Raw genomic sequence first — 70,834 nt, forward strand, 5'->3', positions numbered from 1 at the left:
AGGCACGCAATGATGTCTACCTCCAGGTTACACAGTAGATAGCTAATAGTCACCGCAGGCCTTAAACACATTTTCTCTTTAGTAAATAATAATTGCTCACAAAAAAATAATTTTTATCCTTTCCTTTAAGATAGCAGACTATTATCAGGAACCACACTCCCGGAAAATCGAGTTGCAATGCTAAACGAAGACGCGTGATTGCCCTCTCGTGTTTCTCTTTTTATCCTGAGAAAACTGGTCTTTTTGCGGACTGGCTAGTGTGTGTGTCCACCAGAGGGTTCTGTACCTTCCTTGAAAACCATCACTGGCCCCGGGGAAGGGAAGGGCCATTGAACTCGATTCGACTCAGTTTTGCGCAGACTGTGGGGGCCCACCACCCCCAGTGCGGGAACACCCCGCCCCCCCAGCGGGGAGGAAGGGTGTGGGGTGCGGGGCGCGGGCCGGGGGCTCCCCCAGCCGGGAGGAAGGGCGCGGGGCGCGGGCCAGGGGTCTAGCTGCGCGCAGCCGGCCCCTCCGAGCCGCTCACACGTCCGCGCCTCTGCGCGCGGCAGCCTCAGCTCTGCTCTCCTTTCTCCCCGCATCCCCTCCGTCCTTCCAGATTTGTTCTTGGGTCACCGGGTGCGCGCACTCGGGCGCCAAGCCTCGGCTCGCAACCCTTGGGGAGAAAGGGGCCCCGATGGCCGAGAACCACGTCTGTGTAGCAGATAAAGCCCCACGGAAGCCCTCCACGGTATCGCCTCTCTCACCTCCTTCCAGGCCCTTTGTTTCAAAGACGCAGAACTCCCAGTCTCCGAATTTGGGTTGCATTCTTTGGATAAAATGGGGGCCACGAGCCGAGGGCAGCACTCTACATCTCCGCCCTTTGGCTCGTCAAGTCGAGGGGAGAGGAAGCAGATCGTTCTTGTGACAGAGTTCCCTCCACCGGCCCCGGTTTTCTAAGGAAAGGTGGGGGGCTGTTTCTGGATCCCGGGAATAGGGTACAGGGCGATTGCTGGAGCCCGGGGACGGGGTGCAGGGCTATTTCTGGATCCCGGGAACGGGGTGCGGGGCGATTTCTGGATCCTGGGATGGGGTGCAAGGCTGTTTCTGGATCCGGGGAATGGGGTGCAGAGAGGTTCCTGGAGCCCGGGGACGGGGGGCAGGGCGGTTTCTGGAGCCCAGGGACGGGGTGCAGAGCGGTTTCCGAAGCCCGGGAATGAGGTGCAAGGCTGTGTCTGGATCCCGAGAACGGGGTGCAGGGAAGTTCCTGGAGCCCGGGGACCGGATGCAGGGCGGTTTCTGGAGCCCGGGACAGGGTGCAGAGCGATTTCTGGATCCCGGGAATGGGGAGCAGGGCGATTTCTAGATCCCGGGATGGGGTGCAGGGCGATCTGGAGCCCAGGACGGGGTGCAGGGAGGTTTCTGGAGCCCGGGGACGAGGTGCAGAGCAATTTCTGGATCCCGGGATGGGGTGCAGGGCGGTTTTTGGAGCCCGGGGATGGGGTGCAGGGAGGTTTCTGAAGCCTAGGACAGGATGCAGAGCGCTTTCTGAAGCCCAGGAATGGGGTGCAGGGCGGTTCCTGGACCCTGGGGACGGGGTGCAGGAGGTTTCTGAAGCCTGAGAATGGGGTGCAGGGCTGTTTCTGGATCCCGGGAATGGGGTGCGGGGAAGTTCCTGGAGCCCGGGGACGGGGTGCGAGGCGGTTTCTGGAGCCCCGGAATGGGGTGCAGGCCTGGGGACGGGGTGCAGGGCGGTTCTGGAGCCTGGGGATGGGGTGCAGGGCTGTTTTGGATCACGGGATGGGGTGCGGGGCGGTTTCTGGAGCCCGGGGATGGGATGCAGTGAGGTTTCTGAAGCCCGGGACGGGGTGCAGAGCAGTTTCTGAAGCCCGGGAATGAGGTGCAGGGCTGTTTCTGGAGCCCGGGGGCGGGGTGCAGAAGTGGGGGGATAGTTGGGGGCAGTTTGGAGGGTCCCGTTGGCAAAGCGGTTTTTCCTTCCCTGAAGCACCTGTCCTTTGGCCCACGTGCCTCCAGAGGGAAGAGCGAGGCACTGACGGGGGGAAGCTGTGGGAGCGTGTTTCTTACAGGTTCCCCAGACGCGCGTCCCCGCGGTTACTGCGGGGACGGCTTGCGGGTCAGAGTTCCTGGGCCGTGGGTTCCCGTAGACAGAGATGGAAATCCGAGTTCCCCGAACCACAGACGCATGTAGAACGTGAAGGGGGTAAATTTGTATCGTTCTGTGAAGACAGTTTGGAAAAGCCGGCTCATTCGCGGAGGGGATGTAGCTCAGTGGTAGAGCGCATGCTTAGCATGCATGAGGTCCCGGGTTCGATCCCCAGCATCTCCAGCCTTTTGTCCCCTCGCAGGGGACACGCTTCCTTCTTGCTTCCGGCCCGGGTCCATCCCCGCAGAAGCCGATTCATCTTACCCCCCTCCCATCCCCCGCGGCAGCGGGGTGCGGGGCTGTCCACGGAACCCCTCCACCGTCTCCACTGCGTGCCTGGCCGCGCTTGCCCACAAAGCGAATCAGGAGCGGCTCCCCCCTCCCTCCCCCGCCCATGCAGGAAGAAAGCCTTGGTGACTTGGTGACGTTTGTCCGTGAAAAGTCTGCACCAGAAGGTTTGCGGATGAATCCGTATCTTCGCTGAGTTTCCAGGCCGTGGCCGCCAGAGGCTCCCCGGGGTGGGGGTGGGGTGCGGACGCGCGACAGGGAGGAGGGTCCCTCCCCCAGGTGGGGCGGTGCGGACGCGCGACAGGGAGGGGTGTCCCTCCCCGGGGTGGGAGTGCGGACGCGCGTGGGAGGCCCTCCCCCCTCCTCCCCAGCCCGACCTCTCGCCCCCGGGTGCGACCCCGGGAGGGCTGGGTCCGGGTGTGCTCTGCGCGGACCGGGTGTGCAGGTTGGAGACTCAACCCGGAGAATCTATGCCAGTAGACGCGGCGCCTGCGGGTGAGGACTGTCCACCGCCGGGTCCGCCGGGTCTGCCGGGTCTCCGAACGCGGCGTCCTGTTCCTCGTGCCTCAGCCTCCACCTCTCCACCTGGGACCCTCTGTCACCTCTGCCAGCAGGGGGTTTAGGGAACGGTTTTCTGTAGCTTCGCTCCCCCCACCCCCAGGCAGGCCTCCCTAGAGTCCCAGGGACCGCAGACACGACCCTGAACGTCCCAGATTCCTAGCAGGTGCAGGAGCCCGGCCTAAACTGTGACCGTGGCCAGCATCCTTTATGTCAGACCTTAATACCCCCGTCTGTCACCACGGCTGGCCCCCTGACTCCAATGGTGTCTACTGAAATTCTCTCCAAATACCCTCAAAGGTGGGATGAGGGATAAGGCAGGTCGTCTGCAGGTTTTTTCCTTTCTCAGTTAGGCTAAACTAATCTAGAGACCACACTGGCCACTCAGATGGTCGCAGATATCTGAGCAGTCCCCAGGCTGGCCACGTCAGGGGCAGCTGGAGGCCACCAATCAGATAGAACTTAAGTTCTCCACATTCAGTTCCATTAAGTAGAGAGAAGAGGGCTCTCTCTCCCTCTCCCCCACCCTCCTTCCCTTTCTCTCCTCCTCCCTTTGTCTCCCTCTTCCACACATCTCTGTCACTCTCTCCCTCTCCCCTCTTCTCTCTCTCTCCTCTCTCCCTCTCTTTCTTCTCTTTTTTTCTCCTTCTTTCCCTCTTCCCCCCTCCACCTCTCTCTCTGTCTCTCCCCTCTCCCCCTCTCTCCCCCTGAGGTCCCTAGTTTGCAAAGCTGGTCATTGGGAAGAAAGGAGATTATTTAATAATTGAGGGCCATCTGGGACAGAAGGCATATACCCTAAACTCTGCTCCCCCAGATTTAAATTTGGAGGTATCTCTCAGTGCTCTAAGAGACTCTGATATAGACTTACAAGTTTCCTGAAATAAAATTACTCCTGGAATGCGGGGGTTGATGTTGGTAACTTGGGGCTATGTCTTCATAAAGGAGGGCTTGTTTTTTTTTTTTTTTCAACGTTTTTTTTTTGTTTTTTTTTTTTTTTTATTTTTGGGACAGAGAGAGACAGAGCATGAATGGGGGAGGGGCAGAGAGAGAGGGAGAGACAGAATCGGAAACAGGCTCCAGGCTCCGAGCTATCAGCCCAGAGCCTGATGCGGGGCTCGAACTCATGGACCGTGAAAGGAGGGCTTGTTTTAATGTGTCATGTGATTCTGGCTCCCTGATAAGAAGATAATAATGTCTTTAACAATATTTCAAGAGATGACTATTTTAATCACATAAAGCCAGATCTCATTTTTTGTAGGTTTTTTTTTTTTTTTTGGCCCAAAGAATATTAAGAGGAGCAAAGATAGAAAGCAATGCAGCTATTTTCTAAGAACATAGAAAGGAGCAGAGCTGACACCTGGGGAAAATGCGATTTGCTGATCTTTATTCCTTAGCATTGAAAAGGCTAAGGACTCCTTTTATTTAGGAACAATGAAATTTCTCTGAGCCCACACTGAGTTTGACTCCATTTACCAGTTTCTACAGTCTTGTGGCTAGAGAAAATTAGAGGTGAACCTAGGTAGTTTCATGAAAAAGAAATACACCTTATTCTTTTCATTTCAAGGAGAATGAGACATAGCCGACCTGCATGGTAGTACTGGGCGATCCTCGCACAGTTTAATCTTAAATTGTGACCATGGGCCTCTTGGTCATTGAAAATAAGATATGTCCAGGTATGTAGATAGCACAGAAGGCTAATCTCTTTTCTTTCCTGTCTGTATTGGGTCTTCAGGTACGAAGAGAGGACAAACCAGATGAGGAGACAAGCCAACTGCACTTCTCATGCAGACATTTACATAGAACCAGACTGCATTCCGGGCTCCAAGATGTCAGCAGAATGCAGCAAATCTGGGAGAGCTTAAACACTCAGCCCGGGGTCAGGTTTAAGAGCTAGGAGTTCCTTGAGCCCGAAGGTCTTGCTGGTCTCCTGGGAGCTGTACAGGTGTTTTCTCTTAGCAACTGAACATCTTACTTGGTGAGCTAGTCTGTGTTCTCCAGAGAAATATACCAGTGTTGTGTGTGTGTGTGTGTGTGTGTGTGTGTGTGTAGAGACAGAGAGACAGAGAGACAGAGACAGAGACAGAGAGAGCGAGAGACTTATTTTAAGGAACTGGCTCACTCAGCTGTGGGAGCCGGCAAGTCTGAAATCTGCTGGGCAGGCTGAAAAGTCTGGCAAGAGTTGACAGAGCAGTCTTGAGTGCAGAGGCAATCCAGAAGCCGAATGTGTCCTCCTTGGGGGAACTACTCTTAAGGCCCTCAGGTGTTTGGATGAAGCCTACCCACCTTATGGAGGGTAATCTGCTTTACTCAAGGTCTACTAATATAAATGTTAATCGCGTCTAAAAAAAAAAATATGTTCACAGCCACGAGACTGGGTTGTGACCGGATAGCCGGGCACCACAGCCTAGCCGAGTTGACACATAAAATTAAACTGTCACACTTTGTTCTTAGGTCCTGGCATTCTCTTGGGTAAAATTTTATCTAACAAAAGTCTGCCAATTCTCCAGGGAAGCAATGATCCCTACCTTTGTCAAGAAATAGGAATCACTTTGAGGAAGAATGGCGTGTGTTCTAGGAAAGCCACAGTATGGTGGCCCACCGATACATTGTTTTGTATCTAAATGGAGCCACTTAGGGACAAAGACCATTTCTCTACCCTTTGCTACTTTCCTCGGGCATTGGATTCATAGATTTGGAAGTCTAGAAATGGTAGCAACACTTGATTATGGAAGAGGCTCTACTACGTGTAAAGCAACCAGGCTCATGCTCGGAGTTTGCAGGTGCGCTGGCCTCCAGCTCTACGTCCATATTCTTCTTCTAATGTGATCATGTGAAAGTTTATGCAAAACATTCTGTTATTAAAATTAATTATGAGATATTTAAGATATTGATACAGAGAATGTTACAATAGACCTCATAAACTCATTATCCAAATCTTTCTTTTTCTGGGAAAATGATGGACCCCTACCTTTTCGTTTCCCTTCCTCTCTCCATGTGGACCCTTGCAGTCTACACTTTATACTAGAAGTCTGTTGTACTGACCCCCTAACAGCCCACATTGCCCTCTGCACTGCCTGCACCTCTCCTGTCTTCTTCAAAGTGCCTTTTCCTGCACCTCCCCCCCCCATCCTGGTGCGGATTTCCCGCCACCTCCATCCCAGATCTCACTCACCCATGCTCCCCACATTCCCCTCTCTTTCGCCTCCCCCCTCAACCCCCCTTGGAGGCTCTGGCCTCTGTGTGCTCCTCACTCAGTCTTTGCTTTTGCTCCCCTTGTAACGGCCCCTTACCTGGTTACCCCCATTTGATCCTTCTCCCCCAAGCCTCCATGGTATCCCTGTTCTTAACTTTTCCTTCCCAGGCTGAAGCTGTCCCCTTCCCAACACATCAGGGGTTCCAATTCTGAGTGCCCCGTATTTCTTTCCACGTCTCCCCACCTCTGGTTGTTTTCTGGAACTTTGGACCTGATCACTGATCAGACATAGATTTCTCCTTGTGCTTGCCTGACTGCCTCCCTTTCTTTCTCTCTCCCTCCCTCTCTCCCTCCTTCTTTCCTCCCCTCCCTACCTTCCTCCCACCCTTTCCCTCCTTCCTCCTCCCTCCTTCCTTCTTTCCTTTCATTTTCCTTCCTTTCTCCTTTCCTCTATCCCTTCCCTTCCTCCCTCCCTTCCCTTCCTCCCTCCCTTCCCTTCCTCCCTCCCTTCCCTTCCTTCATTCCCTCTCTCATTCCTCCCTCCTCCTCCCTCCCTCTTCCCTTCCTTCCCTCCCTCTTCCCTTCCTTCCCTCCCTCTTTCCTTCCTTCTTTCCTTCCTTCTTTCCTTCCTTCCCCGCCTACTTCCCTCCTTCCCTTCCTTCCTCCCTTCCCTTCCTTCCTTCCCTTCCTTCCTTTATTCCTTCCCTCCCTTCCTCTTCCTTGCTTCTTTCCTTCCTTCCTCCTTCCTTTTTTACTTTCCTTTTCTTTTTGCTTTTGAACTTGAATTTTTGTCCAGCTTTTTAGTTAGGACATAGGAACCTCTTGCACTTTCCTCCCATTGCCCCTTATTCAGTAGTTCCCTTTTAAAATAAATTTATTTCAGTTAAGTTTGGGGCAAAACACAGGAAAAAACTTAGTTCTTCCTCAGAGGAGGATGCCTAGGACAGCCATAACCAAATAACACAAACTATGTGACTGAAACAATAGAAGTCTATTACCTGGCAGTTCTAGAGGCTACACATCCAAGATCAAGGTGCAGGCAGGGTCGTTTCTCCTGCTCTATGCTCCCCCCACCTCCAGCTTTTAGTGGTTTGCTGGAATCTTCTTTGTCTTGTGGATGCATCACCCAGATGCTGGTGTTCATGTTCACACGTGTGCATGTCTGCCTCCAAATCTCCCCTTGTACAAGGACAGGAGTATATATGGATCCATAGTACGTATATAATATATCAGAGAGCCCCACCCTACCCCAGGGTGACTTTATCTTCACTAGTTATACCCCATTCTGCAGGCCTGGGGGTTAGGATGTCAACATAGGGATGTTTAGGGGGACGTAGTTCCACTGATAACACCCGTTAGCTAGTGGTACATCACCTCACCCTATAGTCAACAGAGAAAGCACTCAGAGGCTCATGAGAATCACTGCAATCACGAAAAATCTCCAGGCTCTAGTATCCGTGCTCCCTTATGTAGCTATTTTGCGTCTAATGTCAGTCAAGCAATTTTACATCAAATTGGCCCATAGTCTCATGTTGTTTGCTCTTTCAGTCCAGTCACAGTCCTTTCCCTGTGCAAGTCTACTTCTGGGAGACCCTCGCTGGAATAGGTTCCCCAGCTTCTGCCTCTTTTTGCTCTCATGATAATTTTACTTAAAGTGCCTTCCAGACCTTCCCACCACTGGACCTTGGTCAGGTTTATTTCATTGCACCTCAGCACAGATTCCTATTTTGGTTAAATGCCTGGGATTAACTTGAAAGTATTACAGATGTTTTTAAGTGCTACCTGTATCATTTATACACACACATAATTTTTTTTCTAGAAGAAAAATCTAACAAAGAGCAATGACCAAGAAAATGTACTGAGCCGTGTACATAGGGAGTACTGTGTACTTAACTATGTCACCGGCCCTGTTAGGCGTTCATCTGTTATCTTGTATTTCTTTTATTGTAACACTTACAATGTTCAGTAACATTTCTCCTTTCGTTTCCTACCATCTGTGGCCATCTTGTGCCCAGGTGTATCCACAGAAGTCATTTCAGCACCTGACACATGCTAGGTTCTCAGTAGTACAACTCTTGTTGGCCATACTTCACTGAAAATGTTGACATTCCAATTGAACTTTTTTAAAATTATTTTTTTTTTATTTTTTATTTTAGAAAGGGGGGCACATAATGGGGAAGGGGCAGAGGGAGAGAGAGAGAGAGAAAGAGAGAGGATCCTAAGCAGGTTCCACGGCTCAGCACAGAGCTCATGTGTGTGTGTGGGGGGGGGGGGGGGAGGGGGCTCAAACTCACCACCCTGGATCATGACCTGAGCCTAAATCAAGACTCTGATGCTCAACGACTGAGCCACCCAGCTGCCCCCCAATTGCACTTTTGTGACTGAAATTTATTCAGTCCTTATCATAAACAATGCAGCTAATTAGAATTCAGAAATGCCGGGGTCCCTGGCCCAATTATGACTTGGGGTGCTGGTTTCCACACTCAGTAAATCCACAGTATCCGGAGTATACAGTAAACACCGTCCTAGCCATAGAAGTTTGCTAACAGACTAAGTTTAAAAGTGATCATCTGGTTCGCAGACATGTGTTTACACTCTCTACCAAAACACTGTGAGTGGAATAGAAAATGGCAAGGCCAGGACATTTGATTCAAGAAAGGAATTTAAAACGACTTTGCGATTCGAGGGCCTCCTCATGCAGAATTCCTTTTAGCCTTGCTTGGATGGATACAGAATTCAGGAGTCCTCGGTCTTGCATTTTAACCGGGCAGCGGGAGCGGGGCGGACGTGCAGCGTCACCTTCTAAACCGGCGACTTCACTCCCCTCCCTGGTAGCACTTTCTTCTCATTAAAGGCAGAAAACCTGGGTGCAGTCCTTGACGGTTTAAGAATGAATGCTTGGTTGTGTGATGTTTATTTACACAGTCAGCTGATGCTTGTTTAGCCCCCACGAGCCGAGAGTCCACGAGGAAAGTACAGAAGGGCAGCCTCTAGAAACACCAAAGCGAAGAGGAATTTCCTCCGCCGCCGCCGCCAACTTCGCTTCCCCCTGTGCACCTGCCGCGGCCGGCGGCGCGCTGGTGGGCTCGGGCCCGCGAGGGCGGGGCTGCGGGGCGGCGACCCCGGAGCAGCCACCTTGCTCCGTCTGCTACTTGCTCGGGCACAGCCGCCCGGAACCTTTAGGCGCCCGGCTGGTTTCGGTTCGGTTCGGTTGTCCGAGCGCAGCGCGCGGTCCTCTGCGCGCCGGGATGGAAGCCGCACCCACCTGCTTCGCGGGAGGAGCCGGCCCCTCACCCGGCCTCTCACCGGAAGGTTCCCGAAGACCGCGATCGGTGTGACGTCACGCGGACGAGCCCCTTCCCGCGCACAACACTCAGCTCGGCTCTCGCCTTTCCCGCCGCGAGGCTGGTCCAGGCTTTTTCCCCGGCACGGGGAGGGTGCGCGCATGCGTGCTGTCGTGCAGGTGCCCGTCCAAGCTCCCGGGTGTCCCGCGCGAGCCCCCGCCCATGCGAGCGCGACCTCCTCCGCTAGGGCGAGCGCGGGAACCTGGCGGAAGTGGCTTTCCCCCTAATGCACCGCGATTTGATCACCAAAGTCCCTCCGCCCGCCGCGCAGCTGGCTCTGTGGCTTAGTTGGCTAAAGCGCCTGTCTCGTAAACAGGAGATCCTGGGTTCGACTCCCAGCGGGGCCTGCAAAGCTTTTTTTTGTTTGGCCATTTACTCCAATTTTTTAGTCTGAAATCATCTCTAATCTCAATCTCAAATCTACTGTTTGGAGCTCTAATCTGGTTTACAGTCCTGCGTGAGGGAGCGTTTCCAATAGTTCCTGATTTCTCAGGAAGGGATTAATGACTTGTTGCTGAATAGTGCGCTTGTTGGGGGAAGGAGGGTCCAACTCTGACATGTTGCGGATGTCAGTCCTCCTCCCCCCATGATGCCCTTTTTAGCAAAAATCTTTGATTATGTACTGAACTCGTTTGTCGTTCTCTTTCATCTTTAACCCGTGGGCTTTCTTTTTCTGACATGGCCATTTTCGAAGAGTACAGAGCAGTTATGTTGTAACATACTGCATAATTTGGGTTAGTCTGCGGCCTCTTCACAATTAATTTAGGCTCTGTATTCTGGGCAGGAATATAACTGATGTTGTGTCTTTTTCAGTGCATCACATCAGTGGACATATAATGTCAACTGTCCCATATTGTCCCGTTCTTGCTGATGTTAATGTTGGTCACTTGCTTATGATGATGTCTTCCAGATTTCTCCGTAACTACTTTTTTTTTTTTTTGCAATTAATAAGTATCTTTTGAGGACATGCTTTGAGACTATGTAAAGGTACTGTTCTCATTCAACTTTTACCTATTTAATTTATCACTCGATGATTCTTGCCTAAATCAATTATTAATGTAATGATTTCCAAATGGTGATTTTCTAAACCCATCATTCTTTCTATATTTATAATTTGACTTCTTAGTATAAGAAGAAGACGATTTCTTTCTTCTTCATGACTTATTTATTTGTACGGATTCACAGGTTGTTATTGTATCCAATAGGTTATAGCCCATTACTATCAGTATTTATTTTGATATTTCTTAACCTGAAGCACAATTCAGAGTTCAGTGTAGTAAACAGGAAGCACTCTAAATGTCTTAAGCAGGAAGGATTTAAAAACAGGAAACTGGATTAGTATAAAGTCAGCAGAAGTGATTGAGAGACAGACTTCAGACTGGACCTTCAAGTAAGAGTCCAAGAAATATCCACAAGACTGTGTTTGTGCTTTCCCCTGATTACAAGGATACACATATCTATAGAACTGCTTTACAAGGGAAGCTAGTGATAACATTGCTGAGCTCGTGGACATGCCACCATGTCTGCGAACCATGAGGTTAAGCTTAGGAGACCGCCTTGTCTAGAACCCTTCCCAAACTCAGGAGCTGTGACTGCACATCGGAACGTGGATGATGGCATTGGCTCTGTCACCGCTCTCTCTCCTGTTCTACAGAGGCTGGGCTTGTAACATTGCTACAGAGAAAGCATGTGTCCACAGTCTGGCTTGCCAGCAGAAAATGGCCAACATGAGCAGGATAATATCCTGTTTTGTAAACCTCAGAGAAGTGTGCCTAATAGTTGTTTTAATATCATTTGTATCAAGATCCCTAGGTGCAAGGGGTATGGGACATACCCTTTGTAGCTTTTCAAGCCCTCCAGTAAAGACTGTCAACCAGAAGAAAGTAGGAATGCATGCTGAATGCCAATACGTATCCAACAAATGTACACTCTCCTTTTATCCCTGGGGTGTGAAGACAGTAACAATAGCACTGCCTCCTGGGCGCATTTAGAATTGTGTCAGCTTTCTAGGGCTGCCGTCACAAAGCCCCACAGACACGATGGCTTAAATAACGGGGATTTTTTTTCTCACAGTTTTTGAGGAAAGTAGTCTGCAATCGGGTGTTGGTTGGGTCATTCTCCAAAGCCTTTCCCCTTGGCTTGTGGATGGCAACCACAAGTGTCTTTATATTAAATATGACCAGGCAAGTGAATCAGTATTTTTATTTATGTAGGGTTTTTTTTTTTTTTGGTGTCTTAAATAGGCTTTCCCTATAGAAAGTTCAAGAACATTAATTTTTACTTTATTTAAAGACCAGTCTCTGTTTCTTAGCCTTGCCATGTCAATTTTTTCGCTTCTGTATTAGAAAATGTTAAATAAATTACAATTGCTGAATCTTCACACATAAAAGATGAACTTAATCCTTGGTCAGGCAATGGGGGAAATGCAAACAGAAGTACAGACTTTGGCCAAACGAAGCAAGAGGCATCGTCATTATAGGATTTGGTGGGGAAGGGGGGCGAGTTTAAGTTTTAAATATAATAATATAATATAGTATAATATAATCAAAACAGTGTTTTATAGAATCAAAGCAAAGCAGGACTGTATATAAAGTGGCAGCATCAGGCAGGCCTGAGAATTGGACTCACATCCTGTTTTCTTAAAACTGCAGAGTTAGAGGGGCATCTGGGTGGCTCAGTCTGCTGAGCGACGACTCTTGAGTTCAGCTCAGGCCATGATCCCAGGGTTGTGGGATGAGGCCCCATGCTGAGTGTGGAGCCTGCTTAGGACTCTCTCTCTCCTTCTGCTTCTCTGCCCCCATTGGCATGTGCTTGCTTTCTCTCTAAAAAAGTAATAAAGAAAACTATACAGTTATAATAAATTTTAGAAGATGTTCCTGAAAATCCTTACTGAAACTCTGGAAAGTGGTTGGAAATAGAGTCTAAGTTTCTATGTCAAAGTCATAGCAACATTTTTGTCAAAGCCAAAGTCATTTAAGCCACATCAGTTAGATAATAAGGATACTCTATTGTTACTGACATGATTTCCAAGAACAAATTTTCTTAGCCTATGTTTTTAGAGGACACTGTTGGCCTATGTCCCTGATGATAATTGGTAAGAGCAGTTTTTTCTGGTTTACAAAAAGAACCAAGGAGAAGCTAATAAAACCTTTTGCTCTCTGCATGGATTTTTTTAAATGTTTATTTATTTTTGAGACAGAGAGAGACACAGCATGAGCAGGGAAGGGGCAGAGAGAGAGGGAGCCACAGAATGGGAAGCAGGCTCCAGGCTCTGAGCTGTCAGCACAGAGCCCGACGCAGGGCTTGAACTCACGAACTGTGAGATCATGATGTGAGCCAAAGTCGGACGCTTAACCGACTGAGCCACCCAGGCACCCCTCTCTGCATGGATTTCTAACCAAGTCTCTCTTTCCTCTTGTACCTGAAGACTGTTCTTGGCCTACAATTTCTCCTTGTTACATTCTCAGCTTCCAGCAACCAACTCATTAGAAATTAGTCATGTGTTTACCCCATTTATACCAGTGGTGGACTTCCTAGTCAGCGGCTGGCTTTAGATGTGATCTCCTCTAAAACAGAAAGAATGAGACGTAAAGCATTTCTTTGGTTATGAACGGTAGAGGCACTTATGACAAAGTTCAAAAAGTTGCTGACAAAGCAAAGTTGCAGAAGTGGAAATAACCAGTCCACCGTCTCAGCTTAATCCCTCCTTACTCTCGCCTCTGCTCCTTGTTCAAGGGGAACAGAACATCAGCCTGTGCCCTTGGCAGAGCAAGTCGAGTATTTTCTTCAGCAGCATATTTGGCTTTCCAGCCAGAGTGAAACCTGACTTAGTTGCTTCCAGTTTAAATTGCTCAAAAGTGTCAAAAGGGCTAAAAGCCACAGACGTCTGGTTCAAGATGTAGCATGTTAAAAAGGCGTGCCACAAGCAGCCAGAGACTGGAGATGCTGGGGATCGAACCCAGGACCTCATACATGCAAAGCATGCGCTCTACCACTGAGCTACATCCCCAGAACTGTAGAGTTTATGGGGCACAAAAATACCTTTCTTTATGAACATACATCAAGTTTTCTGTAATATGTATTTCGCTACACTTTGTTGTGCAAGAATTATATGAATTTTACAGGTCTTGAATGTCAGAAAGAAAATGTTTGTAAATCAATATCACTAAAGGCTTTAGATTCACCTTAATCTGCCCAGGCCCAGCTCAAAACAAGCAGGTGGAAATGTGGGTTTTATCCTAACAATGACCAAGAATATGTCATTCAGATCATGAGACTTTTGGAAAGGCTGGCATGAGAAAAACTAGACCCACAGATGGCTACAGCAACCCCCTGGGAAATGTGATGGACGGACAAAGTCCTGGGTACAGGACGGAGACAGAGTCATCTTGCAGGGTCCACTCAATCTCAGGTTCTAGGCTTGGAATTGTCCACAGTGTGTGTAAATCTCGGCCCAAGAAGGAAGAGCCCACTCTGTAGACTGGGTGAGTAAACCTGTATCCTGTGGAATAGAAAGTATAAGAAAGACGCTGAAGATTCAAACATAAATCCAGGTTTTAATACTTTAGAAAGGGTTTTAGGGTGAGGCAACGGCTCTCAAAGCATGGTCTTTGTATCCGCAGCATCAGCATCACCTGAGATCTTGCTAAAAGTGCAAATTCTTAGGCCCCATCTCGGTGAGTCCAGAACTTGAGGCATGGGGACCTAGCAACCCTTGTCCTGACAAGACCCGGAGGTGATGCTGATACACGCAAAAACTCAGGAACAGTTTTTGTACAGAGCTTTTGAACAGTCTGCTGTGCAGAATGCTACCTTACTACATCATTTTCCAACAACACTGCAGGACTAAGGTGCGTCCAACATTTAAAGATTAAACAATTTAACATAAGGCCTGAGTTTTTATAAATATTTGTGTGTAAGGGAAATCTAAGTTTTGAATTTATGTTTTTAATACACTGTGAAAATAGAGTGTGAATATTTACAAATGTTAATTTTTAAAGCTTAATGAATTGTGCACTGACGTACAAACCATATCAGACCCTTCTCTCGATGTTGGAAAGCCCTTGAACGTCAGATAATCTGTCCACTGGCCATTCGAAGAGAAGAGGAAGATAAAGACGAGCGAAGGCAGATTAAGAACGGCAAAAGGCCGAAAGAAAGCACGTCTACAGGTGTAGACGTCCCGTGCGTGGACAGACCAGGGATGAACCGAGGACCTCAGGCCTACATCGAAGGTCACGTGGGAGGGAGCGAGGGCAGGAGGGCAGACCGCCCTGTCCAGGACTGGACTCAAGCATCCAATCGCGGTGCCGGCCGGCACCCAGGGCAATTATGACCAAAATGATAAAAACTCCTGTTCCGGGGCAACAGTTGCACCCCATGATCCCACCACCGACGGGATTCAGGGGCGTAGAGGTTAGCACCTCCCCCGCCGGTCAGCGCAGTCCGCGGGCTGAACCTCCAAAACCCCGAGGCCGAATCGCTAAGAATCTGGCCACGTTGACCATCCGGGGACCACGCAGGAGTCGTGGCACACGAGTCTCGCTCCCTCCTCACTAGACCGGCCGCCGGCCCCCTCGCTATGGCCCCTGGCCCTGCCCCAGGCTGGGGGAGAGCGGCCCGCGGGGCTCTGCCCGCCACCTGCGCACCTGCGCCCGGCCGCTCGCGCGCGCCGCCCTCCCGTACCCGGCAGCAGGTGTCTCAGGCTCCTTCTCCCGCACCGAACCTTCATTCTGGCTAAAATCCCACCGGCGCAAACCTGCAAATGAGTCAAGGGGCGGGGCGGGGGCTTTCCCGGGGTCCCGGAGGAGGGGGCTGGTGGTGGTGGTGTGCACGGGGTGGTGGTGTGCACGGAGTGTGCATGGGGTGGTGGTGTGCACGTGACGGTGGTAGTGTGCACGGGGTGGTGGTGTATGGGTGGTGTGCACGGAGTGTGCATGGGGTGGTGGTATGCACGAGGTGGTGGTGTGCACGGGGTGGTGGTGTGAACGCGGTGGTGGTGTGCACGCGACGGTGGTAGTGTGCACGGGTGGTGGTGCGCACGCGACGGTGGTAGTGTGCACGGACGGGGTGGTGGTGTGCACAGAGTGTGCATGGGGTGGTGGTGTGCACGGGGTGGTGGTGTATGGGGTGGTGTGCACGCGACAGTGGTAGTGTGCATGAGGTGGTGATGTGCACGCGGTGGTGTGCACGGGGTGGTGGTGTGCACGAGGTGGTGGTGTGCACGCGGTGGTGGTGTGCACACGACGGTAGTAGTGTGCACGGGGTGGTGGTGTGCACGGAGTGTGCATGGGGTGGTAGTGTGCACGGGTGGTGGTGCGCACGCGACGGTGGTAGTGTGCACGGACGGGGTGGTGGTGTGCACAGTGTGCATGGGGTGGTGGTGTGCACGGGGTGGTGGTGTATGGGGTGGTGTGCACGCGACAGTGGTAGTGTGCACGAGGTGGTGATGTGCACGCGGTGGTGTGCACGGGGTGGTGGTGTGCACGAGGTGGTGGTGTGCACGCGGTGGTGGTGTGCACACGACGGTAGTAGTGTGCACGGGGTGGTGGTGTGCACGGAGTGTGCATGGGGTGGTAGTGTGCACGGGTGGTGGTGTGCACGGAGTGTGCATGGGGTGGTGGTGTGCACGGGTGGTGGTGTGCACGGAGTGTGCATGGGGTGGTGGTGTCCACGGGTGGTGGTGTGCATGGAGCGTGCATGGGGTGGTGGTGTGCACGGGTGGTGGTGTGCACGGAGTGTGCATGGGGTGGTGGTGTCCACGGGTGGTGGTGTGCATGGAGCGTGCATGGGGTGGTGGTGTGCACGGGTGGTGGTGTGCACGGGGTGGTGGTGTGCACGGGGTGGTGGTGTGCACGCGACGGTGGTGTGCACGGGTGGTGGTGTGCACGCGGTGGTGGTGTATGGGGTGGTGTGCACGGAGTGTGCATGGGGTGGTGGTGTCCACGGGTGGTGGTGTGCATGGAGCGTGCATGGGGTGGTGGTGTGCACGGGTGGTGGTGTGCACGGAGTGTGCATGGGGCGGTGGTGTCCACGGGTGGTGGTGTGCATGGAGCGTGCATGGGGTGGTGGTGTGCACGGGTGGTGGTGTGCACGGAGTGTGCATGGGGTGGTGGTGTGCACGGGGCGGTGGTGTGCACGGGGTGGTGGTGTGCACGCGACGGTGGTGTGCACGGGTGGTGGTGTGCACGCGGTGGTGGTGTATGGGGTGGTGTGCACGGAGTGTGCATGGGGTGGTGGTGTGCACGGGTCGTGGTGTGCACGGAGTGTGCATGGGGTGGTGCTGTGCACGCGACGGTGGTGTGCACGCGGTGGTGCTGTGCACAGGTTGGTCTGCACAGGAACCACTCCCCAGGCGGGGTCTGCAGGTGGGTGGCGGGCAGGTGAGGTCCGGGACCAAGAGAAGCTTGGGGACAGCTGGGGGCTGGCGCGAACTGCAGTCGGCAGAGCGAAGGGACACCACGCGCTTCCGCAAGGAGGTCGGGTCCTTTGCGCACGTCGGTCGGGAAGTGGTTGGCACGGCTCTCCTGGAGGCTTGCGGTGACACGTCGAGGCTCGCCGAGGGCCTCGCGTCCTGCGGGGGTAGGACCGTTGGCTTCATTGCTTGTTTTTAGACACTTCTGTTTATGTTTGTGTCTCCCTTCCCGGTTCCAATTTACCTTTCCTTCTCTGGCTGTACGTCCACTGTCCTTCCCTCCCCAACTCGGCCGTGCCCGGGTGCGTTTTCGGGACGCGCAGGGCACCATCGCCGCTGTGGGCATTTTCTGGGAGAGTTCCAGGGCTTCGGGGTCACCGGGAGCAGCCGGACTGGTCACAGAGCCCGGCTCGCTCCAAACACCGAGGAGCCGCCCGCACGCGGCAGTAAAGCCGGTAAAGGCCAAGGAATCTGCCAGAAGGAAAGGCCTGAGGGAAGGCGAGGAAGTGTGAGGCAGACCGGGGCACGGGCTGAAAAGGTGACCTGGCTACGAACGCTGGGAGCGACCCCGGGGAGTCCCGGCCGAGCCCCGCGTAAGGCAGAGGCCGGGTGGTGGGCCGCGCGGCGAGAACCTGAAGGCCGAAATCGCAGCCCTGGGAGCGGGCGGCAAGGGCCGTGCTGCGCTGGCTGACGAGCAGGACGGATGCAGGTGTCTGGGCGGGGAACCCCCCGGGGGTCGGCCCCCGCGCGCCCAGAGCACCCCCACCCAGCGGCCGCCCGGGTCTCGTTTCTCCCGCGCATCTTTGCAGAGGACGCGCTAGGTGAAACCCACGAGTGCGTTTCAGAGCCGCACCTGCCCAGACCCTGGGCGGACCGCTGCGGGGGCTCACCGGGGGCGTCCACGCGCCACCTGCGCGCAGAACTTCGGCCGAAATCGAGAAGCGTCGCCGCCCACCGCTGCGAGCGCAAACGGGCCTTTGTTCAGGGGGCCGGTGTCTCCTCAAGGGTGCGCGGAACGCTTGCCCGTCCGGTGTGGGCCGGAGCGCCCGCCCCGCTGCCCTGAACGAGCTATGCGCGTACTTCGCAATCCGCCTCTCCCCCGCGCACTTCACCGCACGGTTCTCTGCGCTGCGACAGGAACCCCGGACAGAGGTCACCTCTCCGGCATCCCTCGCCACCCTTTGCTGAGGGGCTGCTGCGTGCCAGGCTCGGTGCTGTCGGCTGGAGGTAGGGTGACGGGGAAGGACACTCAGGGCTCTGCCCTTCTGACATCACCCTAGGGGGAAGCAGGCAAACGTAACCAAATAACATAGGTCTGCAAATATAAAACGCGCATTAAAGGGGAGCGCGGGGCAGTCTGATGTGTTAGGTAATAAGCGCCTGTTAGATCCACCCGATGGTGATTCTGTGGAGGAGGGAGGACCTGGGTCAGCAACGAAGGAGGAGGGAGCGGGCTTCGCGGCGGGGATGTAGCTCAGTGGTAGAGCGCATGCTTTGCATGTATGAGGCCCCGGGTTCGATCCCCGGCATCTCCACTTTAGCGACGCTCCAATTCGCTTCTTATTTAGCCCTTGGCAGGCCCCTCTTCAAATACTGAAGTGACTGAGAGAAAGGAGTTTTCTTCCATCCGGAATTCTTACTGCACTAAGAATTAAATTGGCTCGACACAGGTTACCAGGGGGAAAAGAGGCTTAATAGTGAGACTGAGAAGCACTTTAGACAGAGAGAAGATGAATTCGCGAGGAAATGACAGGACGGAGCAAACAGACGTTTTGGGGACTTTGATTAGTAAGGGATTTTAAGCGGAATTTGGGCTGAGGTAGATTTACTGAAAAAGTAACGAGCTTATACAGCTGTCTCAATTTTAAAACCCGCGTCTCTGGTGATAAGGATGTCTTTTACTTCTTAGTACAGGAAACTCCCTTTCGTATGGAAAGTTTATTTCCTGCTTCCAGGGCACAGAGGAGGGCGTGATGTCCTTGAACCTGCTGTTTCCCAAGTAGCTGCAATTAAAAGTAATTAATATGCCGTTGGGGCGCCTAGGTGTCCGTTGGGGACTCTGGATTTCAGCGCAGGTCATGATCTCTGAGTTAGGGGAGCCTCCCCTGGGGCTCTGCGCTGATGGGGTGGAGCCTGCTTGGGATTCTCTTTCTCCCTCTCTCTATGCCCCTCCCCCACATGCATGCGCGTGCGCGCGCTCTCTCAAAATAAATAAATAAAACCTTTAAAAAATAATTGCTATGCCACTGAGGTCCATTTGGGGACATCCATTTTGGAGATAAAGCCCCATATCGGGCTCTGCGCAGGCATCGCAGAGCCTGCTTGGGATTCTCTCCCTCCCTCTCTCTCTCTGCCCTTTCCCCACTTGTGCTGTCTGTCTCCCTCAAAATAAATACATAAAACTTAAAAAACCCATATTCTGGCATTCCCAATACTTACTGTAATGTGTTACTGGCTCCATCTGCTTGGAGAAAGCAGTAATCTTTTAACGCAAGTATTTCATTGGTGGGGCTGGGTGTGTTCTGTTTTACAGCATAAGGAGGCACGTGATGTGTAACCGTCTCACTTCTAGCCTCATGGAATCGATCGTTGGTTTCAGGTGATGTCCACCTGTTCTATCCGTTCTAGGTTTCCCCGTCCAATTTCTCCTCATGGTTGTAGCCACCATCGATGATCGCAACCTGGATGCATTACAGCAATATCAGTAGTAAAATGTTGACTGTGGTTTTAATTCTTCCTCCTGCATTTATTAGCTGTGATTCTTTGATGGAGAAAATCTTTCCCTTACTAACTATATGTATCTCCTAAAAACATTCCATATTATCCATAAATACTTGATTCTCTCCCTTCATTTGTCAGCGTTCAAGAGAATGAGCTGTTATCCAAAAACCTCCAAAGAACTAGTGTGTGTGTGTGTGTGTGTGTGTGTGTGTGTGTGTGTGTTGATTTTACAACCAGTTTCTCTAAATTCTCTATTTGTAGAGAAAGGTGATTTCCAGATGTATAATACTACCAAGATCTAGAAAGGTAACTTTGTCTCTATTCAATGCCGAATCCTCTATTCTTCCCGTATCTGAAGGCCTTGATTTATACCTTCATCACAGCGTTAAATAGTAGTGAAGTTAACGGACATCCGTGCCTAATCATAAACAACTTTAAATCTGTTTGACCACAAAATACCTTAAAGAGACTAAAATAGTGATACAGATCGTAAAAATCTCTGAACAACACATATTACCCAGAATTATTTTCCAGGATGAAAAATAATCCCTAGAAATGAATCAGTTTAACAGTGATGGCAGTCCCCCCCCCCCCCCCCCGTCTTATACTATGTATTCAACTATTATTTCACACTAGCTGTGGCCTGGGCAAATCAGTTGTCATGTTGGAATTGGTTAAGCGATGCAGGTGTTACTTGTGGGATGCTTGTCTGGGGGCAGTGGAAGTGGTCCTTTAGTCAAATTTATGTCTACAATGAGCCGGACAGGTCATTTACTTTGATTGAAGTTTTCTGGAACAAGAGCTGTTTACATCTGCTGCACAGGGTCCAGGGCGCGTGTGGGACAGGAATCGGGGGTCCAGGGCGCGTGTGGGACAGAAAGTGGGACAGGAATCGGGGGTCCAGGGCGCGTGTGGGACAGAAAGTGGGACAGGAATCGGGGGTCCAGGGTGCGTGTGGCACAGAAAGTAGGACAGGAATCGGGGGTCCAGGGCGCGTGTGGGACAGGAATCGGGGGTCCAGGGCGCGTGTGGGACAGAAAGTGGGGGTTCAGAGCAAGTGTGGGACAGAAATCAGGGGTCCAGGGCACGTGTGGGGCAGGAATCGGGGTCCTGACCGCGGGGCGCGCGGGTGGAAAACGGAAGAGGGTACCGGGTCTAGCGGGGGAAACGCCAGGCAGGTGTTCTGACCGCGAGCACGACCCCTCAAAACTGCTGGAGGTGCCGGGGATTGAACCCGGGACCTCGTACATGCTAAGCACGCGCTCTACCACTGAGCTACACCCCCGACTGTGAGCGCGCCCCTTTGGATTCCTGTCGTGATTTATAATCATTACTTCCTGGTCTCCTAAAGATTTGGTAACCTGCAGGGAGCGCGCGGTGCGAGCTGCCTCGTTTGCGAAACAGGCTGAGAAGCGGTTTCAAAACACAAAACAAACAAAAAAACCCCTCAAAAGCACAAAGTGAGATTCCAAACGAAGAAGGAAGCTGAAAAGAGACGGTCAGTCTTCTCTCGCTCTTCCCCGCTTCATTTCCCGTGCTCTGCACTCCTTCCCCCACTCCCGCCCCCAGAGGCCGCAGCAGGTGCGGCGCAGCGGGGGGCGGGTGTGCAGGGGGGGGACAGCCAGAGGAGGGGGAGGGAGGCGCGCGCGCAGCGGGGGCGTGTGGCGGGGGGAGCCCAGGGGGCGCGCAGCGCCTCCCGCCTCCGGGGGTCCGAGACCCTCAAATCCTCCCCATCTCCGGGAGGCAGAAGCCTCCGCTGAAGGCTGGGCGGTGGTGGAAGGGACCGTCCCCGCGGGGTCACCCTGTCCTGGATGGACCCCGAGGACAAGCCGGGAACCTGGGTGGCAGGTACCCCTGCCCTGGGGCCAGCGGAGGGCGGCAGGGGTGCTGCTGGGGGGGAAGGGTTGAGCTGGCCCAACAGCCCTGACTTCCTCCTCTCCACTACCCCCCCCCCCTCCACGGTCAGACCCCCTCAGCTGTGAAGAATTCGGGGTTCCTCGGATGGTTTGGGGGACCGCTCCTCACGCTGTAGAGTTGGCCGGGTCCGGCCCCACCCCCAGTCGCTGATTTCCCTGGAGTCTTTCTCTGCCTCTGAAACAATTTCAAACTTATTAAAAAAGTAGAAAAAAATAAAAATAGTACAAAATTGCCCCTATTCCCTTGACCCGGATTTGGCTATTGCTAATATTTTACTCCATTTGCTTTGTGGTTTGACTTCTCTTTCTCTCATTAGGGAGTATCACATGTTCAGTTACCCTTAAACCCTTGACCTCATGACCTCAGGACTGTGGTGAAGGGGAGAAGTTAACCCTAACAGACAGCTGTATTTAATCTACGGTTTGCATTTGACCCAACTGACCCGATCGCCCCTCCTACAGCATCTAGTCTGGGGATGGTGTTGCATTTAGTTGGCCTTTTTAGTTTTCTTTAATCTGGAACATTTTCACAGATTTGGAGGGGGGGGGGGCTTTTATGACATTAACATGCCATTTGAAGCATGTCCTTTTTTTATTGTTTGTTTGTTTGTTTCTTTTTTTAATAGAATGTCTTTCGCTTTGGGTCTGTTTTCTTATGATCACATTCAGGGCATGCATTTCCCACCAGAGTACTACATAGCTGATGTGGGGATACTTATCATGGATAATGTGGGGGTAATTACCTGGAGACTGTGCCTTCCATGGATCACCTGGTTTGTGGGGCAGCAACCTAAGACCCCAAACATCCCGCTCTTCATCAAAATGTTGAGAGATGATGCCAAAGTGTCGGTCCAGAATACAGCAAAAGTAGTTAAGAAATGGAACAAAGTCAGCCGTGACAGACGAACCTCACCACAGGTCATTTGCACCTCCTCCCGTCAGGGGGTGGAGTCTAATTTATTCCTCTGAACCTTGAATCTGAGCTGCTCTGACCAGTGGAGTACAATGAGGTAATGTTGTGGCACTCTCAAGCCTGGTCTCAAGAAACCTTGTAGTGTCAGCCTTCACTTTCCTGGAGCACTGCTATCATTGTGTAAGAAAGCTGGGCCACCATCTAGAAAGAGCACAGTAAGGAAACCTGATAAACCAGAAACAGTCCCTGCCTACTGTCGGATATGGTTGGGGCTGTCCTGGAGCCGTCAGTCTCCAGCTGACTTGTGAATTGGCTGCAGAGAGACTAGTCCAGCTGACCCCACAAACAGAAGAGATGATACAGCCCATGTGAGCTCTGCCCATATTACCAACCCCTAGAATTCTGAGAAAATGAGTGGGTGTTGCTTTAAGCCCCTGAGTTTTGGGGTAGTTTATTACACGGCCACAGAAAATGGATAAAAGAACATAGTAGAGATATAGGATCAAATAAGAAATTCTGAGTATATATAATTATAGCCCAGGAATAGAAGAAGAGAAAAACGTAGGTGAGGTCATATTCGAAGACATAAGAGATTAGAATTTCCCAGAACTGGAGAGAAACTTTTTATACGTAGATTCAGAAAGCTCAGTGTATCGCAAGCAAGGAAAAGTAAATAACCATAACTTCACACCTCACACTGAAATTGTGTTACCAAAGAGAAGGTCTGAAATCAGCCAGAGAAAATGGACGGATCTACTGCAAAGGAGGAACAGTTACAATGTTAACAAGAACCTTAATTTCCATAACAAACCAGGGAAAAAGGAAATCTATTTTAGAAGGATTGAAATAAAATAATTGTCAATCTAGACTTGTGTGCTCATCAAACTAACCTTCAAGAATGGGCGCTTTTTAAAAAAAAGTTTTTAAAGTTTATTTATTATTTGGAGAGAGGCAGAGACACCATGAGTGTGGAAGGGGCAGAGGGGGGCGGGGAGAGAATCCCAAGCAGGCTCTGTGCTGCCAGCATAGAACCTGACACGGGGCTTGAACTCACCAAACCATGAGATCATGACAGGAGCTGAAACCCCGAAACCGAGTTGGATGCTTAACTGCCACCCAGACGCCCCAAGAATGGAAGCTTTTTAACACCATTTACAAATAAAAACAGGGAGTTTAAAACCAAACTGTCACAGCTGACTTTGTTCCGTGTCCTTAACTATTTTTGCTGTATTCTGGACCAACATTTTGGAGTCATCTCTCAATGTAGTAATTCTTTCTTAGGCTGTAGCTAACATGCTGTTTAGCCTGACCTATCAGGAATTTTTAGCTTCAACTATTGTATCTTATTTCTTGAGTTCTAAATTTTTATATCATTCTACTCATTCTTCTGGCATACTGTCTCCTTAATTTGTTGATGTATATCCCACATCGCTGTTCTTTATCTTGTATCTTAAAATCTCAACATCTGCTGCCGTTTAGGTCTATGTCACCTTTTGTATGTGTGGATCCATAAGCATAGTGGTTTATCTTCTTGCGTCTGTGGTCATCCTTACTGTTGGGAGGGTTGTGTGATCTTACTATGAATGAGTCCTGCAGGCCTAACTTGGGGAAATTTTCTCTCACAGAGACATGTTATCAAAACATTGGAACTTACGTGAAGTTAGAGAGAACGATATAATGAATGTCCATATGCATCTCAACCTGGTTCAACAATGATTAACATACACCATTCTTATTTTATCATCCTTTGTTTTCTGAAGCATTTTAAGCTACTTTCAAGCATCATGCATTTGATCTTTAAATATTTCTGTATATAGTCATTTAAAAAACAATAGAGAATAGAGAATAGGTAATAGATAATAGATAGTCATTTAAAAAACAAAATTCCAACAAAATTCACATCTAAACAATTTAACAAGATTCTTCATACTATCTAATACCCAGTCCATGGTGAATTTTCTCGGTTTTGTGAACATGCCTTTTTTGTTGTTGTTGATTTGTTTCATTCGTAATCTGAAGAAGGTCCACACATTGCTTTTGGTTGAGAAAATCTCTTAAAATTCTCAAGATTAATGGGGTCTCTTTTATTTTTTTTTTATGCTGTTCACTTGTTTATGCAAGTGGGTAATCTGTCCCATGGAATTTCTTATGTTCTAAGTGTGGTTGATTTCACCGTTGCGGTACCACCTAATGTGTTTTTCTTATTCTCCATATCTCTTGTAAACTGGTAGTTAGACAGTGAAGTTTTGGTAGACTCATATTCGGTTGTTTTAGGCTAGAATACATTATGGGTTTTACGGTGGATTTCCTATAGTATCACATCAGGAGGCATATAACCTAGGTTTTCCCACTTCTAATTACGCTAAGGCTGTTTGGTGGGTTCAGATCCACACCTTTGTTTTCCACCTAATGGCTTATTCAACCACTGATTATTACTACCTAGATTCATTATGCATTAAGGGTTATAAAATGGTGATTTTTAAAAAGCATTTCTTTTGCATTTTTTATCTGTAAATATTCTACAAAGAGTCACCTTTCTTAATCACTTATTGGTTATCTTTACAAAGGCAAGGTAAATGGTAGGTTAATTATTAAAACAACCTCAAAATGATATACTTCAGAGAAAAAGAAAAATACTAGAATGATAGTCTGAAATGCAACAATAAATAGAGAACAAACAAAATGTGAGCATGTAGGAAAATTTGAACAATAATTATCTGAATAAAATAATAGTAGTATCTAATTTGTAACCATAAAAAATGGCGAGCAGGGGCATAACCAGAGACAGAGGAGGAGGGCACTCCAAATATCCGCGTCTCCACTAAAGCGACGATTAGGTGGCAAAAAACCAGAAACAACTTTTGCAGCACTCTGGAATCTAATAAAAATAGCAACCAGAGAATGCTGCCTGGAGACAGAAGCTGCTTATGTTAGGCTACAAAACAAGTTTCAGCCAATTTAAAGTGATTCCAATCATACAAAGTGTATTTTCCAACCACTATCGAATGAAACCAGAAATCAAATAACAAAGCAAAAACTGGAAAATACACCAATATGTGGAGTTAAAAACATACTTCTAAACAGCTACTGGGTCAAAGAGGTGGTCATCAGGGAGATGGACAAAATACTTGGCTGGAAGAAAATAAAGACAAAACGCCAAGTTTTATGGTTTTATGGGACACATTTATAGCTGTAAATGCCTGCATTAGGAGAGAAGAAAGATCTCAGTAAGTAACATAACTTTCTACCCTAAGGAGCCAGAGAAAGAAAAGCAACTTAACTCAGTGGAAATGGAGGGAAGGAAATGATAAAGATTCGAGCAGAGATAAATGAAATGGAGAGCACAAAAACGATAGAATCAATGAAACCAAAAATTGCTTTTTGAAAAGATAACAGAATTGGCAAATCTTTAGCTAGTGAATAAAAAAGAAAGAGAGAAGACTCAAATGACTCAAGCCGAAAGTAAGGTGAGGATATTAATGCTGATCTTACAGAAATAAAAGGATTATAAGAGGGTACTATGAGCAATTATGCACCAACACATCAGAAAACCTAAATAAAATGGACAATTCTGAGAAACACACAGTCCCCCAAGACTGGATTGTGAAGAAATAGAAAATCTGAGTCGATCCAGAAGTTAGAACTCTGGACAATGCTAGTGAGAATGTAAAATGGTGTGGCAGCTGTGGAAAATGGTGATTCCTCAGTAAGTTAATAAACAAGAAGTGACCGTAGGACCTAGCAATCCCATTCCTGGGTGATACCCAAAAGGTTGAAAACAAGTGTTCAAACAAAAACTTGTCCACAAATCTACATGGCAGCACTATTCACAATAGCAAAAAAAGTGAAAATAACTCAAGTGTCCATAGACTGATAAATGAGTGAACGAAGGTGGTAAATCCATAGGATGGAGTATTATTCAGTCATCAAAAAGGAAGACTACAATATGGACAGACCTTGAAAACATTATGCTGAGTGAAAGTAGCCAGACACAAAAGGCCACATTCTGTGTGATTCCATTTATAGGAGATATCCAGAATAAGTGAATCCATAGAAAAAACAAAAGGCAGATTAGTGATTTCCAGATGCTGGGGGTGAGTGCAGGCTTGAGGAATGACTACTTAATGGGTACAAGGTTTCCTTTGGGGTGATTGGGGTGATGAAAATGTTCGGATAGTGGTAATGGCTGCACAACGTTGTGAAGCGACTAAATGCCATTGGATTGCACGCTTTAATTAAAACAGTGAATTTTATGTTAGGTGAGCTTTACCACAATTTTTTAAAAAGTGGAAGAAGAGGGACTAAAGTGTTTTGAAAGACTTTATGTTTTTTAAAAAGATCAAGAGGGGTGCCTTGACTTCAGTTCAGGTCATGATCTCACAGTTCATGGGTTCAGGCCCCGCATCGGGCTCTGTGCTCATAGTACGGAGCCTGCTTGGGGGTCTGTCTTCTCTCTCTGTCCCTTCCCTGCTTGCCCTCTATCTCCCTCTCAAATAATTTTGTTTTAAAAAAGATCAAGATCTTTTTCTTTATATTTTGTTAAGATAATTTTATATGTTACTTCAAATATTCACTAAAACAATGGAAATGGAATGATTACATTCCAAACAAATGGAGAAAAAAAGTTGTAAAAAATTAATAAGCCGGGGCGCCTGGGTGGCTTGGTCGGTTGGGCGTCCGACTTCGGCTCAGGTCATGATCTCACGGTCCGTGAGTTCGAGCCCTGCGTCGGGCTCTGTGCTGACAGCTCAGAGCCTGGAGCCTGCTTGGGATTCTGTGTCTCCCTCTCTCTCTGACCCTCCCCCATTCATGCTCTGTCTCTCTCTGTCTCAAAAATAAATAAACGTTAAAAAAAATTAATAAGCCACCAAATAAATAAAAGAAAGGGAAAAAAACTCATACAATATCTGTTTAAGCAAAATAATGACAGGAGAAAAAGGTTTTAAAAGTGCAAATAAATCAGAAGTCATTTTAAGCAGAAATTACCTCCAACTGCTAGTTAAGTGACAGTTAAATTGTATATAACAAGACTTAACTTATACTATTTATGGGAGTTTTGACTAAAGCTGACCAACTTCTTTCACTCAGTAATATGCATTTAAAGTTGCTCCTTGTGTTTTCACGGCTTAATGGCTCATTTGGGGGGACATTGAATAGTATTCCATTGTCTGGATGAACCAGTTCACTTATCCATTCGCCTACTGCGGGATGGTTGCTTCCAAGTTTGGCAATTACAAAGAAAGCTGCTGAAACATCCACGTGAAAGATTTTGTGGGAGCTCAAGTTTGTCACTCATATGGGTAAATACCAAGGAGTGCAACTGCTTCCTCATAGGATAAACCTGTGTTGAGTGTTATAGGAAATTAACAAGCTGTCTCCCAGAGCGGCTGCACCATTTTGTATCCCCACCAGCAACGAATCAGAGTTCCTGTCGCTCCACATGCACCCCAGCATCTGGCGTCGTCAATGTTCTGGACTTTGGCCATTCTAATAGCTCTGTAGTGGCACCTCATTGTTTAAATGTGCAATTCCCTAATGACATATGATGTTGAGTGTCTCTTTTTTTAAGTTTATTTATTTATCTTGAAACAAAGAGAGTGCGAGCATGCACAGGGGCGGGGCAGAGAGGGAGAAAGAGAATCCCTAGCAGGCTCTGGACAAACCCTGAGATCATGACCCGACTGAGATCAAGAGTTGGTCATTCAACCTACTGAGCCACCAAGGTGCCCTGATGCTGAGCATCTTTTAATGCTTTCCTTGCCATCTGTACATCTTTGGTCAAGTGTCCAGATCTTTTCCCTATTTTTGTAAACAGGTTGTTTGTTTTCTTGTTTGTGAGTTTTAAGAGTTCTTTGTATAGTTTGTGTACCAGTCCTTTATCAGATACGTGTTTTTCAAATATTTTTTTTGTGGCTTCTCTGTGGCTTGTCTTCTCATTTTCCTGATACTGCCTTTAGCAGAGCATATGTTTTTAAATTTTAATAAAGTACCACTTATTGGTTATTTCGTCCAACAATCATGCTTTTGGCGTTGTATCCAAGAACCCATTGCCAGAGTTGACACCACCTAGATTTTCTCCTGTGTTATCTGCTAGAAGTTTTATCGTGATAAAGTAGCTTCCTTGTGGACCGACTTGTTAGGAGAACAAAGAGCTCCTTCTTGCAAAGGAAGCTCTTCTACCTTGCATTTTGGTGCTTGGCGGTGCTTTTATTAAAAATCCAGATTTTGGGGGCGCCTGGGTGGCTCAGTCGGTTAAGCGTCCGACTTCAGCTCAGGTCACGATCTCACGGTCTGTGAGTTCGAGCCCCGCGTCAGGCTCTGGGCTGATGGCTCAGAGCCTGGAGCCTGTTTCAGATTCTGTGTCTCCCTCTCTCTCTGCCCCTCCCCCATTCATGCTCTGTCTCTCTCTGTCTCAAAAATAAATAAACGTTAAAAAATTTTTTTTTAAATCCAGATTTTTAAATTCATTCATTCATTCATTCACTCATGCATTCATTCAAGAATAGCTATTGTGTACTACATTTCAGAATGGCTACTTTTCCCCTCTCCTAGCCACAGGCAAGAGGGTATTTTTTCTTGGTCTTCAAAGTGAGAGCCTGGTGGGGCTCCTGGAGGTAAAACTCAGGAAAGCAGAGGGCTCTCCCAGGACAGAGCCTCCTTGCAGTGTTCAACCCTCAAGCTACTCTACACTGAGCCTCCAGCAATTCATTAATTATGGTTTAATTTTCCTGCCCTGGTATTGATTTCTGCTGCCACCTCCTGGCTTCTGCTCTGGAAAATTGTGATCATTTATCTGTCTCTCCAGTTTGGGGGCAGCAGTTAGTTCTGTGACCTCAGTTCTCTGATGGGTCTAAGAAGGGTTGTTTCAGCTCTTTCCTTGTTGTGAGGATGGGAGTGACGCCTTCCAAGCTCTCTACATGTTGATCGGAAACCAAAAGTCCTATCTCCATCTATATTTACATAATTAATGCATGTTTGAGACTAAAGTAAAAAGTAAAACCTTACAAAAATGATATGGAAAGTGCTGGAGCCCCGTAGCTGCAGCCCTGGATATAACGACTTTTGACAGTCCGTATATATTCTTGCAGGCATTTTTTATGTCAATGCCCATCATGGTTTTTCCAAAGTTGCAAAGGGCCTGTGGCTTTTTTTTTTTTTTTTTAGTTTTCTACCATATTTAAAATAAAATACAAAAAGAATATTCTAAAAGTTGGGATATAGTTGAAATAATTATATTTAAACATGAACTCTGTTAACATCAAATAAATATACAATAATTGTATGTATAATGTACTTTGGAGATACCAAGAAAAGTCTATATTTGAGTCTTCATAAAACTGAGGCTGAGGCTAAGTGGCCTCACTGATATTATCTAAAACTCTATTAATTTATCTTCATATTTACTTAAAATAATAATGATAACAAAACTACACATACTGTAGTTGGAGTTACCTCCCTCCTACCCCTACTTGATAGTTGGGTTTTAGGAAGGGAAAAAGGATCTAAGTTTTTAAATTTCAATAGGTCTTATAAAATTATCCTTTAATGTGTTTGTGCCAAGTTACAATTTCACAGCAGTATTTCAAAACATGCTTTCCGAAACTCTGGCCCAGATCTGTTATTATGAATTTTGTAAATACTTGTCGGTCTAATGGAGGGGAGAATATATTACTATTTTAATTAGCATATCTTTAAATATATGTGAAGGGAAGCTTCTTTTATTATGTTTGTTGTCTGAATTGTTTCTACTTCTGTGGATTGCCTGCACACACTATTGGTTCATGTTTGCTCTGCTGGTTGTCTTTTCTGAGGGATAATAATGATAATGCAAAGCATTTACATAGTGATTGCAGTGTCAGGTATTACATTTTTTTAAATGTTTATTTATTTTGGGGGGGGGGGAGAGCATGAGCAGGGAAGGGGCAGAGAGAGAGGGAGACACAGAATTGGAAGCAGGCTCCAGGCTCTGAGCTGTCAGCACACAGCCTAACATGGGCTCGAACTCACCAGTGATGAGATCATGACTTGAGCTGAAGTCAGCCACTTGACCACCGACTGAGCCACCCAGGCGCCCCCAGTGTCAGGCATTTTAAAGCACTTTACATATTCATTCTACACGCTGATGTGCTGGGTGTAAAATGATGAATAATGAAATATGATCCCTGCCCTCTGGGGAGTATGGCGGGAGAACTGTCTAAAAGAAAAATCTTTGTTAATCTAACAGGTAACTTTTCTCTTGAAAAGTTGTCTTGAGAAGTAGTTTTGAAGTCACTGGTATCAAATCGGATTTCCTTGGAACTGTGAACAGGACAATGAGAAGGGATGCTTCAAACAACAAAACGGGAGTCCTGACTCAAGGCTGAAGGAAAATCATAACAGCCGACCTCATTCGAAAAAGTGATACGATTGTTTGACTCACTAAATGAACAAGTCCTCAGTCCTCTAAACCGTGGATTCCCATGATGGGCGGTGCATGCAAAGGTGAGTTTATAAACTCGGTAAGGGACCCTGGGAGGGAGACCAGAGCTCAGAACACAAGTAGAGGTTTCATAGGAAGGAAAATGCAACGGCATCTTGGCAAGTAAGAATCTTCTCTCTTCCATTTCTCTCCAAAATCCTGCACGAAATATAGAAAAACTAACGTAGTCTAGTGAGTGAAAGGAGTTTCTGAATGCTGGTTTACCTGAAGCGGCCACGGTGGGCTTCCTCCGGGGGAGAAGGGTGGTGATGGAGTTGGCTAGGTGGCCTGCACCGAGTGTCACGGAGAGCGGGATGGAGCCGGGGCCTCCCCACCTGCGGCTCCCTGGGGCTCCGACCTCCCCACCTAGGGCTCCCCGGGGAAGGGGGGGGGGAAGGGCCTCCCCACCTGCGGCTCCCCGGGGCCCCGACCTCCCCCCCTGCGACTCTCCTGGGCCCCAACCTCCCCACCTGCGGCTCCCGGGGTGGAGGGGGGAGGGCCTCCCCACCTGCGGCTACCCTGGGCTCCGACCTCCCCACCTGCGGCTCCCGGGGCGCGGGCCTCCCCACCTGCGGCTCCCCGGGCTCCGACCTCCCCACCTGCGGCTCCCGGGGCGCGGGCCTCCCCACCTGCGGCTCCCCGGGCTCCGACCTCCCCACCTGCGGCTCCCGGGGCGCGGGCCTCCCCACCTGCGGCTCCCCGGGCTCCGACCTCCCCACCTGCGGCTCCCGGGGCCCGAAGAGCGGTGGCGGCCGCGCCAGGTCAGCCCTGCCTAGGTTCCGCTCTGCTCTGACGCCCACGCCGTCTCCGCCGGGCGCCCGCGTGTAGCCTTGTTTCCAGCCCAGTTCTCCCCGGTCTCTGTTCGCGCCAAGGCCCCGAGAAGCGAACCGGAGGGAAATGCAGGTGTGCCCCGCGGTCTGACGCATTTCAGGGGCGCGTACCAGAGATCCCGGCCTTTCCCGGGGTCCGGGCGCTCCCGGGGCGCTGGCCACGTGCGGGCAGCAGGTGTCCGCGCGTCACACGGCGGCGCGCTGGCTGTGCCTGCTCACGTAGCACCTGCTGCGGTGAGAGGGACCCGAAAACGCCTGTCCGGGGTCCGGCGGTGAGGGTGGAGGCGGCGTGGGGGGAGAGCAAACGCGCGGAGGCGTCACCGCGGTACCCTCCGCGGGGCGAAGAGTCCCGCCGCGCGGTGCGGGCACCGGACGAGGTGGCCGAGTGGTTAAGGCGATGGACTGCTAATCCATTGTGCTCTGCACGCGTGGGTTCGAATCCCACCCTCGTCGGGAGGTTTTCTTTGAACCCCAGCCGGGGTGCACACAGGAGGGCTCTGTGAGAGCGTCCGGGGTCTCCCGGGTAACGCTTGGTCAGCAGCAGCCGTCAGAGTGGGGTCACTGGATCCAGCGTCTGAGATGCGGACCTTCTGGAGAGAAGAAAGATGTTTATACTCACCGCGGAGTCTCTAGGTCTTTTGAAGAATGGTCCACTGAGGGATATAGAAAAACACTTGCCTGACTTAAATGATAAAGTCACCCACAAAGATATGCAAATGATTGTTTACATTGTACTTTGCATGAAATTTTCAGCTATATATGTATTTTAATTATACTGCAATTTTCAACATGTTTAAAGTGTCGCCTCAAAAAAAAAAAAATCTCTGGGGCCCCTGGGTGGCTCAGTCGATTAAGCGACCAACTCTTGATTTCAGGTCAGGTCATGCTTACCCGATCATGGGAGTGAGTGTGGAGGCTGCTTGAGATTCTTTCTTTTCCTCTGTCCCTGCCTGTCCCCTGCTTGTACTCTCTCTCTCTCTCTCTCTCTAAAATAAAAATAATTTAAAAAACAAAGTGTCCCATTGCCCCCAACGTGTAATTTCGACTGTGTGCTCCTGTAAATACTGCAGCATACATTTTAAGAAATGAGTTTGCTGGTCCTAGGTTATGTGCATTGGAAATATTTATACAAATTGCCAAACTGCCCACCAAAGGAATTTTATTACTCTGCACTCCAAACCTATAATCTTGCTCCCCTCCCCCTCCCCAACAGAGTTATCTTGTCAGCTTGTGTTCTCTGTTCATTTAGTAGGTGAAAGGGGTATTGCAATACAACTTAATTTCCATTTCCCTTATTATGACAAAATACTTCTTACATTTATAAAAGCAGAATTATTTTTGTTTCAATTCATTTGAATTTTTGTTTTTATTGTTTTAAGCTGAGAGCAATATTTGACGTATGATCTCTGGACTGCTTCAGCTGCAGAATTCTGGGCCTCACTCAATCTATCAAATTATGATCTCAGGGACTGTGTGCTTTGGAGTCTGTGATTTAATAAAGCATCAGATGTTTCTTCTGTTGACCCGGAAACCTTGTATCTGCCTTAGGTATCTACATGTTATATCTAATCACCCAGAATTCTCTTTATTTCTGTAAATGTTCAGCCCGGGAAAGCTGTTCTGGTTTTTTATCTTCCCAGCCACATCTCTCCTATCTTGTACAGATTTTAAAATCTGTTTTCATATCATCAGAAAATTGGCTACTGTTAGTTGATTCATTCTACCCTGGACAGACCTCTACACAGTCGATTGCAGCTTGTTTTCTCTGGATAAGAAATATTCCCAGAATGTGTCTGTAAGTTCTTTGAGGGACCTGTCAAAGAAAAATTGCACCAGATGGGGTTAAACAGGCAAGGAAGACTTTATTTAGACTATTGAAGTAGAACAGGGAGACTGACCTCCCCTTGGAACACAATGAGGGCAGCTGGGGATTCATGGCCAATGGGCAGGGAGAGGGAGTCGCTGGATGGAAAATTGCTAAAACAAGACAAAACAAAATAAAAGCAAGCAAACAAAAAATACTTGATTGAATATTTAGTGGAGCAAAAGGAACTTGATTGGATATCAAGGGTAGGGGGTTTCCCACCTAAACTGGTTTAGCAGGATTCATGCCCAAACTGGACTCAATAGGATTCGTTATTAAGACTGGGCTTGACAGGCCAAGGATGGAGCCCAGTTCAGAAGTCTCAGAAGAACCTGACCAGTTGGGCCAAGGAGGGAGCCCTTGTCAATACCCATAGGGATTCCCTCCGCTTCCTGAAGGCATAGGAGAGCCATGGAACACATGAGGTACAAGCACAAGTGTCCACACTCTCTCCCAGCCTCCGTCATGTGCCTGGCTGGCTCTGCTCCGGTGGCAGCTGCTCCGTGGCCTTCTCTCCAGTCCTGGGTCAGCTGGGTGCAGGCACCCCTCCCCCCAGGCCTTCCGTTACCTTAATTTAGAGGCTTGGAACAAATCTGAATTATTGTATCTGAACTAGGACAGGTGTATGATCATAATGATTACATCGTTAAATTCCTCTTCAATAGTTAAGAAGTGGTTCTTCCTTCTGTTCCTTCACTCCATCTGTTCCATAAAGTTCCAGGAGGGCAGTTGGAAGTCCAGGGTCTATTTGCAGTATGGACTTTGTGTCGGTTAGGATGTCAGTGCCGTGTGGCCGAGAAAGCCGCAGGCTGCAGGTGGACTTGGCTGGGAGAAGGACTGCGGATATAGACTTCCCACACGGGCAGGGCTGTCGGGCCATCTCAGGAGAGAGTCAACACTGTGGGGGAGACCTCTTCACACTAGCACCCACAAGGTGGAAAGAAGACACCACCTGTTGCTATGGCAACACCCCAACAGAAAAGGTTGATTCCCTCTGCAATCAGCCTGATCACAGACCGGGAAAGCGGAGGTGCCTCTTATGACATAGAAGAGAGTCATCTTTACAAAACACACATACCTGTCGCTTCCTAATTTAGCTCTTGTCCTGCTGAAGGAAATCTTTCCTTCCTGAAGCCCTGTTTCTCTCATCATCCTAAAGGTAAAACGAGGGGCGCCTCGGTGGCTCAGCCGGTTAAGAGTGGGACTCTTGATTTTGGCTCAGGTCATGTTCTCACCATTGTGACACCCAGGCTCAGCCTGGAGCCTGCTTGAGACTCTTTCTCCCTCTCTCTCTGTCCCTCCCCAGCTTGTGTGTGCGTAAAATAAAAAAAATAAAAATAAACAAAGGTAAATTGAGTGTAAGGACTTCCTAGTTCTGATCTTTACCTCCAGTTTGTTCCTGTCTACACAGTGACAGTAGTGTTCCGGAGGCACCCACTTGTCCCTGAGCCTCAGCTCCCTGTGGTTCAGTCGCACCGATGCTGGTGTGAGGACAGCCCACCCTGGGCCGCCTGTGATGGACTGGAAGCCTTTCCTGCAACCCCCACGCTGCCCTCCAAGCACTGGGGGCAGGTGGCAGGAATGAGGAGGAGGGAGAGGTGAGAAGTAACCTAGGCAGGGGTGGTGCTTGGAGTCCCCTGGGGGGGTGGGATGGACTGAGCACTCTGGGGACATGTGTGTCCTTGGAGATGTTGAAGGTGCTGGGCACCCCAGGAGGGTCTCCAGGTCTTCAGGTGAACTTTAGAAAGTGGAACTTACTTCCCAGGGTCTTACGTTTGTTTGGTGAGAGTAGGGAAACTGAATACCACTGAGCGTGCAGACGCCATCCCACCAACTACAAAATATAAAAGGTTCTTCTCGAGAGGAGCCATTGAGCGAAACTCGATCTCAGATTGCAGATTCAACATCCAGAAAGCCACCTGTTATACCAGGGACCAACCAAAAGGGCGAACACAGCCATCTGTAGTCTCGGCTAAATATCCCCTGGGCAATAACTGCGAGCTCCGACCCAGAAGTAGGTCAGACCTCCAAAAGGCCAGGCTGAGCATGAAATCTGACGCTGTGGTGTTGTTGAAGGGGCGAGGAGCAAAATGTATCTCAAGGCAGTCGGAGCACTTTCCTGCGTGCCTCCGTTGGTATCCAGATTTTGTGAGGTCTGAAGCTTACACCTTTTAGGGGGTCCTGCTTAAGAAAAGGAACAGACATTATCTGTACAGAATTAGATACAGCCACTCTAAGGCCTAGATGATGTAACAGGATAAGTTGCGGTAGAAAGAGGCAACAGTCTTCACTAGTTTCCATTATAATATCTTTCTGCAACTTTTACAAAAAAACATACATCATACAGGACTATCCCTTCCAGGCCTTGGATAGGGTGCATGCAAATGGGGGGGGGGGGGTCATGATAAATACTCTTCTGAAGGGATGTTTCACAATATCTTTCAAAATAATCTTTCAACAATTTTTCTTTAAGCACAAAAGAATTAAAAATATGTTCAAAAATGTTCAGTGTAATATTTTGCAATATCAAAATGTGAAAATGCGCCCATCTGCTTAATGGAAATAATATCCAGCTACTAAAAAAGACTGGGACAGATGGAGGTGCCCACATGTTGGCTTGGCAGTTTTGGGAGAGGATCTAATTTAAAACAAACAAATCCCAGGGGCACCTGGGTGGCTCAGTCGGTTAGGTGTCCAACTTCAGTTCAGGTCATGATCTCACAGTTGGTGGGCTCGAGCCCCACATCAGGCTCTGTGTTGACAGCTCGGAGCCTGGAACCTACATCATCATATTCTGTGTCTCGCTCTGCCCCTACCCCAACTCATGCTCTGTTTCTGTCTCAAAAATAAATAAACATTAAAAAGTTAAAAAATATATAAAACAAATACCAGAAATTTCTGACTTGTGATATATAGCATGATCTAATTCTGGTTAAGTCTTAGTGTGTGAGTTTACATATTCATTTTAAAATAGGTTTGAGGAATATATACTAAATTCTTGGCATGAGTATTTCTGAGACATGGAACGAGGGATGAAGGAGCTTTTCATTTTTTGCATGTCCACTTTTGTTATACACACACACACACACACACACACACACACACACACATATAGTTTGTTTACAGGTGTATGCCACTTTAGATGTTAAAAGTGAAAATGTACCAAAAAATTAAAGCCCCTACATAGAGGACTTAAAAGTCATGTTTACTTCATATTAGCTGCCTACTGTGCTCAGCACGACCATGATCAAAGTATACAGAAAGTGAAAGGGACAGAAGACAGAATCTTTGACTGCAAAGGATTAACGGTTGGTTAGGGGAAAACCACAAAAGATAAACGCAACACGTTAATAGTGGCTAGGAAACTGGGGGTGGGGGTGAGGTGGGGCTCCATCTCATCCTTTGAAGGTCTGATGACGAGGGCACATAAGTATTTTACATATAATTTCATTGGGTTTAGGGACTCGTTCAAGACCATTTACAGAACCCAAGGGTAAGAATTTTTGATTTAGAGCTTTCCAAAAGAAATGTTGATTCTTCAAAACCTCTTGCATCAGAAATGCCAAAATGTGAGTCATCACTAGGGACCAAAGTAGAAGGAAACAGAATGGGAAGAGGACGCCATTCAGCAGTTCAACAAACGCTCTCGGGGTGGGACCTACCGTTCTCTGAGCGCTCTCAGCATAGCCGAGGGGCCATCGGGGTGGGGAGAAGGAAGAGGAATCTGGGCGGGGGCCTGAGACGCTTCTAGTGCTCTCAGGCCTCCTGCTCGGCGCTTTCCGCGGGGGCCTAGGGAAGCGGGCACCTGCCGGCACCGTCCTGTGGAGCGCGCACCGTCGGCTGCGGACCTGCGGGGCGCGCACCTGCGGGCACTGGCCTTCGGGGCGGGCACCTGCCGGCCGCGGGCCTGGAGGGCGCGCACGTGCCGGCACCAGACCTGCGGGACGCGCACCTGCCGGCACCGGCCTGCAGAGCGTGCGGCCCCGAGCAGCTCGCAGCGCGCAGGAAGCTCTGGTGCCCTCGGCCTCTTGCCGGAGCTCTGGAAGCGCGCCGGGTCGCGCAGGTGCGCCTCTGGGGCGGGTTTCCCGGCGGCTGCGGTACGGCTCGCCAAGCCGGCGCCGCCGCGTCACCGGGAGAGGCGCACGCTGTGAGTTGCGGGTCTCCCACCCGTAAAATGGAGAGAGCACACCCGCTCTCGCAGTCCTTTTCCGAGCCTGACTGGCGGCTGCTAGAACAGGCCGGGCAAAGCCTGCAAAACCGTCCGTCCCGCTGGTCTGTCCAGAACCGCCGGTCGGAGCGCCCAGCAAGCCCCGGGCAGCCTCTGCTCCGCGAAGCGCTCCCCCGCGGAAGATCGCGGAGCCGGGGCTCCCGCGCGCTCGCCTCCGGGGCGCAGCGGTCCGCCGCCACGACCACCGAGAGCTCGCACCGCCCGCAGTCCTAGAGCGGACCGGAAGTGCGCGCCGGGCCGGCGGGGAGGCGCGTTTCGCGGCGGGAGCGCGGGGCAGTCCCGCCGGCCGGGACGGCGGCCCTCGGAGGTGCGGGCTGCGGCCGCGGGGAGGCGGCGCGTGCGCGGCGACAGCCGGCTCCGTTCGCCGCGCGCCGCCCGCAGCCCCGGCCCGTCCCTGCCCCCGGCCGGCTCGGCTCCTGCGCGCGGGGCCACGGCGGCCTCGGCTTTGCGCCTCGCGGGTAGCGGGCGGCGCGGCGAGCGGCCCTGCGACCCCTCAGCGGCTGAGAGCCCGCCGCTTCCGGGGCGGGCCGGGACCGCTTCCCTGCGGACGGAGCCGCTCGGGGGGCCGCCCCGTGGGGCCACGGAAGCCGGTCCCCTCTCTCCGCGTCTGTCTTCTGTGTTTGACGGGGTTCCTCCGTGCAGAACTTCCCTGAGGAGCGGGCGGGACGCCCCGCACCTGCCCCGACCGCAGGTGGCGTCCAGCATGGCCGCGGCCTGCGCGCGCGTCCCGGCCTCGGCTAGCCCCGCGTCAGAGGCGCACGGGGACATCATCCAAGTGAAGGTTAAGGAGGAAGACCATGTGTGGGATCAGGAATCCTGCCTGCAGGAGACTTGGTGTCACACCAGGGAACTCTGTCGCCAGCGCTTCAGACACTTCTGTTACCAGGAGACGCCTGGACCCCGCGAGGCGCTGCGCCGGCTCCGCGAGCTGTGCCGCCAGTGGCTGCGGCCCGAGACGCACAGCAAGGAGCAGATCCTGGAGCTGCTGGTGCTGGAGCAGTTCCTGACCATCCTGCCCGAGGAGCTCCAGGCCTGGGTGCGGGAGCACCACCCGGAGAGCGGGGAGGAGGCGGTGACCGTGCTGGAGGATCTGGAGCGGGAGCTGGACGAGCCTAGACAGCAGGTGAGACATTGGCGGTGCCTCTTCTGTGCAGAAGTTGAGGGCGTGGGTCCAAGCTGGAGTACGTGCCATCAACTCCACACTGGTGGCGGCACATTCCGCTTTGGGGCATTATTATTTGATCGCCGGTGTAGATGAATAGATTCAGGCTTATGGGATAACAGTGTGCACGTAAGTGACAGCTAATCCACAAAAGTAGATGATGTAACCACATGGGAAACCTTGAGCTATTGCTTATCAGTAGAAAATACACTTTATTTACTGGCTGTGAGATTAAACTCTTCTGATGCCCACTACTTTTACCATATATGAAAACAAATCAGTATCAGGATATAAGGAGCACCTTCTGGGAAAGACAAATAGAGAAGTAGCCACTTACTAGAAGTATCAGGAAAAAGGGAATGATGAGATTTGGGTTCCATAATAGGCCCTGTCACTAATTAGCTGTGTAACCTTTGGCGTATCAAACCTTCTCTGGGCTTTAATGTCTTCGTTTGTACAACAAAGAAACTAATTCCATCATTTTCTAGGTGGTTTTCAGTACTTGGAGTTGTTGGTATGTGAAACGTATTGAGTTCAGTATTTGGTCTTTCACCCTTACGCTAGAGGTTATTTTTAAGGGAGCATACATGCCTTCTAGGACAGTAATTTTAGAACATTTCGGATATTACCAGTCACATTTCTATAATGATCCTATCCATACATTTATCGGAACTCCTTAAATATGAACATTTTACGTATACAGTCTGATCCATTAAGACATGTTTTTCTGGGGGCGCCTGGGTGGCGCAGTCGGTTGAGCGTCCGACTTCAGCCAGGTCACGATCTCGCGGTCCGTGAGTTCGAGCCCCGCGTCAGGCTCTGGGCTGATGGCTCGGAGCCTGGAGCCTGTTTCCGATTCTGTGTCTCCCTCTCTCTCTGCCCCTCCCCCGTTCATGCTCTGTCTCTCTCTGTCCCAAAAATAAATAAAAAATGTTGAAAAAAAAAATTAAAAAAAAAGAAAAAAAAAAAGACATGTTTTTCTGGAATGCAGATCTTTCATATGAGATTGATAAATAAGGAAATGAGTCCGTGTAACATTGAAATCGTTCTGGCACAGACGTGAATTTTACCAGCAAGCTGATGTTTGGGGCCGCCAAGTGAGAGCAGCTGAATGCAAGGCGTGTGATTATAGCGGATGCAGCAAACTGTGAAGACGGGCAGCACTGTGCCAAACGCCCGTTTGCCCATTCACCTCCACATCCTTCCTCTTGGCCAGTCTCTGTTTTGGAAATGCTTCTTTGCATGGTTCCCTCCCGACTGTGTGCATTTTTTGTTCAACTTCTTTGTGTTCCAGAAAATGAGCAAGCAGAGGGGTTTACAAGTGCCACAGAAGCAAGCTGGTGATGAAATCTCTGCTAGCGAACACAAAACAACAGCTTTAAGAATTGAAGAAAAGCCCAAAATTACAAAACGCTTTTAAAACATGGAAGCATCTGTGACATTGTGCAACCGGCGTAAAGGAGTCAACGTTGCATGCTGCCAGAGACAGTAGAAGAACTGGGAAGTAACAGAAAGTTCTGTAGCTGGAACGTCTGCCAGCACTACAAAGTCTGTTTGGACGAGGTGTAAGGACATGGAAAAACCGGAACATTGGTTAAGTGTGTGGATTGAATACCAAACAAAGAAGGAATCAGAGGCATCCTTTCTCAAATAAAGGGAAGTCTTAGCAATATATGAAGACCTTCAGGAAAAAGCTACAAGTGCAGAAGTGTCTTCACTTAGCGGAAGTAGTGGCTGCTTTAGTGACTTCAAGAACGGCCGTGTCTTCCAGTGCTCAGCCCTCTGGTGAACTGTGACTGCGGATAGAAGAGGCTGTACGGTTCTCCCAGGGTTAAGAAATCTGATTGATGAAGAAGGCTATACCCTGGATCAGATTTTAATTTTGATGAAACCAGGCTGCACTGGAAGCACATTCCCTCAAGGGTCTGTATCTCTAAGGAGGAAACGCACAACACACACGAGGGCTTGAGGCCACGCGAGATCATGTGATGTGATGCGGGGTGCAAATCCCAGTGGGGATGTAAAGCTGAGGACTGCTGTGAGTCCTCACGTTCTCTACGCATGAGCTTTGAAAGGAGTCGGAAAGACTGGCCTGCTGTAGTTCTAACAAGAGAGGCTGGATAACAGGCAGATATTTATTGGTCTTCTAGGTGATGTTTTTTTCTACGTGACTTAAAAAGGTAACTGCAGGAGGAAAAAATTATCTTTCAAAAGTCTTAGCATACACCCATCCCTCCTCCAACAGTTGCTACCCTTTCATCAGATACTGAAGTTCTCTTTTCTCTCCTAGTACAACTTCTTTACTCCAGCCCCTTGATTGGGGTGTGATTGCGGCCTTTAAAGCTTATTACTTAAGGAGAACATTCAAGGTGTTTATTGCACCTACAGCGGGTGAAATGCACACACAGTTTTTGCTGTCTGGAGTCAATTGCACATTAAACCTGCCACTGATATTACTGTGGAGGCCTGGCATGATGGTTCAGGTAGGACGGAGGGGGAGCGGACGGCTCACTTCTGTCACCTGAGGTTCAGGTAGGATACAGGGGGAGTGGACAGAAGATGATGAATGACTGCCATGCAGAGTGCCACAGGATTGTGCTTCATGCATAAGGTCCCATTTGGAACCATGTAAGCAGCTCCTTTACAAAAGAAGGGAAATGTTGAAGCAGCAGAAACTGCATCTGTAAGTCAATTTCAAAGAAGTAAACACACGATTGATGAGCCAGAACCAAATCGTGGTTTTCTAAAATCACTGCATTTCTTGGAAGATGTGCAAATGCTTCTCCTCCTGAACTTCTGATGACAGAGTCTCTACTCCTCCTTCCCCTTTCCTGAGCCCACTTTGTGGCACAGTAGCGTCACCTCACTGAGGTACAGTGCTATACGGGATGTAATCATCCTTTATAGTATCTTTCTGACTAGGCTTGTATATTACTAGGACCATGGTTTTATTAGCACTCTGGTAACAAAGTTGTGTATCTCTGAAGTAGTCTATCCTGTAACTTTATTTTCTCCATAAATCCTGTCACTTTTGTGTTTAGTTTTGTAGAAAGCATGTATTTTCCTCTTCCCTCTAGCCAGCACACCTCCTCCTTTTGTTTCAAAGAAACAATATAGTTTGTTTGTTTGTTTGTTTGTTTTCCTGCAGATGTGCCTGTTTCTTTAGAATTTTCCTCTTCTACTTTGTTGAGAAATGTGGCCGTTGGTAGGACTTGGTGTTTGGTCAGTTCTGGGTAATGTTCGTATTTGATAGATTTTCATATGACTCAGGGTTATAGAGCTCTCCCTACTCTTCTAGAATACTAAGTTTGCATAAATGTTTCTCATTTTTCTTGTTTCTGTGTGATTTCTGGAAGAAGGGGAAATGCCATTGTTGCAGACATGCTTAGCTGCCCTCTCGGAACACAGGCACCCCTGCTTTCAGAAAGTGTGGTTTCTAGCTCTCCATTTTATACCACTTTGTTTTTACAAAAGACCCGCATCAGAACAGTAACCGCTCTTTTTCATAAAAATGAAAATACTCTGTGGATTCTTCAGGTCAGTAAACACAGGAACTAGTGTAGTTCTTTTGTCAAGGCAGCATGGCCTATCTGAACTTACAGAAAGTGGGGATACTGTTCACTCTATGCCCTTTCTGCTTCCAACAGTTTTCACAGGAATGCCCTACTTTTGTGTAGCAGGGGAAACCTATATCCCCCCCACACATACACACACACACTTGCTTCTTCCATAAAAAGCATTGATTTTGTTCATGTTGGCCATGTACCTACCTACTTTTCCAGCTTTCCTCCTACTGGAGTTGGCTATGCAACACAGGCCTGGCCCGGGAGAAGTAGGCACAGTTTCTGGCAGTTTCTGTGAAAGCTTGTACTTTCCTTGTAAGATGAGGCAGGTGCGTTTATTCTGTCTTTGCCCACCGCCTGTCGTGAACATAGCTGGTGTCCAGCCTGCACAATGGTGGGCACGAGCAAGAACCCCAGGGTGGTGAGGACAGCTGCCCTCCTCACACCTCTTGTCATGTGACAAAAAGAACACCCCCCCCCCCCCCATTTTTTAAAGCCAATATAAGTTAAGTGTCTAATTGGGAAATATATGCATTTCTAATGACTGTGGCCGCATTATACCACGATTTTACAACCAGAACTTTCGTATTAGAAAATTTTAAAAATCAGGGGCGCCTGGGTGGCTTGGTCGGTTAAGCGTCCGACTTCGGCTCAGGTCATGATCTCATGGTTTGTGAGTTCAAGCCCCGCGTCAGGCTCTGTGCTGACGGCTTGGAGCCTGGAGCCTGTTTCCGATTCTGTGTCTCCCTCTCTCTCTCTGACCCTCCCCCGTTCATGCTCTCTCTCTGTCTCAAAAATAAATAAATGTTTAAAAAAAATTTAAAAAAAAAAAAAATTTTAAAAATCAAATCCAGGAATCATAGAGTGAAAGACAAATGACCGTCATAACGGGTTTGAGGTTAATTTCATTTCTGTAATTCGTTACTGCCGCCCGGAGTCACCCTTTAAAGTCTGGTGGTGGACGTCCTTCCGGGACCTGGCGAGTCCCTCCGCTGCATAGACAGAAGGGTGTGCGCGGGCGAGGTGGGGGAGGAGCGGCCGCAGCCGCAGGTCTTTGGGTTCGTGTTTTAGTTGCTGTAAGAGTCTTTGCAGAACTGATAGGATTATTGAACTATAAGCAGCAGGTTCCCCTGTCCCCCGGCTGGGATATCGTCTTCACTCCACGACTCTGTTTCTCCCAGTTATGTAAAGATTCGGGCAAATTGAAACGTAGCCTATTTATTATACAAACCAATCTACATAGGATGTCTTTTTCTTTTAATCCAGATTTTTCTTTTTCTCTTTTCTTATTTTAGAGAGAGCGAGCACAAGTGAGGGAGAGGGACAGAGAGAGGGAGAGAATCTTAAGCAGGCTCCACACCCACCAAGGAGCCCCGGGTGGGACTGATCCCATGATCCTGGGATCCTGACCTGAGCTGATATCAAGAGTCAGCTCAACCCATTCAGCCAGCAAGTGCCCCCACATATGATGTCTTATTCTTAAGATCAGAGAAGGGAAGGGGCACCTGGGTGGCTCAGTTGAATAGCCCACTCTTGATCTTGGCTCAGGTCATAACCTCGCGGTACGCTGGTTCAATCCCAGCGTTGGGTACTGTGCTAACAGCTCAGAGCCTGGAGCCTGCTTCAGATTCTGTGTCTCCCTCTCTCTGCCTCTACCCTGCTTGTGCTCTCTTTCTCTCCCAAAAAATAAAGTAAACATTAAATTAAATTAAATTAAATTAAATTAAATTAAATTAATTAATGAAATTTTTTAAAAAAACATGTGAACTTCATTCATACTGTAAGCATGAAAGAATCACTGGAAAAACTTGAAAAGAAGGAAATAGTCTTACTAGATACTAACCTACCATAAAGCATCTTTAGATGACATCATGGTACTGATACATGAGTAGATGGATCAATAAAGCAATAGAAAGTACAAAAGTAGACCCAAGCACATATGAAAATTGTACAATCCATTTGCCATCTCAAATCACCGTAAGGAAAAATGGACTTTTATTTTATTTATTTTTTTTTTAATTTTTTTTAACGTTTTATTTATTTTTGAGACAGAGAGAGACAGAGCATGAATGGGGGAGGGTCAGAGAGAGAGGGAGACACAGAATCTGAAGCAGGCTCCAGGCTCTGAGCCGTCAGCCCAGAGCCCGACGCGGGGCTCGAACTCACGGACTGTGAGATCGTGACCTGAGCTGAAGTCGGACGCTTAACCGACTGAGCCACCCAGGCGCCCCAAAAATGGACTTTTAAATAAATGTTGAGATGGGGCGCCTGGGTGGCTCAGTCGGTTAAGCATCTGACTTTTGGCTCAGGTCATGATCTCATAGTTCGTGAGTTCAAGCCCCGCATCAGGCTCTGTGCTGACAGCTCAGAGCCTGGAGCCTGCTTCAGATTCTGTGTCTCCGCCCCCCTTCTCTCTCTGCCCCTCCCCCACTCATGCTTGGTCTCCCTATCTCAAAAATAAATAAACGTTAAAAAAATTAAATAAATGTTGGGATAAAGGGACATAGGCATTTTGAAAAGGCACATTAAATCTATGCCTCATACCATATATCAGAAACAATAAACTTTAAATGTGTCAGAGATCAATACATAAAAATTTAAATACCCAACTACTAGGATAAAGTGTGAATGACGTATTTTATTATCTGGGTGTACAGAATTACTCCAAACCCAGAAATAATATCAAGAAATTTTTCTTTATGAAATAATTTAAAAATGCAGGACAGAAAACCCACACAGAAATAAAAATGATAAATTTTAGTGAAAATATTTGTAAGATTTATCATAGATAAAAGCTAATCTTTTTGGCAAATGCAATAAAAATGATCAAGAGACATGAGCAGTTTTCATAAACAGATAAATGAATGACTTTTAACTGTACAAAAAGATGCTCCACTTCAATCATAAAATTGCAAATCAAAACTACATTGAAGTACTTTTGTCACCTGTCAGATGGCAAAATTTCAAAAGCTTGGCAACACAGTGTGGTGGCCTGACTGGAAGATAGGTCCTGTCATATGTCGCTGGTACACGTACAAGATGGCTCCTTTCCTTTGGGGGTGGGGCAGATTTGGGCACCATCTAACGCCTACTTGTACCCTTTGACCCACCCAGCAATACCCTTTCTGGGAATTTACTTTGAATATACGCATCTACAAAGAAGAGACGACATAGACATAGTTTTTCATTGCAGCTATTTGTAAAAGCAAAATGTTGTAAGCAACCTAAATGCTGATCCATGTACAGTGACTGAATAAACTGTGGCGCATGAATGTAACGTGGGGCCATGTACATAAAAATGAAGAGGGTATCTATGAACTGGTATGAGATGACCTCTGGAGAATATTCTTCTAGCAAGTGAAAAAAGGAAGGTGTGAACTACTGTGTATAGTATAGAAAAGTATAGACACATTTGCATTAAATTTGTATATATTATGTATATATGTATATAAGTGCAAATATTGGTGTATATGTATGTATATATGTGTTTTACATATTTTTGCAAAAATAAACTGAGGGTAAACCGTCACCAACAAAAATGGTTTCTTATGGGAGTGAAGGGGGAGTAGAATATAAGCAATATTTCTCTGAATATGTATTTTGATTTTTGGGGGCATCTGGGTGGCTCAGTCGGTTAAGTGTTGGATGCTTGGTTTTGGCTCAGGTCATGATCTTGTGGTTTGTGGGATTGAGCCCCACGTTGCTCTCTGAGCTGATGGCACGGAGCCTGCTTGGGATTCTCTGTCTCCTTCTCTCTCTGCCCCTCCCCTCTCCCAAAATTAATTAATTAATTAAAAAACTTTTTAAAACTGTTTTCATCTTTTGTACCATTTAAATGCTTCAAATATTTTTTTTTTCACTTGGATACTTTATTGGGACTTTTACTTTCCTGTCATAACTTCTGCATTTGGGAATGCTATGGCAATTTTGTATTGTTACAATTTTTCAAAGAAAAGATACATTGGCTTCTAGAGTAAAGATACATATAGCTTTTTTTTTTTTTTTTCTTTTCTAAATTGGCTTAGAAAAAAGTGTTTTTTTCATGACACTTAACAGAAAGGCAGAAACTTGGGAGTCCCAGTACCGGCTGTTCAGAAATATCTCCTAGAGAAAAAAATTCAAAAGCAATGCTTCAAATACTTAAAAAGCAATGTTAAGGGGCAGCTGGGTGGCTCAGTCAGTTAAGCATCTGACTTCAGCTCAGGTAATGATCTCACAGTCCGTGATTTTGAGCTCTGCGTCGGGCTGTGTACTTACAGCTCAGAGCCTGGAGCCTGTTTCGGATTCTGTGTCTCCTTCTCTCTCTACCCCTCCCTCGCTCGCTCTCTCTCAAAAATAAAAAATAAAACAAAAACAATTAAAAAATAAGAATAAAAAGCAATGTTAAAGTCAAAGTGATTGAACACAAACAGATGAACTCAACTGTATATCAAATTATTATTAATAACAGAGCAAAAAAACAATTCAAGTAACTTGAACACAGTACTCTGACTATATGCTCTTAGTGGAATACTTACTGTCTGTGTACATATAAAGCTGCAAAGATATTGATTTCACATAGTAGGTATGTCGTTGGAAATGTGCTACAACACAAAGCATTGTAAATTCTGAAACTGTTCTGTGCTTATTGTAGGTGAGGGCAAATGAGTAAATATATACATACTGAACTAAGTTTTTGTTTCACCATGGGAGAAGGTATATATTAAAATGGAATATAGAAAGGTGAAGTAAATCTTACTGTGTTGAAATTGGATTGAATTCATGATATTCTGTAAATATGTTTACCAGCTCTATCCATGAAAGTGCCTGGAGGGGACGAGGCATCATTAACAATGAGCCAACCTCCTACTCAGTCTTTGTTACTAATACTGTTGCTCCAAAATGAATCAAGACTTCTTGGGAAAACCGTTGAAACTAGTCCTGATACAGGGAAAAGACAATGTGGTCATGTGTTTATTTTTCTGGAAAAATGGATGTGACCTAGCAGGGTCATGTTTGCACAATGCAGGAGCCTGATCAAAGGGGCCCCAGGGGCCAGATGGGAGACAGTTGGTGACCAGCATGAGTAAGGAAGGAATAGATTACAAAATAAGTCTATAGTGATATTCAAAATGATAGAAAGCTCTTTATAGGAAATTGCTAGCTAATAAATGTAGAAGAAATTATAAAGGCAGGCAGTAGCCCCCAGTATAAAAATTGATTCAAGCAAAAATCATCAGTGAATGCCAAAAACATTGGGGAATAGGCTATTGATGTACATGCATGCTCTTACCCCATTGCTGACTTAGTAATTACAGTGGGAAAATGAGTGGATAGATCTGGTGATCACGGCCTTAACTAACTGATCAAATTTAGCATTGTCGATAATGGAATAACTTGATAGCATGTGCCCTGTGACATGACACCATAAGTACACATCACTTACGTAGTATTCTTCCAAAAATTACTCACCAGAAATGTTTGTGAGGAAATGAGACAAATCTCTGACATTCTATAGGATAACTGGGTCTGACTTTTCAAAATTGAATGTCATAAAAAAGATTCCTGTCTTTTTTAGATGAGAGGAAGCAAAAGGTATAACGTATAAATATTATGTATAATATTATTTCATGGACTTAAAACCATGATGAGAGGAAGCAAAAGGTATAACGTATAAATATTATGTATAATATTATTTCATGGACTTAAAACCATGATGAGAGGAAGCAGAAGGTATAATGTATAAATATTATGTATAAATATTGTTTCATGGACTTAAAACCATAAAATATATTTTGGGGACAGTTAGGGAAATTTAGCTATAAACCATACGTGAGATGGTTAGCGTAAGGAGCAGATGACGTTTTCTTTTTCCCCATGCATAACACTGGGCCGGTTTTCCACATTGACTCTAAAACAACTGTCAGATTCCTTTCTAGGTGCAGTAGTCCCTATCAGATAATTTGCATAACCCCCATCCCAAATATTTTTAATTGCTTACACTGAAACCCATTTACAATTTTCTTTTAATTGTCACAACTTAGGATTCCTTTAATGTTTGTGTTGTTATTCCCCAAAACCAAAACCACAGGGATGAGTACCGACTTCTGTCCAATGGAGAGAGTTTCTGTTGCATGGCTCTGCTTTATTAGTCCCAGCATTTTTTTGATATCTCTCCTCATTCTGTTTGGCATTTGTCTTAAGAATTCAGCAAAGGGGCGCCTGGCTGGCTCAGTCAGTTAAGCATCCGACTTCCCCTCAGGTCACGATCTTGCAATTCATGAGTTCAAGTTGAACACGGGCCGGAGCCTGGAGCCTGCTTTGGATTCTGTGTCTCCCTTGCTCTCTGCCCCTCCCCCACTCGTGCCCGTGCTTTCTCTCTCTCAAAAATAAATAAACATTGAAAAGAAAATTCAATGAAGACTTTTTTTCTTCTCACATTCTATTTCTGTACAAGAATGTTCTGAGGTTTAGCTATGCTTTGTGCAGCGATCACCTATATTCATTTCCAGATGTATCGATTTGTCCCCAGGTCCCACAGGACACAAATGGGCCTGAAACTCCTATGGAGGAAATGAGTCCCCTGGATGCAGCACAGGAGTGCCTGGGTACCCAGCTCCCATCTACGGAAGACAGAATGGAATGTGCATCTCCAGAGCCACGCCCACTGCAGGATAATGGTGAGGTCCAGAAGGAGGATGACGTTTGGGAGCGGGAAGGGTCTCCTTGCTGAAAAGCTATGAAATCTCATCCATTGCAACCTTACTGAATTCATCTGAGGGAAGGTCAGCCAGTGTTGGGTGATGCTATTAAAGGAGTTAAGCAGCCAGGTAATAATGTAAGAAATCATTGAATACAAGATTTTTGATGGATATTTTGCAATGGAATTACGTCCCTGTGGATAAATCAGTAGGGATGCTGAGCACTCGTCCGTGTGCCCATTGGTCTGATTTCTAAAGCCTCTGCCCCAGTTTTTGTCACACGTGATGTTTAAGACTTGGATTGCTACTCAGAAATTCTACTGGAGAAAATGGAATTTCTGGTCTATGCCCCTTAGCATTTCAAGGACTGTTAATAGGATAAGGTGTAGTGGAGGCAAGAGCACAGGCTGACTGTTCTGGAGCAACGTCTTTTCCAGAATCTCCAGTATAATCAACCCGTTCTACGTCTTGTGAAGTCCTAACAACTCCCCAGTTATCCTGCACCTACCAATACCCTCCTTGCTTCGGGAGCTCGTGTTCTGGTTCTCATGCACATTGCCCTATATTCCTTTCTTCCCCCAAATTCATCCTGCTTCACCCTCCTTTCCTACTCATGGCTCCATAGCGTGACACAAAATGTATTCGCGTGGAAAGAAGTTCTATCCGTATGGTGGTCTTTTCAGTCGCGTTTCGAGACATTGAAACATAAGCCCCAAATGTTGCTGTAACAGTTAACTTGACTCAATAGGACAAAACATGGTATAGTCTGGGGCTTTTTAAAAAAAGATCTATTACTGGGGCACCTGACTGGCTCAGTCAGTAGAGCACAAAACTCTTTGATCTCGGGATTGTGAGTTCAAGCCCCACGTAGTGTGTAGAGATTACTTAAAAAATAAAGTTTTAAAAAAAATCTATTACTGTATTGCTGAGGCTTTTCTAGCCAAAACAAATCATCTTTTATAGTTAATAAATAAATAATAACATCAATTTGCTTCTTGTTTTACATAAAACAGTACTTTAAGGCTAATCCCAGATACTGCTCTGGAAAGTCACATCTCTTTACTAGATCAGAACTTTTTGTTCCTAGCTTGGGTTCTTCATTTACCTTCTATTTCTCCAAAGCTGAGCTCCCTAACCAAACCTGTGTTCCCCCAACTTGTGTGCCCACGCCTCTGTTTCTACCCCAAGCTCTAGTGACTGCTTGGGCAGTGTATATGCTTCAAACGATATTCCCAAATATTCTAACTGATTTTTTTCTCTATATTTTAGGGTCATTTTTGTGGCTTTCCATGATGTCTCAAAGGGTGGGTGATGATAACCCCAGTAGCTTAGACACTAATGAACCAGAAATGGAACCAGAAAACATGAGAGAGAAGTTCTTCAGGAACTTAGCAGTGTTGCTGGAAAACAAAAGTAATAATACCAAGATATTTTCCAAAGCAAAGTACTGTCAATTAATACGGGAAGTGAAAGAGGCTAAAGCAAAGGCAAGAAAGGAGTCTGTTGACTACCGTCGCTTAGCGAGGTTTGATGTGATCCTTGTGCAAGGAAATGAGAAGCTGATTGAGGCTATAAATGGGGATACAGATAAAGTTCGGTATTACTTACACAGTGAGGAGTTATTTGACATTCTGCACAACACACATCTCAGCATTGGGCATGGAGGACGTACCCGCATGGAAAAGGAGCTACAAGCAAAATACAAAAACATCACAAAAGAAGTTATAATGCTGTACCTGACACTCTGCGGACCATGCCAACAGAAACATTCGAAACTCAAAAAAGTTATAACATCCAAACCAATTAAGGAAGTTAATTCAAGATGCCAGGTGGATCTTATAGACATGCAGTTGAATCCTGATGGGGAGTATAAGTTTATTATGCATTATCAAGACCTTCGTACAAAGTTGAGTTTTTTGCGGTCACTAAAATCTAAAAGGCCTAAGGAAGTGGCACATGCTCTTTTAGATATTTTTACAATTATTGGAGCTCCCAGTGTCCTACAATCTGACAATGGGAGGGAATTTTCAAGCCAGATTGTCTATGAACTCAGTAATATTTGGCCAGAGTTGAAAATTGTCCACGGGAAGCCTCAGCCCTGTCAAAGCCAAAGTTCTATGAACCAAACTAATGATGATATCCACAATAGGATTATCTCCTGGATGCAAACTAACAATTCATCACACTGGGCCGAGTTTTTGTGGTTCATTCAGATGATCCAAAATCAGCCCTATCACAGAGGTATGCAACCAAATCCATTTGAAGGCACATTTAGCTCTGAAGCTAAACCAGGCCTCTGTCATCCTCAGCTAACCGAAGAACTCATTGCCAGCCCAAATCCAGAAAGTGAATTTGAACCAGCTGACAAAGAATTAGAGAATCCACCAGGAGCACAGTATGAAGAAAATGTTGAGACTGGAACCGAGAGTAGCGATATTGAAGAGAATCTTTCTATTACTCCTACGGTGGCCATGAAAAACCCTCCTGAAAGCAGATTAAAATTTTTATCCTGTGTAGTTTGTGAAAGAGAATGCTCAGGTACTAATAGTTGCATATCACGTGATGGAAGTGTCCATGCAGTCTGCGGGGTGCCCTCCCCACATGGGACTGCGGGCTACCATCACAGAATAACGTGCAGTCTTTGCTACGAGACCACCACAATGAAAAGGAAACATGATGAGATCCAAAGAAGTTTGACTGGTCAACCTTCCAAAATGCTAAAGCCTTCAGAGACACCATTGTCATCAGACAAAGTAGGGGATTGGGTGAGAGTTTGAGTATCTGTTGTAGATGAAAGCAGGGGAAGAGCTTCATTACTCTTCACTGTGCTCATGATGAGTGAGAATGTTTGGCAGGGTATATGCTAAATAAAGCACAGGGTGGTCAACTTGGATTTGTTCTCTCCAGAGAAAAGCCCATTACTTCTAATTCCTATCTCCCCCACCCCCCACCACCACCCTTTTATCAGGTTGGAAGTTATAACCTTGAATGCTGCTTTATTTTTTGTGTGGGGTGATGACAGTCTCACTCTGTCCTGGTGTGAGAAATTCCTTGGGGGGATAAGGAAGCTAAGATCTAGGGGGTAAGTGGTGTGTGTGAGGGTGTGTTTCTACGGGAGGATGAACATGGGAAAAGCTGAACTTAGTGTTACTTTGGGTGGGGAGCTGAGCCAAGAAAGGGCATCTTGGGTCAAGTGAAGTGATTAGGAAGGACAAGAGATGACAAGTTGGATTGCGAGATACGGGTTTGTGTTGAGAAAAAGTTCAGTTTTCGGATATAAATGGAGAACATGAGATAAGGCCAAAGAGCTTTATTTTAAATCTGTAGGTTTTATAGAGTTAATGTGTGTTCAGCGTTGAGTTTTGAAACATGGGGGCTACACCTAATTTGGGCCAGTGGTACTGGAGTGTGATCTTCGGATCAGCGCTGGTCTGCAAACTTTATACCAGTCCACAGTGGGGCAAGTGTACTAATCAAGAGTATTTAGAAACTAGCCACAATTTGACATTGCCGTAGTGCCCAGCACGTGATTACTGCACTTGCGTTTCCGAGTAGAATGCTGGCAGGTATGGATGTTGACTCCTAGGGCAAGTCGTGTGCTGGCATTGTATAGCACTCAAGCACAGTTACAGTGCGTGATATTTTATGGCTAGTTTGTCTGCTGTAACTCAGAAAAAAATGTAAGCATTTATTTATCTTTATAACTTCATTTTAAAACCATTTTTAAATTTTTAATCAAACCTAGTTTTTAATTTGTTTAACATTATTAGACAAAGGAGGAAAGTAACATTTGTGTTTATTTATTTTTAATCCTGATTTTCAGATGGCAAAACGAGCTTCACTGGACTTGTTTGTCAAGAAAAAACATAGCCTTTCTGAATCTGGGGGCAGGAGTAGAAGAAACGGTAAAGGTGGAAGTCAGCCTGAGGAAGTGAAAGGCAGAAGAGTTCACACAGGTTTCACCCGGAAATATGACCCCTCGTACATTGAGTTTGGGTTTATAGCTGTAATTGATGGTGAGGTGCTGAAACCACAGTGTATTATTTGTGGAGATATCCTGGCTAATGAAGCAATGAAACCATCAAAACTTAAGCGGCATTTATATTCAAAACATAAAGAAATGAGTTCACAACCAAAAGAATTCTTTGAGAGGAAGAGTAGTGAATTAAAGAGCCCATCAAAGCAGGTGCTCAGTGTTTCTCACATAAACATTAGCGCCCTGCGGGCCTCCTACAAGGTGGCGCTGCCTGTGGCCAAGTCCAAGACGCCGTACACGATTGCGGAGACCCTGGTGAAAGACTGCATCAAGGAGGTCTGCCTGGAGATGCTGGGAGAGTCGGCTGCCAAGAAGGTGGCTCAGGTGCCCCTGTCCAATGACACCATCGCCCGGCGCATTCAGGAGCTGGCCAGTGACATGGAAGACCAGCTCATAGAGCAAATAAAAGAAGCAAAGTACTTCTCGCTGCAGCTGGACGAGTGCAGAGATATCGCTAACATGATTGTTCTCTTGGTGTACGTGCGGTTTGAACACGATGATGACATAAAGGAAGAATTCTTCTTTTCAGCCTCTTTGCCAACAAACACAACTAGCTCAGAACTGTGTGAAGCTGTGAAGAATTATGTCGTCAACAAGTGTGGTCTGGAACTTCAGTTTTGTGTAGGCCTGTGTTCTGATGGTGCGGCTTCGATGACAGGGAGATGGTCCGAGGTGGTGGCCCAGATTAAGGAACTTGCGCCGGAGTGTAAAATAACACATTGCTTCATTCATCGAGAGGGTCTGGCCATGAAAAAGATATCAGCTGAACTAAATAGTGTGCTTACTGACACAGTAAAAATTGTGAATTATGTAAAATCTAATGCATTAAATTCGAGATTGTTCTCTTTGTTGTGCGACAATATGGAAGCGGATCACAAGCAGTTGTTACTGCAGGCGGAGATGCGGTGGTTATCGCGGGGGAAAGTTCTATCAAGAATGTTCGAAATACGAAACGAACTCTTAGTGTTTCTGCAAAGCAAGAAGCCAGTTTGGTCCCAACTTTTCAAAGACGTGAATTGGACAGCCAGACTTGCTTATTTATCTGATATCTTCAGTATTTTTAATGATCTTAACGTTTCCATGCAAGGGAAGAATGCAACATGTTTTTCAATGGCTGATAAGATTGAAGGACAAAAACAAAAGTTAGAAGCTTGGAGAAACAGAGTTTCTGTGAATTGTTATGACATGTTCCATAATTTAACAACAATTATCCATGAAGTAGGTAATGACCTTGATATTGTCTATCTGCAAAAAGTTATCAATGAACATCTTACAAATTTGTTAGATTGTTTTGAATTGTATTTTCCATCGAAAGAAGATCCACGCATAGGGAACTCATGGATCCAAAATCCATTCCTCTCATCAAAAGATAACTTAAATTTAACTGTCACCCTGCAGGATAACTTGTTGAAGCTGGCTGCTGATGAAGGACTGAAAATGAATTTTGAAAATACAGCATCACTTCCTTCATTTTGGATAAAAGTTAAAAATGAGTATCCTGAGCTTGCTGAGGTTGCTTTAAAATCCCTTCTTCTGTTCCCCTCAACGTCCCTGTGCGAGACCGGGTTCTCGACTTTAAGTGTCATTAAGACAAAGCACAGAAACAGTTTGAATATACATTATCCCCTGAGAGTAGCATTGTCATCCATCCAGCCCAGGTTAGACAAACTAACAAGCAAGAAGCAAGCTCACTTATCACATTAAAAACAAAGGTATTCAGTCAAAGTGTGCATATACGCATTACGGAATACGAAAGTTATTAAAATAGCAATTCTCTATATAAATTGTATGTACACTTTCAGTTACGTGTACAGTTTTTATAATTCTTGATATATTTCTTATATTTATTAAAATGTAATTTTAAATCTGTTGTTTCTAATATTAAAAAATTTTGGTCTTGTATTTTGTATGTCTTTGTTATTGTTGTGTTTCATCAGGATATGAAGATTGTAGGACGACTTCTGGATGGCAGTGATTTCTCTGAAGTGGCAGATTAGATCAGTGAGGGGAAGTGAACTTAAGGCTGGAATTGGAATCTGAGTGTCCTGGGTGGTCAGGTGGGAAGCTAATGTTAGGTTTCCTTTGTTGCTGCATGTTTACACACAGTGTTTACGTGGTGAGGACAGGGAAACACCTATCATAGTGTCATAGTGATGAGTTTAGGTCAGGTACAGACTTTTAGATTTTGCTTGAACCGATTGCTGTTCAGGTTCTCTGGGACAGAGCCAGGAATGACGAGCTCTTCAGGTAGATTTATAACCTCTACGGTGCAGAGATGATTCAGAAAAATGGCACACATATCTGCTCTCCTGTCTGCACTCACTCGGAATTATGGAAAACAGACTGTTAGCACATGGCAGTTTCTTTAGGGTAAAAACATGCCAAGATCCTTGAGGAAAATGAGTCTTTTCCTAGACAGAAAAGCAACATAACAGTAAGTGCTTATTTTCAAAGAAATGTAACATTGAAAGTTGAAGACGGGAAAGAGATGTAGTCATACGAAATGTCACTAATATTTTATTGATTAAAAAGTTTCATTGGAATGGATCCCAAAAATGTTAGAAAGCGGAGGAAACATTTTTCACATTCAATTCTGAACCTTTAGTAGGATTATATTTTATTGTGCATGTTTGATAAAATCTTACGGCTTCTCAAAAAAAGTGGTATTGGTGGATAGATATACGCAACAATGGTTTAATTTCTTCCACCTACATTTTATGTGTCCTGTCTCCTATCTGACTATATTTTGGAACTAAGGGACTTACATTTAAAAAATTTTACCATTTGTTTTATTGATTGAATAAAGTATTGTGCTTCCAATTTTCAAAATTAAAAAGCAATATATGTGTGGTGATTTTATATTTATTTCTATAAATAGCTCAAGTGTCTGGGAGAAAATAAACTGATGGACATAAAGAATACATTTTAAAAGAGAACTAAGTCCTCTTACTTTATCTGTAAGAAATATAAAGTAGTAGATATTTGAGAACAGAATTAGAATCATCTGGGCAGAATTTTTGGTGTGAATTTTGGCCTTCTTGGATATTTTCTTTGCTGGCTGCCTGTTTCTCCTGCAAATGATATGCTACCAGGAGGCTGGATTGCTTTACCTGTACTTTTTCACATTTTGGGAAATTTGACTTTCTTCTGTTTCCTCCTCCCTATGTGTTTTATTATCTTACTGTACATTTTTTTTTCAATTCAACAGCTTTATTGAGGTACAGTTTACATGAAATCTTAACATGAATTGGGTGACTAGTGACTGTAAGTCATGTGATCTTTTTCTTCCTATTTTCTGTTTGTTGTGCAGTGAGTTCACATGTCTGTAGACATGCCAGGAAGCACCTGCTTTGATTTTGCCAGGAAGTCACTTGTAAGTGATCCTTCAGGACGAAGGGCCTTGCATTTCACTCCCAGATTGGGCGTCGGGTTAGGCCGAGGATGTGCTCATGGGCCCTGTGGCTGCCTGAGCAGGAGGAAGAGGTTGGAGAGCGGTGGTTATTCCTGCAGATCAGCTCACGATCCCACACTTTGGAGTGACAAAGGGATGCAAGTTCCCTGTGGGTCGGCTGACACCAAGGAGTGGAAGTCTGAGCCCTCAGCTAGTGTCCCGCTCAGGACAGTGGTCCTGCAGCGGGAGAGCCTTCCAGCAAAGGCTGATGACATTTACAGCTGCTGGGGTTGAAAGAGGTGAAAGAAGTTAAGCTGAAGGTCGATTCTCTTTCTGTACATATATTTGTGGGCAAGGCCCCCGCAAATGCCCTGAAAAATATCTCCCGTGATCCCATGAGAAAGCTAGAATTCCAGGGTCTAATCAGAGAGCAGGTTACCAGTTGACTCTGTGTGTGTGTGTGTGTGTGTGTGTGTGTGTGTGTGTGTGTACATACTTTGACATCTTTCCACGAACCTGGCCTCCTAGCAAGGTTTATTGCCATGAGTAGGGCTGAGTTTGGGGCAAGCAGCAGGTCAGAAGAGGGATATGCAGTTGGAGGCTTTGCAGAATTTATGCCCCGATTCAGAGGACCTCCTCCCCATCAGCCCTGGTGGTGACAAGCCCGAAAAAGAAGGAAGTGAGGAAGAAACCCAGGGCAGGGCTTTGTGCAGGGGGGAGGAGGAGGGAGGGAGAAACTGACTGGTATTAGTGATGCAGTGCGGCCCTGGGCCTCCCTCCTGGGCTGGCCGGCTCCCAGGATTTTTCAGACACTGAGGATTGAGTCACTGAGGATTGAGGTTGGGAGGCGCCAGGCTCTGTGGTGTTGCTGTGTCCCTCCTGCAGGGGGTCCGCTAGGACCCTGCAGACTGGATGAGGAAACCAGCCCAGTTTGTACCCTTCCTGGGCACTCCTAAGTAATAACTTCCAGAATGTCTTTCCTGGTTTCACACCAAGAGAGAAAGATTATTGTGAAAGCTCCAAACACCATAGAATTAGGCATTATTATGATGAAATAAAACATGCATTTACTGGCTCAAAGAACATGCTATGTGTTTTATATTCTGCTATACTTGTGTTACACTGAATACAACCAATTATTACTATTATTTATTATTGATACAATTATGGTTTTAATTAATTAAACCTTGGGTTCATTAAAAAACATAAAAAGGAAAGAGCATGAGGCTGTTATGGACTGTATGATTTTTAGGAGTGTGATTATGATGTGCTTTATCTTAGTAAACACAAGTTAATTTCTGACTGAAATCTCTTTTACATCTTTAGGAGGGAAATTTTTTCCAAATTACCATTTCCCATCTGAAAGATCTGTCATAGTTAACTCGAGGAACCAAGAGTGAACTCTGGGCAGAGCACAAGGGCATGTGGGGTGCTATCGGTCAGGAAGGAGGCCGGAGGTGAGGAGGCCGCAGAACTGAAGCCGGTTCTCGAGGATAAACCCAGGTAAGGAGCATAGCCTTCATCCGGGAGACACTGGGAAGCACTGAAGGGATCATAAATAGAAGGTGACCCAAATTACAGTTCAGCAAGATTTCTGTGCCTACAGCATGGGAAGTAAAGTGCAGACTGAGAGGCAAGGAGGCCATGAGGCCTGTGTGATCGATCCTGGAGACAGTGGTGTGGATGGGGACATGTCACTAAGGAGAAAAGCAAGGGGACATATTGAAAGGCTTGGTGTTACAAAGGTGCCAGTTTACAGTCCTACTGAATATGCCAGTGCAGGTGTTATGCAATATAACAAGTATCTGTATACACAAGAGCTAAGCGTCAGACTGGCTAAGAACATTAAAACTCGTTATAAAGCTATAGTGTGTGAGACATGGTAGTATGAAGACAGAGACAAATAAACCACTGCGATGTAACAGGGATCCCAGAAGCAATCCCACCAACATATGGAAACCTGATACAACAGGACTGTTCCTGCTCAGTGGAGAAAAGAAAAAAATGACTATCCATTTGGGAGCATATGGAATTGGACCCCTGCATTCTAAATGCATTAGAGACTGAAATGTGAAACACAAAGCTGTAAAACTTTGTAAATAAGTTATTATTCAGTACATTTGAAGATGTCCACGCCCTGAAGTCTTACCACGTCCACCGTTGGTTATGTGTCGAGCCCTGGAGGAGCCGTGCATCTGAATGGTTATGACATCAGAGTGTGTAAGAGCCCAAGTGGGAAACAACCCAAATGTCCATTCACAGAATACAATGTACTATGTTACTCAACAGCTAAATTACAGTAGTAAAATCACATCATCACTGAGAGAATTTGGGAGATGTGATGAAATATATATATATATGTGTGTGTATATATATATATATATATATATATATATATATATATATGTATATATATATGTCAAAATCCATCAAAATTATGTAATTAAAATGGGTGCGTTTTATTGTATGTATGGTATACCTCAATAAAGTTTACTTGAAAAGGCAAGTGACCTGGGGGCGCCTGGGTGGCTTAGTCAGTTGAGTGTCTGACTCTTGATCTCAGCTCAGGTCTTGATCTCAGGGTCTTGAGTTCAAGCACCACATTGGGTTCTATGCTGAGCATGAAACCTACTCATGTGTGGAATTTAAGAAACAAAACAGATAAGCTTGGGGGAAGGGAGGAAAAATAAGATACAAACAGGGAGGCAGACTGTTAGCAGCGAGGCTCTTAAGTACAGAGAACAAACTGAGGGTTGCTGGGGGGTGGGGGGGCGGGGCTAGATGGGTGATGGGCATTGAGGAGGGCGCTTGTAGGGATGAGCGCTGAGTGTTGTATGTAAGTGATGAGTCACTGAGTTCTACTTCTGAAGCCAAGACCACACTGTGTGTTAACTAACTTGGACTTAAATTAAAACAAAACAAAACAAGTGGCTTATAATTACACACATCAACATGGGTTAAATTTAGAACATAATATTGAAAGAGAAAACAAAGTTGCAGAAGAATGCTGAAGTATTGTTCCATTTATGTCAAAAAAAGCTTCATGATGTTTTTTAAAATATGAAAACCTCAACAGCACAAATGAGAGATATGAGGTGGTAAAATGTAAAGAAAAGAGAACGCTACAAAATAAGAAAACGGAGTTTCTGTCGGAGGTGCCCTGTGTCGGGTGGGGGAAGGAGGAGGGCAGGGGCTCAGGGAGGACCACTTTGGTCATGATTTGTTTCTCAACATGGGTGGTGAATAAAACAGTGTTCAACATACTGTTTTTTTTTTTTAAATACCTTGTATTGAGTTATAAATATTCTTTGATATCTTTTCAAAGTTTAAGGTACAAAATAGTTGCTGGAATGTAAATCTGACAAAAGTGATGCTGAAGACAGGATGAAAAGATTTTAAAAAGGAAAATTATGAAAGAACTGACATTATGAAGGAAAGACTGAGAATCTCCAACATCTATTTATAAGAGAATAGAGAAGGGGCAGTGAGGGATCTTTGAAGAAATGAAGCACAAGAATATTCTAGATTTGAGAACGGCCTGAGCCCTCAAAATCAAGCTACAAAACAGCCCAAAGCCAGATAAATAAAACTAAATTTATACATAGATCCATCATAATGGGAAAAATATATTAAAAGCAACGAGGGACTTAAAAATAACAAATAAATAAAATTGACTTACAGTAGGTTTTTCGACAGCCATGACAGAAGCCAGAAAATGTTGAAAAACGTTTTCAAAGAGCTGAAAAAAATAACTGTCAAACTAAGATAGATGCAAGCCACTAGTCACTGTGGTGTTCAAGAATGAGAGAGGATTACCAAAAAAAAAAAAAAGAATGAGAGAGGAGTACAAACATTTTCACAAATGTCAGGAGAGACACGATACCAACAAACTTTCAGTTAAAAAAAAAAAAAAGCTGTTAAAGACATAAGTAAGAAAGAATAAAATTTAACCATGAAGGAAAATCTAAGCTCAACAAGGAATGATAAGCAAAGAAAAGAATAAACATCTGGGAAATCTACATAAACATTTACTGTAAGATAATATTAGCAAGAATGTGAACTTATTAGGGTTAAAACGCCAAGAAGGAACTTGAAATGCTAAATAACAGGTAAGTTGGGCAGAGCAGAGTGCTGAGAATTGTTTTTTAACATATGTAAGGGACCGAGTTTGCTTTAACTTCTGTCCAACAAATACAATTTCCTACAGACGAGATATTTCAATGAAAGTCCTAAGTCCTAATGGCAATTACTATTAAAATCTTTGAATTTGATAGGAGAGGTTCTTGTTCATCTGAGCAAATAAACTAGCAAGAAATTCAAATTTATGATGGAGATATGCATGTATCTAACCTAGTCTAACTGTAACCCATCTGTAAGTGTTTTCTGTACTTGTGTAGTAACTGGCACGTTAATATACCCAATCTTTCTTCACAACAGGGAATAGCGACTTTATCTTATCAATAGCACTGAGTCAACCCTCACCCTTTCTTTCTGAGATTTCTGTTTCGTTACAAATAACTCCTACTGATCTCTCTGACTTTGCCCTCACTCCTGTTCAGTCCATTCTCAACAGCCAGAGAGATATTCTGAAAGTGTAGATTAAATTATATCACTCTACTCAACACCCTCCCGTGTTTCCCATCTCATTCCAAATAAAACACAAAGCTTACAGCAGCTTGGACTGCCTTATACAATCCACCCCTGTCTGCCCTGGTTTCCTATTCTCTCCTTATAAATTTTTCTGTTTCCCACTAGAATATGGTAGCCATGAGTGGATTTTTTTAACGTTTATTTAGAGAGGGAGAGAGAGCAGGGAAGTGACAGAGAGAGAGGGAGACACAGAATCTGAAGCAGGCTATCAGCCTAGCTCAGTCAAGCTATCAGCACAGAGCCCGACATGGGGCTCGAACTCAAGAGGTCATGACCTGAGCCAGAGTCAGACACTCAACCCAATGAGCCACCCAGTCACCCCGAGAGAATGGGGTTTTTAATCTATTTTGTTTATTGCTATATCCCCATGACCTAGAAAAATGCCTAGCACATGGTATTGTTCAATAAATATTTGGTGAATAAATGAACACATAAATGTCAATTTAGGGACTCAGGATTGTATTAATACTTTGCATTGTAACAAATGCTAATATTCTACTTATGATAATTTGCCTTATATTTTTCATGCACAAATTGCCTTCATAAGTCAAGGGAAGATTGTATCATAAAAATGATGTTTCAAAAGAGGAAATAACAATTACCTCTGGGATAGGAAGCTAATACTTTGGAACAAATGAAGACCTTTATTTTAGTACTTTCACCAAAATATAAATCCCAGATATGTTATTGTTTAAATGTACTTTTTAAATGTTAGGATACATTTAGATGATAATTATGTAAATAGTGGGAGGGAAAGTCATCAAAGAATGACTCCCAGGAAAGTTACTATAAAGAAGCAAGCATTGGATTTAACCCATTGAAAATTTGTAGTTCTATGTTGAAACAAGTATTAATAAATATAAAAAAATTAGTAATTGGGAAAACATTTTGAATACATAGTACATAGATACACTTGCTCTATTATATGTTTGATGGTGATCTTTTGAATAAATAAGAAAAGTGTTGAACAGAGTAGAAGAAAAAAGAAATGGGTCAAGGACCCAGCGGCTTAAAGTAAGACATTTGCTCCTCACAGGTCTGTTGTTTGGCTCCGTTCTGCTGGGCTCAGCTGGGGTTGGCGGGGCTTTTGCTGTGTTATGTCTATGTCTCCACGTGTCTTCTCATTCCAGACCAGCAGCCACCACGGGTGCCCTTCTGCTGGTATGATGCAGATGGGCTGGAGAGCTTGGCCATGACTTTGAAAGCCCAGCTCAGAACCACACAACCCCCTTCCACCCACATCCACTGGTCAAATCAAGTCCTATTGCTAAACCCAGTGTCAGTGGATTGGGAAAGTATACCTCCTTTTTAGGGAGGACACAGCAAGGGCAAAAAAACAAAAACATAAAAAAAAAAAAAACCAGAATATTCAGCTAAAAGTCTTTTAAATCATAAACACATTTTTTTAAATGTAGCAAGATAAAGTGGCCTCAGGATTATTTCAATAACCCAGAAATGTGGTCAGGGAGCCAGGTTTTCTGTGTTCTGTCCTTTCCTGTCTGTTGGTCTTTGTCCTGATGTTGTCAGAGGTCACAGCTGGCTTTCCCAGCTCACTCGCAGAAAAACAGCTAAGTAGGAAAGAACCTTCTCTGGAAACTCTTTCACCAGTAAGAAGAAGTCTTTTCCACAACCTCCAGTGGTTTCCCCTTCAACTAAACAGCGTAATTGGGTCACATAACTACCCTACCCATCTCTTTACTTAAGGGGAAGAGGATTGCCATGGCTGCCTTAGAAAAATCCGGATTCATCCCCTATACCAGGGCACTGCCATGCAACAGGAATTCTGTCACCCAGATGACGGAGAATGGCAGAGAGAGGCAACCCTCCACGTCCGCCAATACTGGTCAACATGTCAAACACTTTCTGGATGCTGGCTGGACGGAGAAATTCTTAAGGCTACAGCCTCTCAAGACAACGATTTAGAAATAAGCATGGAAACATTTAAAAACTTGGCAACATTTTACCAACAACTAGAATTTTTAGAAAATTATGTAACCTATGCCCCAAATCTAATTGTGAGATTAATATGTTAGGAGAGTTTATATTACTCTCCACAAAAGGAAATCATCCAGGAGCCAACTTCACAGGAACTGTTTAGTCAAGTAATGCTTCTTTGATACATTTAGATTCTAAGCAGTCTTTTTTTTTTTTTTAACGTTTATTTATTTTTGAGACAGAGAGACAAAGCATGAACGGGGGAGGGTCAGAGAGAGGGAGACACAGAATCTGAAACAGGCTCCAGGCTCTGAGCTGTCAGCACAGAGCCCGACGCGGGGCTCGAACTCACGGACCGCGAGATCATGACCTGAGCCGAAGTTGGCTGCTTAACCGACTGAGCCACCCAGGCGCCCCTAAGCAGTCTTAATAATAAAAATTTATATGTATTTTCTTCCATGGGAAACTGGTCAAAATACTGTATTAACTGAAAAAAGATTATAAAACAGTTTATGTAGTACAATCCTAAATTGGACATTGTATTTCATGTGTATTAAGAAGTCTGAAGAGTTATTTCCTCAAAAATTTAACAGCAGATATCAAGACAGGGAATAGATTTTGCAAAATCATTCAGTCATGAATGCATCTAGGAATATACATTTGTAAGCTTAAAAAAGTACTCTAATTCAACTTTGGTTAAAATGAAATTTATTTTCAAAATTATAATCACAGTAGAATTTAATTTAAAAATCTTGAAAGAAAAAGGTGATGGGGTGCCTGGGTGGTGCAGTCGGTTAAGCGTCCGACTTCAGCTCAGGTCACCATCTCGCGGTCCGTGGGTTCGAGCCCCGCGTCGGGCTCTGGGCTGGTGGCTCAGAGCCTGGAGTCAGCTTCCGATTCTGTGTCTCCCTCTCTCTCTGCCCCTCCCCCGTTCATGCTCTGTCTCTCTCTGTCTCAAAAATAAATAAACGTTTAAAAAAAATTTTTTTTTAAAAAAAAAGAAAGAAGAAGGTGATGGTTTACTCAAGTGCTTTTGAAAATACAAAAAATCATTTTGTTATAAAGAAAGGGGAGAGGATTGGAAAATATTTCCATTCCAATTGCTACAAAAATATAGAGCATTTGCCAGGTGGAATTAAGGTCATATTAAGGTTTTATGTATATATAATTTAATACATATTAAGTACATTAATACATATTTATATAATTTATATGTATAAATATAACCATCTTCTCATCAACAAATTGAATTACTGGCTAATATATTTGCTGAGATGAGCAAGAAGCTGTCCTATTAAATTCAAGGATTTTAATAGTAATTGCCTAAATTTAGGACTTGTTAATAAAATATTTTGTCATAGGAAACTGTATTAAAGATACATGTTTAAAAAATTGAGTTTGTTCTTTAAAGTTGTAAATTATGTTTTTTCCAACAAATTTCCATGCCAATCCTGGTTAATTAACCCACTATAAACTTACTGATCTTGTTATACTTAATTTCACAGATAAGTAAAGCCAGAAATTCTCTATGGGTTAGGAAAAGTATACTGTCCAAACCTTTTATAGAAATACAGATCTCGGGGTGCCTGGGTGGCTCGTTCGGTTAAGCTTCCGACTTCGGCTTGGGTCATGTTCTCGCGGTTTGTGAGTTCGAGCCCTGCATCGGGCTCTATGCTGTCAGCTCGGGGCCTGGAGCCTGCTTCAGATCCTGTGTCTCTTTCTCTCTCTACCCCTCCCCTGCTCTCACTCTGCCTCTCTCTCTCAAAAATAAATAAACATTAAAAATTAAAAAAAAAAAAAAAGAAATACAGATCTCTCCTCTTTTCAAGGAGAAGGAAGTTTTCTTCATGTTGAAGGATAATCAACTGAAAACAACAGGTGTAGAAATGAAACCTTACATTATTTCACAAGGAACATACCTGTAATTATACATAGTAGCGGTTTCTTTAGAAAATTTAAAAATACCTGATTTTTACAAAGATACTTCCATAATATGTTCATACAAATTTTCCCTAATCCCCGTGTGGCCTATCTTTGACCTCGGGACAGCTATTGATGTTATTTCAGTGATTTAGGATCAAGACACAGAGAAGGTCTGTGTAGGAGGAACAGACAAAAAAAGATAACCTTTTTTGACTTGATAAGTTTGAGGCATTTGTTGGGAAAATCAGAGTTCCAACAAAAGGCTAAACTACAAATTTGGAGCTGGATGAAAGGTTTTGACCAGCATGAAACTCAGTAAGATTATCTAAAGGAGAATGAATGGAATGGTAGGAGAAATTCCTAGGACCAAGTTCTTGGAATGCTGTATGTACGAGTCAGTTAGGAAAAGAGCACTCAACAAGACGTGGGGAAGGAATCCTAAGAAGTAAGGAGAGAACTGGGGATAAGATTTTAACGGGAGCCAAGGAATGAGAGAGAGGCATGCAAGTGATTGTCAACTCTACAAAATGCTTGGTAAAATGAAAGTTGCTAAGAAGAACTCTTGGTAAAACAGGAGTCTGAAGGGAGCCTTTACAGACAGTCACCTCTGCACCATGGCCAGCCTGCTGCTGGGAAGTCTTTGCCTTCCCCTGCCCTGCCTTCGTCCAGCTGTGTGCTTGGGCCAGTGCTGTCACCTGACACAGATGCCCTGACCTGGCCAGGCTGACATGACCCGGCTCCTGACTGCCTCTTCAAGGATTTTTGGATGTGGTGGAAAGGAAAGGATCAGGACACATCCTGGCTGTTGGTTTCAGCCCAGTCATAAACCTCGAGACCTTCTCTCTCACGTAAAGATAGCTATTGTCCAGTATAAGAGAATAAAGCTTGAAAGACACAAAACTAAACATTTTCAACACAAATAGGGAGGAGATGAGCAAACGAAGAAAACTTTAAAAGAAAAAAGAAAACTCCTGGGTTTTGAAAGTGAGAGATAATACTGGATTTTTGTCGTTGTGGTAGATGATTATTCAGAAGTATTTGCTGCCTCTTCCTGGGGTTAAAGATGATTACTCCCAGGGGCAAGGTTACTTCCTGGGGTACCATGATTACTCCCAGGGGCAAGATTACTTCCTGGGGTACCATGATTACTCCCAGGGGCAAGATTACTTCCTGGGATACCATGATTACTCCCAGGGGCAAGATTACTTCCTGGGATACCATGATTACTCCCAGGGGCAAGATTACTTCCTGGGGTACAATGATTACTCCCAGGGACAAGGTTACTTCCTGGGGTCAGTTGATTACTCCCCCTCCCCCCCATCTTTAATTGCCTCATTCACTTCACCCTGGATAATGGAATGTGAGCAGAATCGACAGGTTACTTTTGAGCAGCAGCAAACAAACAGTCCTTGATTTGGCCTTTTTTACTCCTCTGTTGAGAGAACATCAGTGCGTCAGGTAGAGGTGACCCCACCGCCCTGGGCTGGGTCACGATGGACAGAGGGCATGAGCAAGAACTAGACTGCTGCTTTTGTAGTCCCTAGGATTCCTGGGCTTCTGTGATCCACAACACTTGGAAAATGCTGTACTAACAATGTGGTTGGATGAGCGTCAGAAGAGGAGCTTAGGTCTTGACCCTGGTGTTTGCCTGAGTGAACCTGAACAAGTCCCTTACTTCATTGGTGTTGAATGTAAAATAGGGACAATAATGTGCTCAGCACCTTGGGGTTGCCATTCGAGTTCAAGGGGGAAATGCATTCATTCATTCATTCATTCATTCATTCTCAAGTCAGCACACAGTTTGGTTTTGGCTGCAGGAGTAGAACCCAGTGATTCATCTCTTACATACAACACCCCCGCGCTCATCCCAACAAGTGACCTCCTCGATGCCCCTCCCCCATTGTCCCCACCCCCATCAACCTTCAGTTTGTTCTCTGTATGTAAGAGTCTCTTACGGCTTGCCTCCAAAAGGGGAAATAAATTTGAAAGCTTTCAGTAAATTGTAAAGTGCTATAGAAGCGTGAGACATTTACAGTATTATTTTCACTTGAAGTCTGGACTCAGATACGCGGTCTGAGTGGCCTCATTTCAGCTCCTGGTTCAGCCACCGCAAGGCACACAAAGTGCCTGCATATGAATGAAACCAGCACGGAAAGTCCTGTTTCTCAAAACAAAACACAAGGTGCGGCGGGGGGAAGACGTGAATTAAAAGGTACTTATCGAAGCCGGTGTTTTGTTTGGCTCCGTGGCTTAGCTGGTTAAAGCGCCTGTCTTGTAAACAGGAGATCCTGGGTTCGAATCCCAGCGGGGCCTGGCCCCAGCCTTTTAGCTGGGGAGGGGGCGCGCGGCGCTGGGGGCCACCTCCTGGGGTTGAGCCCACCCTTAAGACCAAGAAAGAGCTGCCACCAGTTTTGAGGATTTTCTGGAACAAAGGTTTTTCTGACTCGGGCAGAGATTCGATAAACCGGGAACCGGTGATTGACGATTAAAAGCGGGGCGTCTTCGGGGCTATGCTGGCGCATCCGCTTGGACAAAAGAGCGCGCCGAGCATCCGGCAGAGGTCGTGAGGACGCGGCTCCTCCCCCCGGGGCCGCCGCACACGCGCGGTTTGGCTGCGTTGTGCGCACGAGCCGGGTTCTCGGCCGCGTTTGTGGAATGAATACACGAGGCTTGAATGAGTGAGGACTGGAGCCTCAGGGCGTCGTCCCCTATTTCCTACCCGGTCCGAGGAAGGTCTCTCCCCTCTACCGCCCCTCCCTTCCCCGCCTTGTCTCCTGGTGTCCTTCCCCCGCTCTGCCCACACCCCTCCCCCAGCCCTCCTGCTGTCCGCCTAGTGTCCTTCCCCCACCCACAACTCCATGCACGCCCCTCGCCTAGCCCTCTGCCCTGGGATGGAGGCCTTTAGTCGCGGCCTGGGTCCCCCAGGGGGCCGGGAGCGGGGGTGAGGGGAGAGCGTGAGAGCGCAAGGTCAGCTGAGGGGGGGGGGTACCCGCACCCCTCCTCCCAAAAGTCGCAAGAACAATATTGTAGTAACAACATGTTTCGGTTTTTAATCTCCCAATGGAAGGGTGAATGAAAAGCAGCAAATCAGAATACTTACTCCAGTATGATTTTATTTCTGTACGTTTAGAAACACAAAACTGCTGTGTGTGGGTGCGCATGTATTTAGTCAAGCAGAAAACATGAGCGAAAAGAAGGGCAACCACTACGGGGTACTGGCTACTTCTGCAGAATGAGATGGGCCGCGTCCTCATTTCCCATTTCTTCCACGGACTTCCACTGCAGCGTGGGGGTCTCCGCGGCAGTATAAGCAGGGGTTCCCGGCACAGTCTTTCCCGTAGAAACCCCAAGGCTTTTTCAACATTTACTTACTTACTCGCTTAACTTACTTACCAGAAGACCGAGTTTTTGGCCTGTAAGGAAGTATCTCCTCTCAAGTACGAGAAGATTGGACACCTGTTGACAAAAGACTCAGTGACTGTCCTTAATTTGCTCCAGTGACTGATAGCTTTGGGACAGAGGAGCACAGTCGTCTACTGAGAAGGTGGGATTGTCCACTCCCAATCGGCAGGTCTCACCCATGGCCAGCTTGAAGGAAGGACACACTGGGGACAACGTGAATTTCGAATGTATTGCCCTCCATCTTGCCACTGCCTGTCACTACTGATGCCAACTGACAAAAATATTTTAAACCTAAAGATAAACTCTTTTTGGAAATAAGTTTGTTGGTAGTTATGGTGTGAGCCTGTATACAGACATACCTTCAACTGGTCTGAAAACGGGGTGTGCGTGAATATAGGCACACTTCTGCTGAACCTGGAATGGACGTGGTCACTGAAAAATATACGTGTCGATGGCACATTCCCTTCTCTCTATGAACTGACGATACTCCACATGCTCTGAGCTCAATGAACTGGGCAGCCGATATAATACTTCTGGGTTAATTAAGAAAATATGGAGCATCAATTTTTCCAGCATCCCCCTGCCCCCGGCATTGCTTTTGAGCACCATGCGTGGACTAGAAGAAGAAGGAGTAATACTTGGGTGTTACCAACTGGCTGTCTGGGTAGCACCCAAGCTGGTGTGATGTCAAAGGCACCGTATTGGTCTCTGAAGCTGTGGCCTGATCTTGGAGGAAGCAGTCTGAGGAAAAGATGTCAGATAAACCACAAGTGCCTAAGAACAAAACTTGTGATAGCTTTATCTACGTCATCAATGAGAGTATCCATACTTATATATTAAAAGATAGAGGGATACTTGGGTGGTTCCATCGGTTGAGCGTCTGAACTTCAGCTCAGGTCATGAACTCATAGTTCGTTGGTTTGAGCCCCACCTCAGGCTCTGTGCTGACAGCTCAGAGCCTGGAACCTGCATTCGGACTCTGTGTCTCCCTCTCTCTCTGCCCCTCCCCCACCCATGCTCTGTCTCTCTCTCTCTCTCCTTCAAAAATAAATAAACATTAAAGTGATGTGTGATATATCTTAATTTCTATGTATTTTATTATATATGAATAAGATAATTTTAAACAGTAATAGATAGTGACATGTAGGCTTTAAATGTTACCCTTTAAAATATCATTAATCTTATCAAGCATATTTTAAGACTGAGTTTTTACTACTTTGATTTTAACACCAATTTGAATGTTATGAAGAACAAGTGATTTGCATATTGACAAGAGTACGTCAGGAAAAAAATGTGCTGAAGAAGTACTCTTTTTAAAATTAAGACTATTTTACATGGGGTCCCTGGGTGGCTCAATCGGTTGGTCGCCTGACTTTGGCTCAGGTCATGATCTTGCGGTCTGTGAGTTTGGGCTCCGCGTCAGGCTCTGTGCTGACATGCTCAGAGCCTGGAGCCTGCTTCGGATTCTGTGTCTTTCTCTCTCTCTGCCCCTCCCTTGCTAGTTCTCTGTCTCCCAAAACTGAATAAAAACATTTTTTACAGGGGCACCTGGGTGGCTCAGTCGGTTAAGCAGCCGACTTCGGCTCAGGTCACGATCTCGCGGTCCGTGAGTTCGAGCCCCGCATCGGGCTCTATGCTGACAGCTCAGAGCCTGGGGCCTGTTTCAGATTCTGTGTCTCCCTCCCTCTGACCCTCCCCCATTCATGCTCTGTCTCTCTCTGTCTCAAAAATAAATAAACATTTAAAAAAAAATTTTTTTACAAAATTAAAATTGAGACTATTTTTTTTTTACAACCATTTCAAGTTCACAGGAAAATTGAAGGAAGGTACAGAGATTTCCCATAAGATGCAAAGCCTCCCCACCTGGGTGATGCGTTTGTTATTACTCAAAGTTCCTCATTTACTTTGCAATTCACTCTCGTACATTCTATGGGTTTGGACGAATATGACATGTGTCCATCATTATGGTGTCCTACAGAATAATTGCACGGTCCTAAAAATTCCTGGGCCTTCCCCTATCCATTCCTCCACTCTACCATGAAACCATGGCAGCCACTGAACTCTTTCCTGCCTCCATAGTTTTTGCCTCTTCCAGAGTGTCGTGTCATCCGAATCATACAGTACACAGACTTTTTTTTCTATTTTTATTTATTTTTGAGAGAGAGACAGAATGCGAGTGGGTTTGGGTTGGGGCAGAGAGAGAGGGAGACACATAGCGTAGG

General features: G+C 46.2%; 1 protein-coding gene and 7 non-coding genes across 8 annotated transcripts; 6 read left to right on the top strand and 2 right to left on the bottom strand.

Moving 5' to 3' along the window:
- The first annotated feature begins 2,254 nt into the window (after positions 1–2,254).
- TRNAA-AGC (transfer RNA alanine (anticodon AGC)) lies at positions 2,255–2,326 on the top strand. Its single transcript has one exon. It is a non-coding gene; the product is annotated as a tRNA-Ala (tRNA).
- A 7,473-nt stretch (positions 2,327–9,799) lies between these two features.
- Positions 9,800–9,873, top strand: TRNAT-CGU (transfer RNA threonine (anticodon CGU)). The gene has a single exon. It is a non-coding gene; the product is annotated as a tRNA-Thr (tRNA).
- Positions 9,874–13,463: 3,590 nt separating this feature from the next.
- TRNAA-UGC (transfer RNA alanine (anticodon UGC)) lies at positions 13,464–13,535 on the bottom strand. The gene has a single exon. It is a non-coding gene; the product is annotated as a tRNA-Ala (tRNA).
- A 4,868-nt stretch (positions 13,536–18,403) lies between these two features.
- Positions 18,404–18,475, top strand: TRNAA-UGC (transfer RNA alanine (anticodon UGC)). Its single transcript has one exon. It is a non-coding gene; the product is annotated as a tRNA-Ala (tRNA).
- Positions 18,476–20,874: 2,399 nt separating this feature from the next.
- On the bottom strand, positions 20,875–20,946 carry TRNAA-AGC (transfer RNA alanine (anticodon AGC)). Its single transcript has one exon. It is a non-coding gene; the product is annotated as a tRNA-Ala (tRNA).
- Positions 20,947–30,952: 10,006 nt separating this feature from the next.
- On the top strand, positions 30,953–53,266 carry LOC109259429 (collagen alpha-1(I) chain-like). Its single transcript, XM_053905318.1, has 7 exons — positions 30,953–30,971; positions 31,319–31,709; positions 31,880–32,050; positions 37,436–37,789; positions 37,880–38,993; positions 49,107–49,254; positions 53,099–53,266. Exons 1-7 carry the CDS (start codon positions 30,953–30,955, stop codon positions 53,143–53,145), a joined length of 2,244 nt encoding a protein of 747 aa, XP_053761293.1. The 3' UTR covers positions 53,146–53,266.
- On the top strand, positions 32,150–32,231 carry TRNAS-GCU (transfer RNA serine (anticodon GCU)). The gene has a single exon. It is a non-coding gene; the product is annotated as a tRNA-Ser (tRNA).
- Positions 53,267–67,449: 14,183 nt separating the features above from the next.
- TRNAT-UGU (transfer RNA threonine (anticodon UGU)) lies at positions 67,450–67,523 on the top strand. Its single transcript has one exon. It is a non-coding gene; the product is annotated as a tRNA-Thr (tRNA).
- Positions 67,524–70,834: the final 3,311 nt, after the last annotated feature.

This window comes from Panthera pardus, unplaced genomic scaffold, assembly GCF_024362965.1.
Source record: "Panthera pardus isolate Hobbes unplaced genomic scaffold, ASM2436296v1 HiC_scaffold_17, whole genome shotgun sequence".
Taxonomy (NCBI): Eukaryota; Metazoa; Chordata; class Mammalia; order Carnivora; family Felidae; genus Panthera; species Panthera pardus.

Bases quoted from the DNA above. Each gene is read 5' to 3' on its own strand.
- LOC109259429 (XM_053905318.1), top strand. The intron at 31,710-31,879 runs GTCAGCCCTGCC...GACGCATTTCAG, and splicing joins AGCGGTGGCGGCCGCGCCAG to GGGCGCGTACCAGAGATCCC. The intron at 37,790-37,879 runs GTGAGTTGCGGG...CTGCTAGAACAG, and splicing joins CACCGGGAGAGGCGCACGCT to GCCGGGCAAAGCCTGCAAAA.